Raw genomic sequence first — 72089 nt, forward strand, 5'->3', positions numbered from 1 at the left:
CTGGCCTGTGCCTCTCTTGGCCCAGCAGCTTCCACTAGTATAACCATTGTATTCTTTGGCCCCTGTGGTTCATTTACTGATTCTCAGTGCAGAAAAGTGCTTTCTTTTTCTCCTCTGTGTTTTTTTCTCGTCCTTTTCCCTTTAGTGCTGTTGCAGTTTTCCCAATATGCTGCAGGACCTGCAGGGACCTCTGAAAGAAAGGTGGTAGCTGTGGGATCCTCAGTGCTGTTGCCTGCGCCTGACAACATAAAGGACATAAGATTTATTCATTGGGAATATACAAATGGCAGCATGTCACTCTGCATTGTGCAATACTCTGAGGGGTCACTGGGTCCCACTGTCTATGAACCCTATAGAGGCAGAGTCAATTTCCATCCATCCAATGGCTCTCTTTTGGTAAAAAATGTGCAAGAAACAGACAGTGGGATCTATAAGACAACTGTCAATCTGACAGAAATGGAAACCAGGAAAACCCTTCTAGAGGTTCTCAGTAAGTAAGGCACCTAGCAGGAATGGGCTTATTCTTTGATTGTATATACATTGCATTGGAACAAGAAGCTTAAATCTAGTGCTGTGAATGGGACTAGCAGTTAAAATTAATTTTCCTGTTTCAGGCAACCACAGAAGAAACAGGTAAAGGGGTAGGTCTGCACCAAGATGCTCAGTAGAAAGCTTAGGAAGAGAGTTCTCCAAGGTATCTGAATGATAGAAACTGTGCATGAAGCTGCTCTGAGCTACTCATGGGCCGCATCTACATGATACGCTGACTGCACATTAGCTCATTACTATTGTACAGTAGTGTGACACAACACTACTCTATAGTAGTAATGAGCGACTGCACAGTCAGTGTCACCTAAAAGCCATTTGGTGACACTACTGTGCAATTACCCTGGTTACTGTGCAGTCATTTCATGATGTGTATGCAACTACTAAATGACTACACAGTAACAACTGTGCAGTCAGTGCCTTTTGTAAACATGCCCATGGCCTCTGAATGTTAGAGTAGTGGACGCAACATGTTGGTGAGATGTTGTGTTGAACACAATATGTTTACTTGGGGTGATGAAGAAGTTTGAGGAAGATGTTGTATATTGGTTTCTTAGTGCCCCATGCTGGCTGCACATGGAACAGCTTTAACACCTCTTGCACAGGAAACCCTTTGAAAGTGACTTTCATTAGGTGCACAAGTGATCAGCTGCCAAAACCACGTAGGATGTGAGAGGAATTAAATCCCCAGGCTAGTTAGCCTGTTTGCTAAGCAGGGACCCCAGCAATTATCACAGTATGAAAAGAGTAAGTTATCTAACACACGTGGACCTTGATATTTAATGTCTGTCGAATCATTGCCCTGATGTTGTTTTATTTGGGAAGCTGTGTGCGCCTGTTTTCAATTACTTCGTCCTATACGTAGGGCAGCACAGCATTTAATTATTCACACCTTAGTAATTTATTGTTGCATTATCCACAAATCAAAAAAGACTTTTATATATAATTCATTTTCATTTTTCAATTTTTAGTGCCTTGCTAGACCAATGATTCTCAACTGGGGTCCTGAGATTCTTTAAAGGGTGCCATGGGGTGATATTAGCCCTGCGAAGTGCATGTATCTACCTTTACAAGATTTAGCAATCTACCTCTACACTGCCACAACACACAATGAAATGACATTGTTATGTCTATGCTGACATTCTGTGGTAGTGTTAGAACAAAATATATCAATACCTTTACAAACTAAAGAATGTAACTTATATTGCAAGTGTGACCCTATCTCCAATATTTTAAGTTGGACCAGCATTATAGAAACCCGGTGTATGCTGTATGTTTTCTAGTGCCTGTGTCTCAGCCTCATATAAGGAGAAAAACTGTCCCTGAAGAGGCTGCCAGTGAGTTATTCTGTGATGTGGCAGTGGGGAGAATGGACACCATAGATTGGAAGAAGGATGGAAAGCCTCTCCCTGAAGACCAAGATTTCCAGCTCTCCAAAAACCATAGTATTCTGATCATTTCAGAAGGACAGAAGTTGAATTGTGGCTCTTACTCCTGCAATGTGAGCAATGAGATAAGCTGGCAGGAAACCACCCTGAACTGGGCCATTGCAGGTATATTTACATCAGCATGAATAATATTGTGAAGCTTAATCTCAGTGGCTGTGGTATACATGTCAGCCTGAACTCCTTGCTGGCGTAGTTCCTGTCTTGGACAGCATTGTGCCTCTCCTCTCACAGAAGAACAAAGGGTTCCAAATACCTGTGCTCTTCTATATGGAATATAGTTACCATTCACATTTTCTACTGTGTTTCTTCTTCTTAAATTCCCTAGATGACACTCCCTGATCTGAGTAGCCTAGCTAATTTTCCATTGACTCTTTGAGACCTACTTACCAAATCCCATGCTTCTCTAGAACAAAGGGATCCTAGGACATGACTAGGGATTGTAAGTGCTAGTACAATACTACTGCTAACAAGTCACACCCTGTTATGAAAACTAAATATGGAATAGCTCACAGTTTAGCACTTTATTAGCAAGTTAGTTAAGGATGGTTGTAAGGGCCACCACCTACTGCTCTAAGCCTTGCCTAACTTTCAGGGCATATTAAAACTGTCCCCCTTTTCCATGTGCCCAGTTTATCCTCTTCACCCCCACAACCAATCCGCACAGAATGCAGTACAACCTCCTACTCCTCCAAGCACCACCCTTTCTGCATTTAATATCAGCTGCATGGGATATTTTGGGTGTATACTAGTGACAACATCCTAGCTGTGCACAGTTGTAAATTCACAAGGGGCTGCGACACCACAAAAAGTTCAGCAGGCTCCACAGGATTGTCAGTGTCCCATAGAGAGACTGACGAAGGGTGTTGCACATGACAAAATGGAGCCTGTAGGAAGAAGTCTCTAGTTTGGCCACCAGCTGTCAAACTCTAACGTATCTATGCATGCTGAGTATGAACCTTATTTTAGGAAAGTGAATGGAGTCTCCAGAGCTCCCACTTCTCTAGCATTTCTCAGTTTTTCAAAGAATAAAGAGTTGTACTGATTTTCTTCTTCCTTTCGCTTTCCCATCACTTTTGTATTCATTCCCTAGGTACCTCACCTCCCCAGCCAGTTGTTTTGAGAATTTCTGTCACTGCATTGGCATTTGCTGCTGTCTCAGGACTTGCTCTGATTGCTCCATGTTGTCAATCAGAAAAGCTAAGAATAAGTAAGTATGAGATATCTGTGCTTGTAGATCTCAGATAATATATCCAGTGACAGCAAAATTAAGCTTCCAGCTATTTTTCTGTGTGGTCCTTCCTACTGCTGTTTATGTATTTAGTGTAAAGTTTCCATTGTAATAAGTGCAGAGAAAGATTTTTTTTCTTTTTTGCCAAAACAATTTTTCCGATAATATTATTTTTATCAAAACGTTCATGTTTTCATAAAAACCCAGCTCTTTAACAAAGCTGTTAAAAGCCAGAACATTTCAGTTTTCATAAAGTGAAACCCAAAGACTCTTCAGTTTTCAGGCTTTTGGTTTCCAAACTAAACATCACCCAAGCTCTTTCAACACATTTTATTAAAACGACAAATGGTGTCTCTTGACATTTTTTTCACATTCCAACAGGGCTGTATTTTGTATAACTGTCTATGAAACCAAAAAAATTAAGTTTCAGATTCCAGAGTGCCAGTTCTTATAGTATAAGTATTATACATGGCTCCACCATGTTCTTCTAATACCTGGACAAGCTGTTGTTTGGGAATTTAAAAAAATGATGGACTAAAAATGAAAAGTATGCACAACAATGAAAAGGGGCTTATTTTAATTAAAAAATAATACTTTTTTGGACAAGAAGAGATTGTTTTTTTTCTAAAGGAAAGGGAATGTTAAATGTAGAGTCTGTCATAGGAACATAAATGACAGAATTTCATAATCCAAGAATCATGCTGTTCCTGCTCCATGGTTGAAGAGAACTGGGAATGTCTGTTGGGAAAGGAGCTGCAAAGCCTTTTAAACTTGTCTCTATAATAGGACAGTCTGGATCTGTTTCTGTTCATCAGTAGTAGGACCAAAGTCAGGAACAGAGGAGACAATAACTAAAATCTGCTTTCTGAGAGACAAGTTGAAACATATATGTTTGCCTCATACTTTCTGCCTGAGACAACTGGCAGAATGATTTGTTGCCTTCATCTGCCATGTAGCATTGGCTTTCCTTCAAGGAACATGTTAATGCTATGAATCGTTTTAATCCTAGTGTAGACTGACTCACTGAGCATGTCTACACATGCCCCTAAGGTGCTGTTGTTACTGAGCCATTATTTAGTACTTCCTTTTAAAAGTACTAAAAGATGACATAGTAACAGCCCATACTGTGCCATGCCACTGGCACCCAGTTATTTTTAGGCACTACGTTGCCATAGTGAAACGCTATCCTGAGGGAATGCATTACTACGACGACATAGCGTCACGTGCAGACACACCCACTGAGTACTATAATCACAGAATCATAAAATCATAGAACATTTGGGCTGCAAGGGGTCTGAGGAGGTCATCTAGTCCAACCCCCTGCTCAAAGCAGCACCATCCCCAACTAGATCATCCCAGCCAAGGCTTTGTCTAGCTCAGTCTTAAAAACCTCCAAGGATGGAGATTCCACCACCTCTCTGGGCAACCTGTTCCTGTACTTTACTACCCTCCCTGTGAAAGAGTTTTTTTTTCATAATATCTAGGCTAAATTGCCCTTGCTGCAACTTAAGACAATTGCTCCTTGTTCTGTCAGTCCTTCCCCAGAGCTCAGCAGAGGGAGGGAATTATATTTGCTAAGTACTGGATTGTTCTGATGGAGTCTGCTTTTTTTCCCTCTTCACAAGGGCCATAAAAATAGCATTTGATATATAGTCTGCCCCCCTTCAGCCTCAACTTTTATGTCCAGTATTTTTGCACATGCAATAAAATATCAAGTCAAGATTCTTGTTAGAGCATTTTTTATTTTTGTATTTTTAGTGTGTTTAACCCTTTGGGTCCTTTCCTTGGTTATTTAATTTTCCTATGGGATGTTGTAAGGGAAATACTAGTTTGAGGCATTTATCTGTAGTTATCAAATTATGGTCTGGAAAAGAGAGGGTTTTTTTCCTAAAAATGAACTTGAAATTTTGGCTTAGTTGCACAGTAGATTTTTTATCATTGGAACAATATAAGTAAATACTTACAAAAGGAATATTATCCCCACTTATAAGTAGCGTACTGACCTATTCCCCAGTCAGCCCCCAGCAGATATCAGAATGTATCTATGTACATAACTTAGCTAAATTTACTTTCCATATCACCTAAGTATCTTGACATCTCTGTATTTATCTTCCAATGCTCCAGGAAGTAAGGCAGGTATTCAAATCCATATCTGACAGATATAAAATTGTGGTATAGAGATCATGAGTCATTTGTCCCAGGCCACAGAGGAACTGCATTCATGTCTTTTAAATCCTAGGGTATCATATCAATTACCATTAACTTAGGTAAATCTACCCCATGGAGCAGAATTGCCCTTGAAGACTCAGGGCTGTTCAGATTGAACTGTCCTGTGAGTATGGGAATGAATCTGATCACACCTATCACCCGGCAGTGCCTTACAGAAATGTGATGGTGCCTGTGGGACCCTTATCGAGATAAGTTACATCCTTACCCATGAAGCCAGGATTTCTTAGGATGATATCTTTAATTGGACCAACTGCACAGCTGTTATAGACTTAGACAAGCTTTCAAATGGAAGACGACCTTCATTTTATTGCAGCTGATCCAATAAAAGGTATCACCCTAACAACTCCTTGCCTCTCACATAATTCCACCATGGCTACAACATCACTCTAACACTACCAGAACATAGTCCTAAATCCATGTTACTGGTAACACCTTATTATAGCTAACAGCAAAAGATCTAAGTGTTTATTCTTGATATGTTGCTACGGACCCGACTAGGCTTCTTAGGGCTCTTCCAACTATAGCATGTTTGCTGTTTGTCTAGGAGGAGAGCTGTGGCGATGGCTTAGTGCCTACACTCATGGGCTGTTGTGTGTCTCGTCTACCCTGGCATTCACTGCTGCACTCCTCTGGATGGGAGAAGAAGGTAGAAGCTATTTATTATTTCTGCTATTTATTATTAATGCCTAGAAGCTCAGTCGTAGCACAGAATCCTGGTGTTCTAGCCCATACAAACAGAACATAAAGATGAACCCTGCCCCAAAGGGCTTACAATTCAAACAAATCACTTGGGCCCTAAGAGTAATTAAAGTATTACATGCTTTAAAGGTCAAGGCAAGGAATGAAACAAAATGAATGAGCCTGAGATAGAGAAGAAACCTACATCTGAACATTAAGGAACAAAGGTCAGAGCTGACCAGGACAGAGGGAAATCAAGCTATCAGTGTCAAAGTTGAGGAGGTATAGGGGAGGAACTGTGTGATCATAACCTGTAACTCATATTAGGAGAGAGGGTAGCATGGCTGTCTCCCAACCTGTAGTCTCACCCATGTAAGTGGTTTATGAGTCTGATACTGTTTTCTAGTAAAGGTCTTAGCTCTGGACCCTCAAAGGTTCTTAGGTACACAATTTCATTTTAGATACCTAACTCGTATTCATTTCAGTAGGAGTTAGGCACCTACATAGTCTTGAGAATCTGGACCATAAACCTTCTTGTTTTAACTTCAAGATTCTGAGTTCAAACTGTATAGATGCCCAAAGCAGGACCCTTACAGATGCTTATATGGAGCACCTATTTAGTTTGCAGTCCAGTTCTGAGCTTCTCTGATAGGCAAACATAATCAATATGTCTGGGACACATTCACATGACAAACATTTGCAACTAGAGTTTCTGTAACTGATCAGAGCTCCTACTGCTCCTCCTGCTGCTAGCCAGATTGGAAATGTAGGGACGCTACTTCCCCACCACACTAGAAGGCCTGGTCAGCACTTTCTTGCCTGAGATGTAGGGTGATACAGCAAAGCAGGGAACAAAGTTTCACTCTGTGTTCCCGTGGCTTGTGTGTCTTAAACACATAGACACAAGTGGTGATTGCTATATAAACATGTGATATTTGTCAGGCAAAAGAACTTCCTTAGGCTTTAAATTCTTACGTATTTCTTCTTTCCCTCAGGCCCCTCTGCTTCATTCATAGTGCCAGAGATTCTCCTGACATATGTGATAATAGTGACCTTCCTGGTATCAGCTGCAATGACAATCCAGCCTGCAAAACTCAATGGGTTAAAAAGTACAACAAGTGAGTCATTTTTATTTATGATGAAACTCTTGAAAGACATGCAGTGATGTGATGTTTGCCCTAAAATGAAGGTTAGAATAAACTCTTTCATGAAACAAAAGTAAAGGTTCCATTCTGAGACATAATCTGGATCAAGGCCTTGGTTGTATCACTGTACAGACACACAGGGAGCATCTTCATGGAGTTAGAACATGGAACAGGAATCCTGAGACATAGCTTTTCATCAGTAGGCTCTGAGTGTAAGCATTCCCTGACTTCTGCTTGTCCCCTATGGCAAGCAGGATCCAGAAGTTCAAACACAAAAACCAAGAGCTGCGCATCATGGCAACAATATTGCAGAAGATAATGCTGATTGTTGACATAGGATTATCCTTCTTTCTCAAGTGCTTTATTCACAGTCCATTTGATAACTAAGTCATCATCATGTTTTTGTGGCAGCAACCCATTTGGGTGAATAAAGGCAGTACACTCTTTCAGGCCATCCAAAGATATGTCCCAGTTAACATTCTGCGGGTTATCTTCACAGCTAGAAGGCAAGAGATTCGGTTTAAATTAAGGAAGAATTTCTTTACTGTCCAAGCCCCCAAGGTCTGGAATAGCCTGCCATCGGAGGTGGTTCAAGCACCTACATTGAACGCCTTCAAGAGAAATTTGGATATTTATCTTGCTGGGATCCTATGACCCCAGCTGACTTCCTGCCCCTCGGGCAGGGGGCTGGACTCGATGATCTTCCAAGGTCCCTTCCAGCCCTAATGTCATTGAAATCTATGAAATTAATTAATATTCTCTGACTGCACTAGACAGCTCAAGTAGCATGAAGCAGCCATAAACCCAGCACAAAAGTTAAGCCTAATTATGTCTGCTTTGCATCACCAGAGCAAAATCTCAAACCCCTTGCAGCATCTCAAACCCCTTTGAAACAGTGCAAGAGGCACATGCAGGAACGGGAAAATGTTCCCCTGTGGGCAGTGGGGTCCCACAGGGCTCAGTCCTAGGACCGATACTCTTCAATGTCTTCATCAGCGACTTGGATGAGGGAGTGAAATGTACTCTGTCCAAGTTTGCGGATGACACAAAACTGTGAGGACAAGTGGACACGCCAGAGGGCAGGGAACAGTTGCAAGCAGACCTGGACAGGTTGGACAAGTGGGCAGAAAACAACAGAATGCAGTTCAACAAGGAGAAATGCGAAGTGCTGCACCTAGGGAGGAAAAATGTCCAGCATACCTACTGCCTAGGAAATCACCTCCTTGGTGGCACGGAAGCGGAAAGGGATCTTGGAGTCCTAGTGGACTCCAAGATGAACATGAGTCGGCAGTGTGATGAAGCCATCAGAAAAGCTAATGGCACTTTATCGTGCATCAGCAAATGCATGACGAATAGATCCAAGGAGGTGATACTTCCCCTCTATCGGGCACTGGTCAGACCGCAGTTGGAGTACTGCGTGCAATTCTGGGCACTGCACTTCAAGAGGGATGCGGATAACCTGGAGAGGGTCCAGAGAAGGGCCACTCGTATGGTTAAGGGCTTGCAGGCCAAGCCCTACAAGGAGAGACTAGAGAACCTGGACCTTTTCAGCCTCCGCAAGAGAAGGTTGAGAGGCGACCTTGTGGCTGCCTTTAAGTTCATCATGGGGGCATAGAAGGGAATTGGTGAGGTTTTATTCACCAAGGCACCCCCGGGGGTTACAAGAAATAATGGCCACAAGCTAGCAGAGAGCAGATTTAGACTGGACATTAGGAAGAACTTCTTCACAGTTCGAGTGGCCAAGGTCTGGAACGGGCTCCCAAGGGAGGTGGTGCTCTCCCCTACCCTGGGGGTCTTCAAGAGGAGGTTGAATATGCATCTAGCTGGGGTCATCTAGACACAGCACTTTCCTGCCTATGCAGGGGGTCGGACTCGATGATCTGTTGAGGTTCCTTCTGACCCTAACATCTATGAATCTATGAATCCCCATGCTGCAAATTTGCAGCACAGGGGCAAAATTAGACCCCTGGATATGCAGGGGTCAAAAAATCTCACAGAGAATAAAAGCGGGACAGGGCACAGTTGTGGGGCAGGGCATGGTCCCAGGCTATGCCCTGAGGCAACTGGAGGCTGGGTCCTCCACAGAGACACTCTGGCTGCCAGAGTGTCTCTATGGTTTGCCCTCACCCTGGAGCTGAAGCACAGTGCCTGCCCATACAGAGCAGGCAGCATGCCATCAGCAGGGAGCTGGACCCGGGCTCCAGTGCCAGTAAGTAAGGGGTCGGGGGGGCTGGAGTAGTGGGGAGGGTACCATGGTGGGGACCAAATTAGGGCCAGGAGGACATGCTTTGACAGTTCAAAGCAGGCCACCACACCCAGAACATTTTCTGGGTGATAGCTGCCCAGATGGCTGGACAGGGGGCACACATGGCAGTAGTGCTGCACAAAGGCCAGCTCTGCAACTACAGCCTACTGGCAGCTAGCCCAGAGGGGCAGATGCCTCATCTGGGTCTGGCAGGTGCGCAGCAGGTCACAGCGAGGCAGCAGCCCCCAGTGCCAGACTGCTGCAGTGGGTAGAGGGTGCAGGGAACTCTCAGGGCTGCTGCAGCAGTCCAGCTGGCACAAGGGGTAGTGTCCCCAGGTACCAATTGGCTGGGCCCCAGAAGCTCCTGAGAGCGAGTAGCCCTGAGCTACTTGCTAGGGCAGCTTTTTGTACTGATGGGGCCAGGACAGAGCAGCTTTTTATACTGCTGGGGACAGTAAAGGTACTAGCCCCAGGCTCTAGCTCCCCCTGTCTGCAGATCCAGAAGGATCCAGGCAGGGTTATTTTGCCCCAAGTGGCACAATTTGCTCCACAACAAAGTGCATGTCCGAGCACGTGCGCTGAGGCAAAAAGCCCCAGCTCAAATTTACACCGTTTCTATTTGAGATGCTGCAAGCGCACATGCTTGCATGTGTGGACATGCCCAAAGTAGCCAGAGCAAGCACACCAGTGAATCAGGGACTTAGGTTACTGTTTTGAAATGAAAATAACTGGACTGTGACCATTAGGTAGTGACATCCAGAAAAAAATATAATTTCAGTAGCATGCCATGAGCTGAACCATTTGTGCTTTGCAAGGAGATGTCTCTTGACTATGCAAATACATGGTTGTTTACATTTCCTTTCTCAGCACAGCACACCCTGGACTACATTGTTCCTGGAGGGGTGTTTTTAGTTGTGTTGACTGCCAGTCTCCTAATAAAGAAGATCCAGCAACTCCATGGTGAGACAAAATCATTAGTGGCCTGCACTTAAACCCTAGAACTCTGACAAATCTACATGTTAAGAAATTGTTGGTGGTTATACTGAGGTCCAATTTTGTGCCTCGTGAAATACAGGTGTACCTGTATTTCCTTCAGACTGACATGCCTTTGGCTATCAGTCAGTATTATATTTGCCCCCCAAAAGTCTACACACGTGGGAGAAACTACCCAAGGAGAAATAGAGCTGTGGAATACTCTGTTTTTGATCACCTCTTTGGCTCATTAGAACACCAGAAACAGACATATATTGAAAAGTTCCTTGCAAAGCTTTGTTTAGTCCTTTTTCCTGTTTTTGCCAGGAAGTGCACACTGGTTAAACAGAAAGCCAGACTAATTTTTCTTTCTGCTTTACAAAAAACAGAAAAAGCTTGCACAGAGTTTGTTGATATAACCACCCTCACAGTCAGCACCGCAGTGGTATCTTTCCTTCCGCTCCTGGCAATTTTGGTGTGCTGTAAGTATCCCTGCTGTCTGTTTTCAATAAAGGCAAATATGCTTAGATGTTTTAAAAACTTTGCTCCTGCAGAAATGCATGGAATGGAGCTGAAGACATCTGATCTTTCTGTTGTTAAGAACAAAGTAAACCCATTTTAAACGGGGTAATTAGAAATGAGTGAATTGTATGGGACAGAAATCAGAATTTGTTGAAGAAATCTGTGAAGGAATTTTTCTTCCACCATCTCTGATATCTCAAAATTACAAAGACATTAGAGTACCTTGCTAATTTCTCATTGTATGAACAGTTATAGCTTTTCGGATATGTAACCTGCACTCATTGACAGATATTTTATCACGTCACAAATCAACATATTGTTTTTCTTTTTTCCATACTTTTCCCATGTTAGTGCATAGTAATAATGTGCACTGCCTTATTCAGCCCTTTTGTTAGACGGGTCAGAGACCCTTCTGGCAACCATTCTTCTTTCTAGATAAACTTCAGTTACCATCCTTCAAGTACAGCAAACTTTGTGTTACTTTTGTCTTGTATGTGACATTTCTGAACTATTTCACAGATCATATTACTCAAAGATGGCAAAAAGAAAGCTCGAGTTCTAGACGGCAAGATTTACAGGAGGTAAGTCAGTATTAAGTGGCTTTCACTGTTGATTGATGTTCTTTAGAACACTTTCAAGAACATAATGACATTTATAAAACTCTTAGCTTTAAAACCTCAAAAATCAGGAAAGATGGGGCCCAATACTGTCCTCATTTTTACTGATATTGTACTCTAAGTCCAACAGAGTTTTTCCTGATCTGGGCTGAAATGTGACAAAATGCAACTTTGCCCAACAAAGCGCTTAATCATGTGTTAAAACAGTAATTCAATGGGGACTCAGGTGGTAACATTTTGAGGGCTCTGATGATGTACTCAGCCCAAGTCAAAACAGAACCTGTAAAACCCCCATTCAGATGTCTAAGTGCAGTGAATTTGTTGGCCTTCTTTAACTGAATGGTAAATAACCTCCAGATACACAGCTCCCAAACTGGCATGGAAAAATGGCCCGGTTCCAAATACATTTACAGCCTTGAGGTCAAACCATTAATGGATTAAATGTGATTAAAAGACATTTATAACATTATCGTCCCATTCTCAGAACTAGCACGTCTAAATCCATTTGCATTTGGCCACAGACTCCAAGCAGCAGGACGAGGACACTGAGGCTACCTCAAAACTTCTCTGCGTACCTTGTTCAATTCTGGATGCTGTATATCCTCTATGCACTCAAAATTAACATCCCTTCTCTGACTGGTTATAACAGTGAAGTGCGCATTGCTTTATCTACTCTAGATCTGCACTGCTGAGGGAACATTTCAACGGGAACTGTGCAAAAGTATGGGAGGGAAGAATTAGGCTGGGCATAGTTGATAAAGCATCTTTAGCATTCAAATTGAGTCACTTCTACTGCACAAGTTCATTCTGATAGGCACAAGCACTAGGAAGGAAATCAGAGCTATCAGATTTATCAGGCTCGTGCCAGTGTTTTAACTGAAGGAAGGGACTGGAGAGGTTGGTCTGTGCTGCAACAGATATTGTTGCAGCTCCAAAAACCTTGTGGAAAGGTTTTTGGTTGATGCCAATTGTCCTTCAGCAACTTGAGGTGAAGTTTGAAAACAATTACCATAAAAACAAAATCTTTTTTTATAACTGTTATTTGTAAAACCTTGGCACAGTAGCAAAATAACAGTATGCACTTGTCAAAATCATGCTGTTTGCCCGGGATCTCAACTAAAGACCTTTTCTTGAAAACCAGTGGTTTTTCCATTGACTTCAAAGGGTGTTAGTCCAGGCCAGAAAATGTCCTCTTGTTTGAGTGTGTAGAGTGGTTTCAAGTATTCACAATGTGTTTTCTTATTCTCCTTTGCAGATTCTCTGAAATGCCTCCAGTTGCCTGTGTGAAGGAGATGCTGTGTACTTCCTTTGCGAGTCCTGCGCATATTTCCTCTCTTGTTTAATCAGACCACCTCCGCCTTGTTTAATTTTAAGCAATTGTAAAGGGCTTTGGCTTCCGAGCAGGCTCCTGCTACCAGCACTGAATAAATGCGGCTGGACTATCTACACATGCCTCCGTTTGGCCCGTTATTCTGAACACACAAGTAACACCTCTGCCTTTTCCTCCTAACTTCCCCCCACCCCCGACTGGGAAATACGTCATTATCTGGAAACCGCCGTGGGTGGATGCTGGCTTTGAGCACCTGTCGCTTGCGGCGCTACCGGGAAGGCAATGACGTTGCCACCCAAGGGCAGACAGCCGGAGCGGCGGCTGGTGGCTGCAGGCGGGCGCGCGGCCGGGCTCGGGGCGCGCGGAGCCCGCTGCAAGCGGCGCCCCCCGCTCCGCCCGCCCGCCCGGCCAGGAGCAGCGCCCGGGCCCTGGCCCTGGCCCTGGGCCGGCCATGGTAAGTGCCGGGCTCCCCCGGCGCTGCGCCGCCACCAGCCTCCCAGGCGCTTCGCGGCTCCGTGTCACTTTGTGCGTGTCCGGATCCCGCCCCCGGCCCTCGCTGCGGGCCCCGGGCGCAGCGCCTGCGTCTCCCGGCAGCGCTGAAGCGCGCCTGGGCTCCCGCCGAGGGCGCCGGGCCGGGCTCCGTGCCGGGCGGGGCGGGGCAGGGCTGTTTCTGTCTGTTCGTGTTTTAACACCAAAGCAGCCAAAACCCAACCAACCAAAGCCCCTGAGAGCAAAGGGCGGCGGGCGCGAGGGTGCGCACGCTCCGCCGCTGCTTTCATTCCGCGGGAAGGGGCGGGGGGACGTGGCGCCGCGGAGGTTTCGGCGCAGGGCGCATCGCGGTTTGATCCGCGCTTGTTTATAGTTTGGTAAGTCCGTTGCTTTCCATTTCCAGAAGGCGACCTGGTTCTGCACGGCGAGTCTGGGTGAAGGATGCAGGTTGTTTGCAGGTAAAGAAAAGCCCGTGGTGCCCCATGGTTTATTTATGCAGGTTTGAAAACGTGTGACAGTCTGGGGTCTTGAATCTGGAATCCTGTGCGTCTCAATAGACTGATCTCCTGCTTTACACTGGCGTTCGGGCCTTGTTATAGGGTAATTTTGGGCAGCTCCTGGACTTCTTCATCTCTGGATTGTCACATTAGCACCTTAAAGCGGCGTTAAGCCCTGGTTATGCTGCTGAAGGTTATATCACTCCAAGGCAGAACTAGCTCTGATCCACACTACCTGGCACCTGTTCCACTAAAGTGCAGCCACTCCCCACAGATGTGCTGCCCAAAGTGGAGTCCTCAGTATCCCAGATCTCTCTCACTCCTGCTGTTAGAGCAGGGATAGAAGAAGTGTGTCCTGGTTCACCAGCCCTCTAGTAGCAAGTCTGTGCAGGTGGGGGACAGCCATACAAGGTTTCTAGAATAAGGGTGTGACTGCTCCAAACTCCAAGTTAGCACTAACACAGATCAGTGTTTGTGTGGCCTACAGCATAAGGTGTAACAAGGCCCTTGGGTGTGTTAGTGAAACATTTGTTCAAAGTACTACAGTCCTGTCCACTTAGACTGAGCCTGTTTATGTCGACAGTGCACATATATCAATAAAAAGTACTGGTTACTTTTGTGTAAATAGTTGGCAAATCTGAACTTTAGCCAATTTATTTTGAGAACATTTCCTCACAGAATTGAAAGCCTTCCTTTCTCATCATGTGTCCTGACAAACTTTGACAGACATTAATCTCTCATTACTGAGGCAACCAGCATGTTTGCAACGAAGACAAAACCTGCTGGCACCACGTGGCAAAACATTAACGTTTAACGTACTGTCTCATGCAAGCTTTGTCTTAAAATCCCTTGCATCAAAACAGACATAGATTGCACGCTAATTGCTTCAACCATAACAGGAATAAAGAAGAATACCTACCCTTGCCACAGGAAAGTGGAAATGGCCTTGATGTTTTCAATATGCCATCTGTTTACCCACCATTTATGAGCACCATAGAAAAGTACAGCTGGCTGTCTGCAAACAATAAAGCAGGTCTTAAGCCAAACCAGCAGATGGATCAAGTGATCATAAATAATACTAAGTACAATTACAGGCAATTTCTTGCCCAGGAAAATTGTCAGCAGCGAAGAATTCTCAGAGGTCCCCACTGGGGCTATGAGCAATCAGACAAAGCTGGATCTCTGGTGAAACCAGAAGACAGCATTCAGACTTTCCCTCCGTGTGCTTTTCTCAGTGATTCCAGTAACAAAAACGATGAAAATGACATGGTTCTATTTGAAGTACTTGGTTTTAAAAAGGAAGAATGCATTGATTTAGCTATTGCTACTAAGGCTGACGAACAGCTCTAACAGTTGAAGTGATTCTGCCACAATACAAATATGTCACGATGAACAATTGAAACACCAAAAATCAGAACCTCAACCCTGAACACTGTTTTATTTATTTGACAGTAAAAATGCATTGTTATAGAAAAAAATGTCTTTTGCCAAGGAACATAAAAGACAAAGAAACCATTCCTTTGCCAGTATTCTTGCTCTCGGTGTGCCGATTCTGAGAAGCACCTTTTATATGTTGACAGAATAAGTGCACAAGGCCATTTCATTTCTTTTCATTGCACAGTTGCACTATCCCTGAAGATGCAGTATCTGTGTCCTTCAGAGCCAGTAGTACTTGCAGGTGGCCAGAATAGCTTAATAGCTCTGTCCAGAAATTGTCAATCCATTAGGGATGGCAAGAAAAAAAAATTGTTTCCTGAATGTGTACTGTATGATGGTCATTAGCTGAGGTCAGTGGGAAGAGGACAATCTCAGAGGATGATGATATAAGAGTTATGTTATGTAGGAAGCATAGCAAGGTCAAAAAAAGATTTTCAATACAGCTGTCTCCAGCTGGTAAGTCCATTGGGGGGGGGGCAGATTAAAGCCCCCTGCAGTGAGGGAGAGAGGGGGCAAGGGTAGGGGTAGGCACTGCCCAGCCAGGGTGGAGTCGAGCCGCGGCTCGTGGGGGGAAGGGTGGCTCCTGCCACTGTGTACACCCTGGGTGGGCGGGGGGGCCTGTGCGCCCAGATCTGCACAGGGTGGTGCAAGCTGGATTCGGGGCTGCACAGGGCTCTTCTCAGTGGGGGCTGGGGTCGAAGCGGGCTACAGCCACCCCAAATTTTGCCATAGCCCTGCTCCCAGCATTGCTGCTACTGCACGCCTGCCCAGCGCAGCCCAGGCTCTTCCCAGCACGTGTTGGGGGGAGACAGTACGTTGAGCTGGGGCTGAGCCAGACAGCTGGCAGTGGCGGTTCTGGAAGCGGAGCTGTGGTAAAATTTGGGGTGGCGCTGTCGGGACCGAGGGTCGGTCTGAGGCTATGGCCAGTAGCCCGGACCGTCAGGTGGGGTTTTTCCACGATGGAGTAGAGTTAGGCACGGAAGCGTATTGGTTTTATAAAGAAAACTTTACTTACACTGCCGATGGTCACAGTGCAGGAAGGAAACTTGCTTGAGTTGCAGTTGCACACAAACAAACACAAATGAGATCTCTTCCGAATCGCACCGAACCGAGATGAGTCGTCGATATACGACTCCATGAGCGCTTCACACGGGGGATACGTCAAATTTACACTATGACGGGGAGTGGCTAAGAGCTGATCAGGCCTCTCTGTCCTCCTCCAAGACACACGCTGAGTTTGCTAGGCTCCACAGCGCGCTCAGAGTTCCCCACAAGATGGTTGTGGAGTCCTCCAACTTGGGCGGAAACTGCTCTAAACTTTTATATGGCTAGCGAGCCAATTGCTAGCCGCCACGTAGGAATAATTTAGAATCAGCCAATAATGGGGTACAAATTTGCATATGTGTGGCGGGAACTCTGCACCGGGGTTTTCTCTCTGCAGCTGAGAAATCCACCGTGCAAAGAAAGCTCCATGTGGCAGGAAAATTCCAATGTGCCAAGGCACTAAAAATCATTGGGTTATGACAGCTGCAGCCCCCTCCCAGTGCCGCCAGCACTCGCTCTGAGCCCAGCCCCTGCCGAGAGGAGCCTGGTGCAGCCCCGGCTCCAGCCCATAGCTGCAGCCCACCTACCCCACCCCAATCTGGGGGTACATGCCCTGCCCCCCTGTGCCCTCCTGGGGTGCATGTAGTGGCAGGAGCTGCCTCTTCCCTGTACCCCACTGGCTCCATCCCATGCCCCCCCCCCGACTGGACAGCGTCTGCCCCAGCCCTGTCCCTTCCTCACCGCGGGGGACGTTGATCTGCTCCCCCCACGCCTCTTCCCTCCCCCCTCCACTTCCACTACAATGTACTTACCAGATGGAGGCAGCTCTCCACGCTCCTGGGCTCTGCTCCTCGCTGCACTGTGGCTGCACGCAGCACGGACATTTATCGGCCAAATTATCAGCCCCAGTGGGTCAATTTCCAATACAGCCAATTTTCTTTATATCGGTAACAATCCAGTATTGGTCCAATGTATCGATGCACCTCTAGCAGAGCCCGTAACCTGAGGATTTCTAGCTTTTCCTCACATCCTGCTAGTTGATGTGTCAGCCTTGTGGCAGACAGTGAACCTGATGAGCTCATGGTCGCTGTCGTCCAGGCTACCTTCAATGTTCAAGTCACACACCAGATCATCTCCTTTGGCCAAGACCAAGTCTAGGAGAGCAGTACCTCTGGTTGGCCCTTGCACTTCCTGGGTCAGAAAGAGCTCCTCGATTACAGCTAAGCTACACGTCCGATCTGACTTAGCTCAGTCTTCCTCCCAATCTATGTCCGGATAGAAGTTGCCCATGACAACCAAGTCCCTTGTATGCGCAGCCTCTCTCAGTTCTTGAGAGAACTCCAAATCAACTCCTCTCCTTGGTTTGGCATGTGCCCCCAATTTGCACAGTGCGGTCTGAGTGGGCTGCAGCTGGGAACTGCACTGCTCTGTGCTTGAAGCAGCTGCAACAGTGCTGGGAGGGAAGCTATGGGGGTTGGGGGGGACTGCAGACAACCCAAATTTCACTGTAGCCCCCCACCCCTCCCAGCACCATCAGTACCTGCCCCCAGCACAGTGCGGCTCCTGGCCCCAACCTGCAGCTGCAGCCTGCCCGGCTCATGCTGTGAACTGGGGGCACATGCGCCCGCCCCTCCCCCATGCCCTCCCGGATCAGTGGTGGGAGCAGTGGTGGGGGCCACTGGACAAGAAGATGAGCCACCAGACAAGCCAGTCCTGGACCAGCAACAGGAGCCATCCCCCCCACCCCCTCCCCCGGCACCCCCTGGACAAGCCGCAGCTGCATCCCCCCTCCCTGGCTGGGCAGCGCCTACCCCAGCCCCTACCCCAGTGCCTCCCTCATCGTGGGGGGCATTGATCCCCCACCCCCTACCCCTTTTACCATAACAGCCTTACCAGTTGCATGCAGCTGTGTCAGAAATCAGATCAGTATTGGCCAATATGCTCCTTAAAAATCAGCTATTGGTATCAGCCCCCAAAATCTCTATTGCTACACCCCTAGCTAATACATACAGGGGACAACAGTAAACACAAAATACAAGTACAAAATCTTCATACATCTATCACCTTGGATAGAAAAAGAGGGACGCATTTGAGGATCCTATAAAGGGACTTCTACAAAGTGTTTGGATAAAAGATGATGAGAATGGTATAAGAACTTGAATAGAGTGGCATAGAAAACACTTGTTTTAGGCTTTGCCTTGTAACTAGTTTCTTCTCTGGCTTCTCTTCCTTCTCCTTCCAGTTCTGTTGCTGGTTTGCCAGTGGTCTGCAGAAGCAGCAGGAATCACTGATCAAAAAACTTCAGCTGTTGGATCCTCAGTGCTGCTAATTGCACCAGACAGCATAAAGGATGTGAACTATATACAATGGGAATATATTCATGGTTCCTCAACCCACTTTATTGTGCAGTACTATAAGGATTCATCAGCTCCAACAATCTATGAGCACTTTGCAGGAAGAGTAGATTTCATTTCCTCCAATGGCTCTCTTTTGTTGAAAGAATTACAAGAGGCAGACAGTGGGATCTACAAAGCTACTGTCAATTTGATAGAAAGTGATGCCAGGAAAACCATCCTCACAGTTATCAGTAAGTGAAATTACACTGGGGTGATGGACTTTCTCTTCACTTGTTTGTAAATACATTGAAGCAGAGGCTGCTCTGGAAAAGATCAGCCAAAGCTACTGGGTGAATGTGAACAGACAAAAGAGGCTAACTTTCAGCCAACCACACAGGCAGCAGAGACAATGCTGAGACACTTGCTGGAAAATATGAGAGGGTGCTTTGAGTACCGAGATGCAGTGGCTGTATCTGAGCTGCAGTGAGCTGCCCTCTGAGAACCTGGGTATATGGAGTGGGGTCATCCCTGGGATAATTCACATCTGAGTTCTGTCTGTGTGCAACATACTCTTCACATTGATTGTGCAGTGTCCCTGGTTGCCAACTCCCAGAAAAGCTGTGAAGAACTGTGTAGGGGACAGTACCATATCTTGATGGAGATAGAAGAGTGCTTCCTGGGGCAAGAGCCCTAGACACCCTCCTTCAAAGGTACTCAAAAACAACTGCCACCATTGGCCTAGCAGTATCCAGGGCTTCATTCGGGAGCAAAAGTCTAGCATGCTTTACAGGGAATCCTCTGAATTTAATGTTAATAATAATAACATTATTAACACTATTATTAATATAAATAATTATAATAATAATGCTACATGACTGTGTCTCCTTACTGGTTAATGGCTAGCTCCCCATACACTGAGCACTAGTTAGAATAGAGCTAAGGGAGAAGGAAACATGTACTGGTAGAAATCCCCTATTACACACACACAGTAGCTTAGCCCATTTCTCTTTTGCTCTAAACCTTCAAGCTCTGATTGTTCTTTTGCTTGTTTTAGCTATGAACAATAGCTATTCATGACTCAGGGCCAGTGTATTTATAGTTCCTTACACTGGTCACTGATAAGTATTTCTAACATTGATGCTATGTTATTACAGTAGTGATTTAGAAATCTACCTATCTATAATATATTCGTTTTGTTTAGTAAATATATTACAAATGTCTTACACTCTGGGACTTTTTAAAAAAGGCACAGTATAATACTTTTAAAATAACTTTTAAATGTCATATATTAAATCAGTGTCACTCAGCCTTTTTGCCCTGCAGGCTAGATGGGCATTGCCTGATTCAACCATGGTCTAGATCCAGGCATTGGACTCAATCCGGTATGCAAAATGGGCATAGTGGGCCTGATTGACCTGTGCAGAAAGGGGCAGCAGGCAGCCCAGCCCTGATCCAGCTGTGTTGGGGATGGGTTGTGGCCCAAACCTGATCCAGCCAGGCAGGGGCAGGCCCAGGCCCAATCTGGCTGTGTGGGGCTTGGGAATTTTGCAGTAGAGGACAGGTAGGGAGCCCTGCGGGGCCCTAATCTATGGGGACCCCCACAGGCCAGATGCCATGGCTCTGCAGACTGGACTAGGCTGTGGCCTGGGGGTTGGGCATACCCGTATTAAAGAGGGAGGTGCCTATATCACATGTTACTGACTTTTTCAGAACCTTTGTCTGAGCCTCAGGTGTGGTGCAATTCCAGCCTCGCAGGCTTCCCCATCAAAATAGTCTGTGATGTTCAGGAAGGAAAAGTGGACATGTTTTCCTGGGAGAAAGAGGGAGGCCCTCTCCCACCAGAGAGGTGCTACCAGTTGTCTAAAAACCGCAGCGTGCTGCACATCATGAAAGGGGAAAAATCAGACTGTGGCTCCTACTCCTGCAATGTCAGCAATGAAATAAGCTGGAATGAAACCTCCCTGAACTTGACCATTATAGGTAAGACTTGCATCAGTCCTGGACTAGAAATTAGAGGATGGGGGGATTCCATCAGTGCTCTGCTCAATGACAGCTGTCTTCTGGAGGTCTGTCTGAGTGTGTAAGTGCATCTGTATCTTGCACCACTAGACAGGAGTTAAAGAACTGAGGTAGTAGCTTCCCTATACAAGGAAGATAGATTGTTTCTGTTAAAAGTGGGGCAGCGTAACACAGAGCTCTCCAACCTGTTGGTGTGCAGTTTATTTCAGTGTATTGACTGATTTCTACTGCAAGGGTTTATAGTTGGGACACTGGATTGTGATTGGCAGAAGATTACAATTCTGATATTTATTCTTATTTGAAAGAAAACCCAGAACTTTGTATCACGCTCAGCAACTTTCTCATCATATTTCAGTTTCCCAGAGTTGCTGACAGCCTGTCCTTTCAATGAATTGTCTTCATCATCTTCTCCACAAAGCTGAGATTTATTCTTCCCCCATGTTACAGGTGTCTCATCTTCGCTTGAGCATGCTCAGACAATGTCTGGTGTTGCACTGGTATTTGCTCTGGTTGCTGTGCTGGGCTTTACTATGCTGCTCTGTCAATCAGCAAAGCGAAGAATCAGTAAGTATTTGGCCTCTTCTGGTGGGTCCTAAGTGTCCTTGGTACATACCTCTAAGCCATCTTCTCTTCCATGCATCAGATCAAAACAGAGAATGGCAGGCAGCCTCAGCTGTTTGCCTCTTCTGCTTAACCTCCTCATAAATTCCATATGAGGGGCAAGATCCAAAACCTAACAAAATCAGTAGGAGTCCTCAATCTACTTAAAAAGCAGGAAAAGCTGAGCCTTGCAGCCTACCCTTTTGGCTACTGGATTCAAGCTTTGTCTAACCAAGGAGGAAGCAGACTCTGATTGATAGACTTTAACCCCTAAGCCAGTGGTTCTCAGCCAGGGTGCCACAAGAAAAACAGCCAGTGAGTGGGCCACTGCATCAGCTGAATGTCCATTTTCCTTATAACCATCTCGGCAAGAAAAAGGAAAGACGCAGTCCCCAAATGGATGGTGTTTAATGTTTAACAGTCTCTTAACTATTACAGCCAGGGGTTGGACACTTGCAGAAGTAATTCTTGGTATTGTGGTCTTTCTGGTTTCCCTTTTAAAGACAGTAAGGAAGGGCTCCTTACCTGATGTGCATGGAAGATGCTTGGAACTACTCAAGAGTGGTAATGGAAAATATAGCTCCAAAGAAAATTCAGTGGTTTCCATATTCTGTTACAATTAAAAAATTTACTATTCTTACCTAAAATCAAACAAATCATTGGCATGCATTGCCTTGAGTTAGGCTGGGGGGGGTGTCTTTTTTTAATTAAAGCTGGCTGACAAAACTTCATACAAACTGAGGGAGAGAATGAAGTTTAAGCTAACCTCTGAAGATGGAATTCACCCTGTCTTGTGCAACTCACTCTAATGTATTTGCTGTTTTGGCAGAGGGAGAAACATGGAGATGGCTGTTTGTGTTTATCCATGGGCTGGTGTGTCTCTCTTGTGTCCTGCTCTTTGTTGCCATGGTCATTTGGATGCACAATGAAGGTAGAATCTCACTGGCTTAGATAATAACAAAGCTTGTACATTTCAGATTGTAGGAAGCAAGAGTTTTTTAATATCTGTTATTGGGCCAACTGTAGTTGGGATACGATTTGGGACAAGCTTTTGGGCACATAAGTGCTTGTATAACATCCTGCCTAAATACTTTTGTGCCTGACAACTTGTCTAACATCCCTCTGTACATTTGATCCAATAACAAGTATCACCAAAAAACCCCACTCTTGTGTCTCACACATTTCCTGAACCACAGCCCTTCAGTTCTATCGCAGAATGTAAGGAGACATGACAGAGAGAAGAAACCTACAGTTCGTGAAAGGAATAGAGGTGCACACCGATACACTGGTCCAATATCTGATCAGCACCAATATAAAGAAAATGGTCTATATTGGCAATTGGCCTGACGTACCCAATAGTTTGGCTGATAAGTAGCCCGTGCAGGTGTGCAGCCGCAGCGTAGCATGTAGGCAGTGAGGAGCATAGCTGGCAGCATGGAGAGCTGCCTCCAGCTGGTAAGTCCGGTATGCTGGAAGAGAGGGGGAAGGGAATGGGCATGGGAGTGCAGATCAAGGCCCCCATGGTGAGGAGGGAGTCAGGCAGATGCTGGGGCAGATGCCCAGCTGGGGGGAGGGAGAGCACAGGACAGAGCTGTGGCTCATCCAGAGGGCGCGGGAAGTGGGGGGAGTGGCTCCCGCCACTGCGCATGACTTGTCTGGCAACTCCCAGTGCTCATCCAGAAGGGCATTGGGGGGCGGGGGCCTTTGCCCCCAGATCTGCACATGGTGGGCAGAGGCAATGGCACTGGGAGTGGAGCTATGGGGCGACTACGGCAATTTTTGGGGTGGCTGCAGCTCCCCTCCCAGTGCTGCCGCTGCCTGCCTAGCACTGCCCCAGCTGCATCTGCCCCGCCCGTGGCCTGTACAGATATGGGGGGCATGTGCCCCTCCCAGGGTACGCACAGCAGTGGGAGCCGCTCCCCACACCATGTCCCCTGAATGAGCCACGGCTCCGTCCCGTGTCCTGCCCAGCCTCAGAGGTGCAACACCTGCTCCAGCCTCTGCCCCACTCCCTCCCTCACAGCAAGAGTCTTCATCTGCGCCCCCCATTCCCCTTTCCTCCCCCCTCCCCTTCCTCCACAACAGACTTACCATCTGTATTGGAAATTGGATCAATATCGGCCGATACGCCTCCTTAAAAATCGGCTATCAGTATCGGCCCAAAAAATCTCTATTGGTGCATCCCAGAAAGGAATTGTGAAAAGATTTTCAGGGCCTGGTGTAAATGCATGTAATGCTAAACTCAATAGGAACTGTATTGGCCTCCACAAGTCAACAGAAAGTAGGCATTTGTATTTTGCAAGTATGCAGCAGTGTAAGTTAGGGAACAGGTTAAGAGAAGACACAATTAGACAGAATGGCAAGGAATAGTTCATAAGCAGGGAGGGTGCAATCCCTGTATTGGCTAAAGGATTTGGCTTGAGTTTGGGATGAATATGGAACTTCGTCCAGCCAGTAGCATTTAGCACTGACATAAAATCATAAGCAAGTTAGGCTGGAAATGACCTCCAGAGGTCACATAGTACAACCCTCCACCACAAACAGGGTCTTCCTTATCCAAACAATCCCATACAAATCTGTTGCCTAATCTATTAGTAAAATTATAGAGGCAACCCTGACACAACCACAAATCATATAATACCTGCTACAAATAAATCAAGGAGACAATGACAGCCAATGATCAGCTGCTACAAGGATTGTTAAAAATATGCGTAAGAAATCCAAGGAAAAGGGCCACTCCCCCCACTACAGAGGTAGGCAAAACTTCACAGTCCATACCAATCTAACCATGGGGTAGAATTCCTTTACTGACCCCAAATGACTCTGAAAGGATGGGTAAGACCCTCTAGCCAGGAACCAGCAGGAGCATTGGCACACCTCAGTCAAAATCCCCAGCCTTGGCTGCAGCTAAACCAAATGTGCTTTTGAGGAAGGCACCTGCCCACCCCTGCCCTCCCACCTCACCCCAACCTCTGGATACACATAGCAGCAGAAAGGGAGAAAATTCCTTCCTGGCCTCATGGCCTCATATTGCCAATTCCAGTTCACAGGGCAATGGTTTCCCATTATAGCTGCAGTCATAGGGGCAAATTTACTATTCCCCCAACCCATGTAACCCCATGACTTTACTGAATTCAGCATGGTTTGCATTGAGAACAAGTTATTGTCCAATCTCTGTGAAATCAGACCTGAAAGATGGATCCTAGCTGACACTAAACCTTGCTTTGTCAGAAGAACTGCTTCAATCTTTGTAATTCTGATTTAATACAGTGCTTTCTTCCAGGTCCCTCTCCTGCCTTCATATTACTTGAGCTTTTCCTTCTGTATGCAATAATAATAACCATCCTGGTAATGGGAACACTGGCATTGAAGCCAGCAAAGCTCAGTGGATTCAAAACCAAAATATGTGAGTGAGTTTTTATAACTTAAACCATCTGAAAATAGTTGGTGGTCTCATTTATTTCCTAAAAGTAAACCTTGAGGGCTTTGGTAGTCAGAGAAATGGCTTTAAATGGCACTAATGTGACTATATCCCCTCCATCGCATGTTTTCACATACCGCTTGTAACCATGCTCTGTTACATTTACCGTGCATTTCACTTTTCAAAAGGCCTTCTGCAAACACTTGATGTGTCAGTCATTTCCTGCTGTGAGTCAGGAGATGGAACCAATGAAATCTCAGTTGTACGAGGTACAATTCAGCAGTCAGATGGTAACCAAGAAAGCTTTGTTAGGATTTGTCCCTTGGATTAGTTGTTATACTTCCGTTGCCATTTTAATACATGCAATTCACTGGGGGAAAAGAGACCTGATCCCTAAGCTGCCTGTTTCTTTCTCATCACTGCTTTGCAGTAGAATGCAAAACACACAGTCGCAACCCCTAAGGATCTTCCTGCGATTTTGAGGATTGTTCATATGCACATACCAGAAATGCCCTCTCCTGCAGACTTGTATCATCTCTTTTACATTTCTGGCTCATCTGTGTACATTATGTTGTCTCCTAAATCTCTCAAACCTTTCCCTGTTTCCTTCCCTTGCCCAGGGCATCGTGTTATCCTGGACTCTGCAGCTCCCGGAGCAATGATTGCAGTGGTGCTCTTTGCCTGTCTCCTACTCCAAAAAATCCACCAACTCCATGGTGAGAGCAGTTCCCTTTGCAATGATGCTTATGCTGTTTGTTTCTATAAAGAAAAATCTACATCTTAAAAAACTGGTGTGAACCTCAACATAAGCAATTTTGGTGCGAGTTAGGATGGACATAAGCAATATTAACTGCCAAACCTGGTATCATGGCCTCTTCAGTACAGGGACATGCTTAAGACAGGATATTGAGGGCCAGAGTTTTTAAAGCTCTTTAGGTGTTTAAATACCTTACAGTGTCTTAAGTGGACTCCGTTGTCCTGAGTGCCTCTGTGCTTCATGGATATGCATACAACAGAGGGCTGTCTCAGCATTCTCTATGGTTAGTATAAAATCTAGGAAGGATTTTCTGGGGATCTGTCTCCATTTTGGTCATTCCAAAGCCTACTCAGGAATGTTAGGCTTCATAGATGTTAGGGTCGGAAGGGACCTCAATAGATCATCGAGTCCGACCCCCTGCATAAGCAGGAAAGAGTGCTGGGTCTAGATGACCCCAGCTAGATGCTCATCTAACCTCCTCTTGAAGACCCCCAGGGTAGGGGAGAGCACCACCTCCCTTGGGAGCCCGTTCCAGGCCTTGGCCACTCGAACTGTGAAGAAGTTCTTCCTAATGTCCAATCTAAATCTGCTCTCTGCTAGCTTGTGGCCATTGTTTCTTGTAACCCCCAGGGGTGCCTTGGTGAATAAATACTCACCAATTCCCTTCTGTGCCCCTCTGTGCCCCCGTGATGAACAATGTGGAATGGATGTCTCCAAGGCATCCCACTTAGATCTTACTCATGGTATAAAATACAAATGTTCCTGTTTTCCCTTCATTTAGGTTTGATTAAATCAATTCCCACATGTTTTCCACAACCAAATAAGTGAACTACTAACAAACTGTAACTTTCCTCTTAAAAAAAATCAGAGAGAGGCTGCTCACAACCCGCAGATCTCACGGGGAGCACAGTCATCTCAGCAGTTACAGCTCTTCTTGGCCTTCTGTTCCTCTTTATATGGTGTAAGTAACCAGGGATTTCATTCTGGTGGCTGTGTCATTCTTTTTAACTGCCTGGATAACCTGCTCTTGGCTCTCATGCCTTCTCTTGTCTCTAGCAAATCTGACCAGAGGCAGGACCCTGGGAGCATCTCCTAAGGAAGGATACTTTTGATAAAAGGCCAGATTTTTAAAAAGTGGTTAGATGCCTCCAGATGCAGATGGGTGCTTGCGATCCATGGACTGCAATATGAGTTAGTAACATTTTGAGAAAAGTTTAGGCTTATAGGTGCTGGGTGATACCTTCAAAAGCTCGTATCTGTCACCTTAGTACTAACTTTTTAAAAGGTGAGTAGGCACCCAGGTGCTCAAGCAGATACCACAGTTCCCCAGAAAAGTGATTTTGGTTTCCTTCCCTGCAGAATATCACACTAGTAATTGTTTCCAATTAAAATAGCCTTATGCTTTTACTTGTCATAGAAATGACAAGAGAAAAAGTTGCAGTAAATTAGTACTTGGAATCGAATTTGAGCTTAAATATTTTGGCTAATTGAAACCAATTGTATTTTTTGCCCTTTGTTAAATGCATTACAGATTGCATGATGGTAGTCTGTTTTCCATTGCTGAGCTTGCCAGAGGTTGGGTTTTGCAGACAAACCTTTCACATTTCTACCCTGGTGCCTGTGTTTACAGTTATAGTTCTTTCCATGTGAAATCTGGTCACTTGAATGATTAGCTATGATGTCTCATGATCTGTGGGCAGACAATGGTATGTCTTGATTACAACACTCTTTCAAGCAAGGTTTGTCAGATCTGCTCCACTACATACTTTTCCAGCATGCTTGGAATTCTCATTTTGTGAGATGCAACCTTTGTGCTGCCTACTCTCCAGCTGCTTCTCTGCTTTGGTGTGTGGGCAAGCACTTTGCAATTTGTGTATTTAACACCATGTGATCTTCCAAAACCCTTGACAGACTTTCATAAAAAACATGCAACACAGCATCTAACCAGCCCCTTTCTGCGTTATAGATCACAAGACTCAAGTTCCCAAGAGAGAAGCAGAATGCCCTGCTAGAGAACAGGTGACACTGGCACCAAACCTTTTAATGTATTTTACAGTAGTGTTTTGTCTATTATGAGTTATTTTTGCCTCTCCAGTTGCTGATCATCATTGTTTAAATCACATTCAAATGATATATAACGAGAGGCTAGCTTTAGCCTGCAGGCTATACTAATTCCTCATTTCAGCAACTGTAGCAAAGATTTATATAACCCATACTAAGCTTTTCAGTGTAGTGCATTTTTTTCCCTCTGTCCCCTTCCAAAACACGTTTATGTATCACACAGAATATTAAAAGCACTGAACTTTGTCCTAACAACAGTTTTACACTGTAAAGAAGTCTCATGACTGAGGTCTAGAACATTTAAAATTGGAATATTGCTTTTACCCAGCTGGTCTTCCAGCTGAGCATTGCAAGGTCTGGCTTTTCTGGCTTTCCTGATTTCAGGAATTTGTATTTGAAGTAATTACAGGCACCACCCAATCAACTGGAATGTAATCTCACCAAATGCAGATACACACATTTTATATGTGGTTCCCATAAAGAATGAGGCTTTATATTTTCACTTTAAAATCAATTTGTTGAAGAAAGAATAATCTAGAGCAGGAGCAGGCAAAATACAGCCCATGGGACAGATCCAGCCACCAGGCCATTCTGTCTGGCCCACGGGGCCCTTCTAAAATTTAGGCAATTATGACTTGCCAGTGGCTGCCTGTCTGAAAACCGATGAGGCACCAGCTGCAGCGGAAAGCAGCTCAGGCTCTGGTTGCAATGCAGCAACCCCAACCACCACCTGACCCACCCTGCCCCCACCCCTAGAAGCTTCTAGAGACTGAAAGCTTCTGGCTAGAAGAGACTTCTGCCCTGGTGCCCCTGTGGCTGTTCCCCTGCCCTCCCTCAGCCGAGAGCTGAAATTGAGTTAAGAACAGGCAAGGGGGAAGGGAGGAGGAGAGGAGACCTCTGGTGGTGTGTGGAGGGTTCTGGTGGGGGGTGTGGGACTGTGTGGAGGGGCTGCAGTAGGGTGTGGGGTTATGAAGTGGAGTTGGTGGGAATGTGTGTGGGAGGGTGTGGGCATGTGTCGGGGGTATGGTGGGAAGTGGGAGCCAGCCCTGCCCATCCCATCCTGGCTGCAAGACTGGGCACTGCATGTCACAGCACAAAGCCAACCCAGCCCAGCAGCACGCGGTTCCTGCTGCAAGGCCAGGACCTACGCAGTGTGGCATAGAGCCAGCCTGGTCTAGCCCCTCCCCTCCATGCCATGCCACATGGGCCCTGGCCTTGCAGAGGAAAACTGCATACTACCGGACTGGGCCAGACTGGGCTGGCCCTGTGCCATGCTGCGTGGATCCCAGCCTTGCAGCTAGGAAATGCACACCGCAGGTGGGATGGGCTGGACTGGTCTGGCTCCATGCTGTGCTGTGCAGTCCCCAGCCTTGCAGCTGGAACCACATTGTGCCAGACCAGGCCGACTCGGCACTGTGCTGTGCCATATGGGTCCTGGCCTTGTAGCCAGGAACTGCGTGTTGCAGCTGGGACAGGATGGGTGGAGCTGGCTCCACTCCTCTCACCATACTCCCAAATACCCCCTCACACACTCCCACCCCCCCACCATAACCCCACACCCTACCACAGCCCCCACTCAGTCCCACACCGCTCCACCATAACCCCTGCCAACATACACACATTCCCACACCCCCACCATATATTCACACACACTCCCACCCCCCAAACCCTACCATACCCACATCAACATATGCCACACCCATACCCCACATATATACCCCCTTACCCTCCCATACATCATATAATAGAGTAAAACTGTGTTTTGAGCTATTATGCAATTGCCTCTAAATACACAACACAAATGCACATAAATCAGGATAAAAATATTTTTTAAATACACTTAAAATAAGTTCTAGTAGTGGTTTGGGTTTTTTTAAGTATATGATTTGGTTTTTTTCTGGTTTCAAGATGGCAACCCCCCCGGAGTACTTCTAGGGCAAGGGGAGGGACTTCTGGTAGCAAAGATGGTGACCAGGGAGTGACAGCTCCCCAAAGCTCTTTAAGTGGCCCTCCAGCCGAAATAATTGCCCCTGATCTAGAGGTCATCTAAAACAGGCAGAGATCATTTAACAGAAAGAAGCCTTATGTGACATAGGAAAGTAGGAAGGGATCACTAGAAGGGACTGCCCAAAGTCATGTAGTGTCCAGGCCCCTGCTCAAAGCAGGATCATCCCTGTCTAAACCATCCCAGCCAAGTGTCTGTCTAACCTGCTTTTGAAAACTTTCAAGGATGGAGATTCCACATCTTCTCTAGGTAGCCTGTTCCCATGCTTGATCACCCTCAGTTACATAATCATAGTAACAATGGGGTCGGCAAACCCCAATGTGCTGGTTACTGTACATAAAGTGAGAAACAGTTGATATCTCATGGAACTTTCAGCTGTAGTATGGAAGCAGATTTCCTAGTTCCACAAAGGCTTGCATATTGCTGACCTTGTTTTCCAGCAGAGGGAATCATTGCAGGAAATCAGCACTCCCAATACCTGCTACCACAACAAAGGCAAAAAAAACCCACTGTCCATCCCAATCTGACCAAGAGGAAAAATTATTTCCTGACCCAAAATTAAGTGACCAGTAGGATTTAAAGAGAAGAGCAAGACTCAACATCCACCAACCTCTGAGTTTCTAGTACCACCTGGAACATCAGCATATCTCAGTCAAAACCCTCAAACCTTAGCTATGACCAATATCCTAAGTCTTGAGAGTAAGGCAAAACATACCAAACAATCCAGAAGCCCATAGCATTCATGGGGAGCAGGGAGAAACATTCCTGTTCTCAAATGGTGACCAGCAAAGCCCCAAAACATGGAATTTTCAAAATGTAGTTCCCAAGATAGGTTATAAATGGTATCTTTGTAATGTGGAAGATAGTTTCATGACTACATTACATGCACTATTTGTTGAGTTAGAATTCCAAGTTATATCATACTGTCCCTTCTGTAAACTTACCTAGTTCAGGCTTAGAGATGCAGGTTTCCTGCCCTCACCATTGTGCTATGAAACACTTCCAGAAGTTCTCTCTTCTAGTTATGCCATTTTCCAGGAACTGTTAGATTCCAACCAGTGGCAAGGGGTTTTGAAATCCTTTTTCTTAAACCTGTGTGTTATATTCCTGTTTTGAACATCTGGGACTCAGGAACTTGCTTCCTGGCATAGCTAGGATGGCAGCATGCATTTGACTGCAATGCACGATGTGGTAGAATCTACTTCATTGACATCCATGTGTCTTGTGCAGGTGCAGGAGCTAAGGGAAAGAACTCAGGAGCAACAGTAAGAAAGAATATGTTCTTTGCCAGCCAAGAGCTCTACTTCCACCCCAGGCCAGCTCCTGAAGAAGCTACAGACTACTTTGGGCATCTGTTATCGTAGGAAGAGCTGACAGTAACACTCCTGTTAAAGCTGCCCAACTAGCACCTTTCAGTATAAAAGCCTGGGCTTTCAGGTATGTAGGACATGACACAAACTTAACCACCAGGGCTAATGTTTTCATTGCTAAGGTTCCACGCCCTAAATGAAATCTTTCTTTTAATAACAATTTCAGCAGAAATCCACTACTTCCTTCCTCATTCTGTGTCCAGGCTGCCAAAAGAAGCAGAGGGCTGTGGAAACTAAACAGTTGTAGCACTTCAAAAGGCCTTGTAGATCTACAGTATATTACAGGCATGCAACTAGTCTGTGTGCTACAAACACAGGACATGTCTGAAATGGAAACTTCTCTGTAGCAGTACGGTTTGTAAGGCCACATGTAATTGCTTTATAGTAGAGGTGTGTGAAACAGGCTGTATTCAATTTGGATTCGCCGAATCAGGAACAGTAATTTGATTTGTTGATTTGGATCACTGTCCCTGATTTGATTTGACCAAATCCAAATCTGAAGGTTCGATGCTGATTCAGAGAATCAGTGATTCAGTCATAGACATGGCTTTAAATGTTTTTTTTACATACCTCGAGGTACCGGCGCAGCTTGTGAACACTGCAATGCTGGGGTGGATGGAGCGTTCCACAGGAGCATGGGGGGTGCCCCCTGCATGCTCAGCAGTGAACCCGGAAATGGATAAGAAGTATTTCCGGTCCACTTCCGGGCCTGCCAGGGAGTGCGCTAGGGCCCCCACCCTGCACCCCCTAGCTCAGCAATCAGCCATGGGGATACTTCGGATGCCCCCCAGACACAGGAGGCACCAGTCGCCGAGCCAAGGGGGCATGGGGGGCCACCCTGCGTGCTCCCCAGCAGACCCAGAAGTAAGCCGGAAGTGCTTCTGTTTCACTTCTGGGTCTGCTGCCAAGCACGCTAGGGAGCCCCCTGCACTCCTGCAGGATGCTTCATCCACCCCACCATCACAGCACTCAGGAGCCACCTGCTACCTTGACGTATGTAGAAAAAACATTTAAAGCTGTGTCTGTGTCCGAATCACCAAATCTTTCCGAATATCCCCAAATCAATTCAGAGGGTTCCAATTCAATTTGGAGAGATTAAAGGTTCTCCTGATTCGATTCAGATTCAGCCACCGAATCAGGACAAATCTCTGCCAAATCAAATCAGGAACTGAAGCTTCACACAGCTCTATCTTTTAGTTACAGAAGGCCCTACAGAGGTTTCCAACACACCCAGCATTCCAGTCTCCATTTTCCCTCCCACTGGGTAGAGCGCAGAAACTCAGGCTCTGGCACCATTGCAAGAGCCCCGACAAGAGCCAGCAGTAGGAGAGTAGAGGGACCAAGGAGAGAAGTTTTTGCTACTCGCACAGGTGTTGGGGGGCTCTCTTTGACAGCTGCTGTTTTTCAGCAGCTGCCAGCTAACATTAAGAGCCTGCCCCTTCCCCAAGAGAGGACAGGACAGACTCAGTGTTTGTGCTCCCCAGTGGTGTTTGGGTGGAACTAAGGGACACTCCCCTATTACTGCTGGCTGGAGAGTTTGCTTGTAAGGTGACTTTTGGGCCCCCCAGGAAGCTGGGACACCTCTACCTCCCAATAGCATTACAAATGAACAGCTGTCCATAGCCTGACACCATCACAGGGCAGTCGAGTATGTTCCTGTCTAGTTTCTTTTTCCCCCCATGTGTTTTATACATTTTTAATCTAAAACAAAAAATAATAAAAAGTCACAATCCTAGAACACATGTACAACAATCAGGTATTTCATAAAGCTTTGATTTAGTAATTTTGCACTGATTTATTTTAACATTGCCTTCTACTGTCTTTAATCCCCATTTCATCGTATATAATGCTTGTATTTTGTCAGCTGTACAACTGCATGTTAAAAATGCTTATGTCAGTGCTTTGAATGGATGCTAATTTTTTTATGGTGTTCTCTAGTTTGTGTGTTACAAGTCATTTATCTCATTGGTAGTAGGCGTATAAGGGAGAAACTTGACTTTATAATCTAAAAAAATAAACTTCTGCTTCTTCCCTCTCCCGCTCCCAGTAGTGAAACAGAGGCTCCCTACTTCCCTGTGCAGTTGAGGTACATCCAGCTCAAACCTGGGTGATTCAATTTCTTTTTGAATGATACAAAGTCATGCTTTGCTGCTATCCTGATTGACTTTGCATTCTCTCCAAATATAATAAAAGGCTGATAATATAGATTGGGGTGCTCAACCTCTGTCCCACGAGCCAAATGTATCTTACAGAGCCATAGGTATCTGAGCCGCAGGGCTCCCCACAGATCAGGAAATTTGATGGTGGGGAACCATGGCAATACATACAGCCACCCTCCCCTGCTGCCAAATTCCCAAATTCTGAGCCCTGCACAATAGATTGAGGCCAGGTCACACACCCTCTCTCCACCCCCATGCAGCTGGGTCATACCCCCTTTCATCCATGGAGCCAGGTTGGGGCCAGCTCAAGCCCCATTTCCCCCACCCCTGCAGGGCTGAGTCAAACCCCTTCTTCCTGTGGGGCCAGGTAGGGGCTGGGCCATGCCCCTTGCCACTGTCCACACAGCTGGATGGGGCCCTGCCATGACTGCCCCATGCCGAATCAGAACCGTCTGCCAGATCCAGCCCACAGCTGTCCTGCACATTGCCCATCTGGTCTGCTGGCCAAAAAGGTTGAACACCAGTGACCTAGATTGTGTTTCTTGTTGAGCATTATTATGCTCAATAGTAAGAGAGGCTTGAGTATGGTATTGTTTTCAACAAACAGATTTAGGGCCCAGGTTGTAAAGGTATTTAGACACCTAAAATGCAGAGAAATACACTGATTGAAAAATCTGGGTGTCTAAGGCCCTTACATTTCTTTCAAGCTATCTTTAGATTTTTAGTTCAAATGGTTGAAACTTACCTTCTAGCCCTGGGGGTTGTGCCAATTTTATCCCCAAACCGCTCAGTTTTGTAAAACTGGAATTAGGAAGCAGGGATGGAAAGGACTTCCAGAAGTCATTTACTCCAGTTCCCTGCCTGAGACAGGATCATCCCTAAGCAAACCATCCTATACAAACCCATTGTCTAACATGTAAAACAAACTGTGCAATCAACTTTGACACAGTCACAAGCCAGAACACCTTAATCTGCCACAAGTAAGGCAGGGGGATCACAGCAATCAGTATCCTGCTGCTGCAAAGGTTGTTAAAATATGCTTTAGAGATTCAAGGAAAAGGGCCATGCTCCATACTACAGAAGGCAGCAACCCCCTCAGAGCTATTTCTGTTTATTTAGCTAATGACTGGTAATGACAAATGCACAAAACTATCCATCATATCACCTGGTAACTAAGGCACTTATGAGAAAATAAGGTTTTGATCCCCATTAGCCTGGACTAAAGGTCTTCTACATTTGGGAACTTTGCTCTGAAGGGATTCAAATTATTTCTTCAGTGCCCTAGCCATAAAGTTTTATGCTAGGCTGGATCAGGGGGTGAAGAAGAGATTACATTACTCCGTTCTTCTTGAAGTTGTGTCAGTGTGCAAAAAAGGAAAATGTTCGCAGATACTGGCTTGCTCATGTAGTTCAGTTTCTTGGGCAGTCTCCTGGGAGAACAAGACACTGGGCTAAATGAACTGTTGGTTTTACGCAGTATAGTACTACTTATGTTTTTACAGGGGGACAAAGAAAAGCCATTGTCTCTCTCTCTGTTTCTTTACTTTCCATCAGATGATAGTTATGCTGCTGTAAATATGCTTCTGCTAGTTTGTTATCCAATCCCCACCCTTATTAAAAAGGAAGAAAAATTTAATGGATTCACATCAACTTAAAAAATATAAAAGAAAAATCAAATTTGAACCTGCTATATTTTAAACACATAATAGCTGTAAATGCTCACTCTGTCTATTGCTTACCAGGGAAAGCTCCATAGGCTTCTTTCATACATATCTGATGTTCTTTGTATAACCAAAGTTGTGGCTCCAGTATTTTATCTCTGTTGGTTGATAGGTAGGTAGATAGGTAGATTCTTGAGTGGAGGGTGTGTGTGTGTATGCATATAAATAAATAACATCCTTGAGTAGAGGAGTGCCATATAGCTTGATAGTCTGTGCGTGTATGCATTTCTATATCTATCTATATATGTCTACACACACACACATTATATAAGCAGTTGAGATGTGATAAATGATCAAAACATGGAACATCTGCATTTTGTCATAAGTCATGCCATAATTAACAGATTACAGTGATTGAATGAAAGCTCATTTTAAAAACCTATTTTTTCACTCTTGGAATGAAAGAAATTGCTTATTTTTAGGTCCTTTCCATCTTTACTACTCTGTGATATGAGTGGAAAAAACAAGTTCTATGATATGCTACTACAGAAAATTCCTCCCTTTGGGCCATCAGCAGGTTTTAAATCCTAAATTTTGACGTCCATCTCAGACTGTATTAATTGACAGTCAGAAGTTATTACTATTATGTGTACAAACCAGCTACTTGGAAAATATGTACATGCTTCTTTGACAAAGGATTATAAATGTATCTAGTACCTGGGTATATGAAATACTGGAGACCAGGTTTTAAGTCATCCCAAGGAGGAAACATACTGGTGATAGTGGAGGATAAAGAACATCTATTGACTCCTACATTAAGATTTCATCAGCTAATATACAGTCAGTTAATCATTTATACAATATATACGGACAGCAATATTGGTACAGTGGTGCACATTACCAAGCCTTCATTGGAGAGTTCAGTAGGGGTTGGTTTATTCTTCAGGGTGTTGGTCTCTTTTCTATAGCTAGGCTTCTCCAAAAAGTTAACTCATACTCCTTTCTTTACAAAGGATGGGAAAAGGATCTGTTTCCCTAGTACAAGTTCTTCTTCCCCCTTAAAGGGAAAGAGGTTGTTGCAGGTTATATGGCCTTGATTTCTATCAATTCCCTGTATTGGGGACCATCTAGGAACAAGTCCCTTTTATTCAGCTCTCTGGTAAACCTCCTTATATTTGCTCAGCATTTAATCAACAATCCTTATGGGGGAGCAACTCTGGCAGGCGGCTTCCTGTGTGGGAATGCATCTAGACCAGAAGTGTCAAATTTATTGGGGACTGCATGGCTTCTTGCCAGCTGGAACCAAACCATGGAGCTTCTTGTTGTAGCTTCTGGCATTGCTATGTCAGAACCACTGGCCAAGGAGTTGATTTTGCTACCATTCAGCTGCCAGAGCTGTGACAGCCTGAGCCTTAGTGTGATGGCCAGCAGCCAGTGGGTGAATGCTTTAGTCACGAGCAGTGACCAGAAACCAAAAACTAAATCATAGGATGTCATTCACCCCCTGGGTGCTGGCTACATTTATGCAGCAGCTCCAGCAGCCAGTGACAGAACTGAAGGCGAAGGCAGAAGAGGAGCTCCCCACTGTAACTCAATGCTTTGCAGAAAGCGTTCGGAGTTAGAGCGATCCCCTAGAACAAACTGAAGCTCGCCGTTGGTTTCAGGGGGACAGGAATCTAGCTGCTGGCTTTGAGCTTGCAGCTGGTTTCCCCTAACAATGACCCCTCCTCCCACCCAGTTGGGCACTGTTTTCAGAATGGAAGTGGGGGAAAGGGAGCAGAGGCAGCTCATCCTTGGGGTTCCCCAGCCAGAGCTAGAGGATGGGGTGGGTGGATTGGAGCCCCCTAAGGTTGGGAGAAGAGCTCCAACCCACCCATCCCACCTTCCAGCACCAGCTGAAAATACCCCAGACCAAACTTCCTCTGCTCCCTTTCCCGCTCTTCCATTCTGAAAGCAGCTCCAAGGCTGGGCAGCAGTGTAGACACAAGGTACTGAAAACCATAGGTGGAGGGAGGAAAAAAATTGGGAGGGCGGGGCTGAGCACACACACACGTGCACATACATCCCCCCACCCCCAAGGTGGGAGAGTCTGCAGGGGGAGGGGAAAGGGCCGGGGGGGAAGCGGGTACTGTGGCAGCAAGGCGCAGACACAGGGAACAGAAGCTGAGCCCAGCTGCAACCCATCCATACCCTGTGCAAAGATCGGGGGTCCACGTGCCCTGCTTTCACCCCTCAGCTCCCCAGCACCACGCTGGCTCTGGAGGAGCCACTGGGCTGTGCCAGGCTCGGGACCTGCTGTGCCTGCAAGGTCGCCCCATCCCCTGTGCCCAGGGTTGTTGCCCGGCACCAGTGGCCCCTGCAAATCTGCCGCTCTGCATCACCTGGTGGGGCCCAGACCTAGGCCAGCCTCAGCTGCACTGCCGGACCGGAGATGACAGACCCTCCAGTACCCTGCGCCCATCCTGAGTCATCCCTGGGAAGAACCTGACACAGCCTGGAGGCTCTTACAGGGCTGGCACGGTGCTGGGAAGTGAAGTGGGGAGGGGCGGGCTGCAGCTGGGTTCAGCCTCTGCTCCCTGTGTCCATGCCTCACTGCTACTGCTATTTTGAAAGTGGCTCGGCAGCATATGCATCCTGCCACTGGGTGGGCCAGGCACTGGACAGGCCATGGCACATGCATTCAAAGCAGCAGCGGCAACAAGGCGCAGATGTAGGGAAAAGAGTCTGAGCCCAGCTGAGCCTGCCCCTGCCCCTGCCCTATGCAAAGATCAGGGGTCCACACTGTGCGGGCCGGGCCCGGATCCTGCCCTCCTCGCCATGTGTGGTGACAATTCCGATTCCATGTGCGTCGCCATGGGTGAACCAGGGGTGAACCGGGGTCGTACTGGACCCGTCTTCGGTGCACACGGGCTGTGGCCAGCAGCCCGGGCACACGGGGCTGGAGAGAACCGCAGAGCGGTTTAGCGCACACGAGTTAAAATTAGTTACGGAGGCGTAATGGTTGATTGAAAAGATTATTTACTTACACCGAAGATGGTATGGTGTAGGCTGGACAGGTTTCCAGGCACAGCTCCCGCTTGGATCCTCACTAGAGGAACACGACAAATCGATTGCTCCCACGGAGTTTGCTAGGCTCCGCGGGTCCTGTTAAGTTGGGTTCAAAAAGCTTCCCCGGAGTTATTCAGGCTCCGCGGGTCCGATAAGTTTTCCCCAGAGTTTGCTAGGCTCCACGGGACCAGTTACAGGAAAGGGATACGTCTAGGATTGCGCTCAGCAACGGGGAGAGGCTAGAGGCGCGGTTTGTTCTTCCCTCCGGAGTAGTTAAAGCTCCGTGGGTTCGGTTATTAAGCCTCTATTGCCTGCTTAGGAGAGGCGCGTCAGGTCCGCGAGGGTCCACAGCACTTGGAGATCTTCACACAGTACGAAGTCTCTCTCTCTCTCCCTCCGACTTGGGCGGAAGCTACCCAAGCCTTATGTACGGCTAGCAAGCCAATCGCTAGCCGCCACGTGTGCCTACATTAGGAATGGGCCAATAATGTGGCGTGAATCCTAATACAAATGGCGGGAACTTCTTTACAACGTGTATCACTACGATGCAAAAAAGATGCACCCTGCAAAGAAGCTGCAATTTGGCGGGAAATCCCCCATTGCACCAGAGTTCTCTCTTGCAACAGAGAACTCTACCGTGCAAAGAAAGCGACAAATTGGCAGGAAATAATTTAGCAGTGCCAAAGCACACACACAAACAAAAATCACAACTTTGGGTTGTGACATCCCCCCTTGCTGAGCGCATAGCTAAATTATGCCATACTCTTCTGAACAATCTAGAAGTTTGTCGTAATCATCCAACGAGTCAACAAGCCAACAAACAAATACACAAACATAAATTCGCTGTCCTGGGATCAAGTTACATAACAATCAAAAAATAATAACCAACATAAACACATAATCTGATTCATAACAAAATTGCACGATCAGGGCTTCAGTGAGCGTCGTGGCGAAGTCACACGTCAGGCCCTCACTTCTCTCGGTGGTGTCATCCCTCTTAGGGCTCCTCCTTGCCACGCACTCTGAATCTCAGATCTGTAAACAAAAAACTCTCAAAACAGATTAATGACCTATTTTAACAAACTTAAACAATTTTTAAACAATTCCTATGGCTTATTTAGACGAAATCGTCAAAGATTCATCATCTGGTTCCTCTAGATAACGGAAACCTAACTCATAAGCTAACTGCCATTGACCTACGTCCCCTAAAATTCGAAGCTGCCGCTTGTTAAGTCCGGAACGCTGTAGGAGAAATCCAAACATGTATCGCTCCTCTAAGGTTCTCGGTGGCAGTGGTGGAAGATCGGATCCATGTCGTCTGGTGCCTTGAGGTCTGGTCAGGTGTTGACAATCCCGATCATAAGACAATCTTGGCTCCATCAGGATACGCAGTCTCGGCAGTTGACAAAGAAGATTACTCATGGGTTGGTTTACCATTGGACTGAGCAGAATCTGAAGAACAACGATGTTCTTTTGTTCGTAGATCTCGAGACAACTGTCTAGGCTGTGAGAGGTTAGTGGAACAGTTCCAGGATCTTGCAAGTGACGGTGAGGCCATGGTCTTATTCGCTGGAATGATGTTAATCCTAACGCACATGCTCTCAGGTTCCAAGCACAATACGAGACGCCAATCATTGCCAGCATAAGGTGATCTGCGCCAACATATTCTGGCCGTCCTGCATGCCACACGTGGGCTTTTTGACTAATCAGTCCTGCAACAAGTGCTGGCAGTGGAATAGGCCAGTGAGTATTACATGTTATCATGTCGACGTCGGTGACATGTCCTCTACTCCACGAAACTTGTCTGACTAAGAAGCTTGCTTCTTCTTGGTTCAGCAGGTCGGATCCAAGTTCAATGACTAAACGTCCTAACCATACAGCTAGAGTCTCTTCAGGTTGAATTTTTGATGCTCTACATAAATCCTGCAACTCAGCTCTGGTGTGAGCATAATAAGTAGTAGCAACTCGGCTAGTTGTTGTTGTAGAACAAGCTGCTCCTTCGGGAGTCGATGCTGTCATAGGCTGAACTGCTGCTGCGGGGGTTACTGCTGCTGTTGCTGCTTCAGGCAGGAGGGGTGGATGCTCTCCTCCGCTTGACTCTCTCCTTCGTCGGCAGGAAGGCGTGGTCGGCCGGGACGCTGCTGCATCGCTAGGCAGGGTTGCCGGCGACGACGCTGCATCGATGGGCGGAGTCGCTGACTGAACTCTCGTGGGTTCGTTAGAAGCTCCACCCTTCTTTTCCGGTTCTTCCACGCGGTCTCCCTCTTGCTCGGCGCCATCTTGAACTGGCGTTTCAGGCTCCTTTTTCTCAGCCGCTTCTTTGACCGATTCGATCGCCATCTGCAGCTGGGTCTTTAAACTTAAATTCTTTTGCATTAGGCTCATTAAAGTACGAATCATTGCACTACCTTCTCCCCCCTTGTCGTACCGCAAGGCCATTCTTTCATCCGCGGGGTGCTCCTCCGTCTCCAGATCTTCACAGAGCTCGGATGGAAGTGCGCGACCCCGTAATCTAGACATTACCATCCCAGGGGAGAACGGGCCGATGGGCTCCGGTTCTTCACTCTCCTGAGCATATTGTAGGCATCGGGCACACTCCCGGGTGAAAGTCGGGTTCGTTTTGCCCGCCGGGTTGGGTTCGGCGAGAGACACGGTATCAAGGGGCCTAAACAGGACCCGCTCATCTCTCATTATACACCCGAACGCCGCAGGGAGCAAGTACACTTCCCTTTCTCTCGGGGCTCCGTCTTCGGAGATTCCCTCTTCTCCCTTTAGCGACAAACGGCCGCTTACAAATCTTTCACCCGTTCCGCCCGCCTGGTGGTAAGCAATACGCACCTCTAATTCTTCAAAGCTTTTCACTTGGCATTGGTTATCACACCAAGGGCAATTCCTAACCAATTCTAACTCTAGCGTGCTCTCTCTTAATTCCGTCTGAGTTGTTACGTGCGCATGCTCTCCCAATCCCATCCTCGTCGCCATGTGCGGGCCGGGCCCGGATCCTGCCCTCCTCGCCATGTGCGGCGACGATTCCAATTCCATGTGCATCGCCATGGGCGAACCAGGGGTGAACCAGGGTCGTACCAGACCCGTCTTCGGTGCACACGGGCTGTGGCCAGCAGCCCGGGCACATGGGGCTGGAGAGAACCGCGGAGCGGTTTAGCACACACGAGTTAAAATTAGTTACGGAGGCGTAATGGTTGATTGAAAAGATTATTTAATTACACTAAAGATGGTATGGTGTAGGCTGGACAGGTTTCCAGGCACAGCTCCCGCTTGGATCCTCACTAGAGGAACACGACAAATCGATTGCTCCCACGGAGTTTGCTAGGCTCCGCGGGTCCGGTTAAGTTGGGTTCGAAAAGTTTCCCCGGAGTTATTCAGGCTCCGCGGGTCCGATAAGTTTTCCCCGGAGTTTGCTAGGCTCCGCGGGTCTGGTTACAGGAAAGGGATACGTCTAGGATTGCGCTCGGCAACGGGGAGAGGCTAGAGGCACGGTTTGTTCTTCCCTCTGGAGTAGTTAAAGCTCCATGGGTTCGGTTATTAAGCCTCTATTGCCTGCTTAGGAGAGGTGCGTCGGGTCCGCAAGGGTCCACAGCGCTTGGAGATCTTCACACAGTACGAAGTCTCTCTCTCTCTCCCTCCGACTTGGGCGGAAGCTACCCAAGCCTTATGTACGGCTAGCAAGCCAATCACTAGCCGCCACGTGTGCCTACATTAGGAATGGGCCAATAATGTGGCGTGAATCCTAATACAAATGGCGGGAACTTCTTTACAACGTGTATCACTACGATGCAAAAGAGATGCACCCTGCAAAGAAGCTGCAATTTGGCGGGAAATCCCCCGTTGCACCAGAGTTCTCCCTTGCAACAGAGAACTCTACCGTGCAAAGAAAGCGACAAATTGGCGGGAAATAATTTAGCGGTGCCAAAGCACACACACAAACAAAAAATCACAACTTTGGGTTGTGACACACACATGCCCCCACTTCATTCCCCAGCACCGCACCAGCTCTGGAGGAGCCACCGGGCTCCAACTATCCGACAACCTGCCCCGGCCAGGATCTAATTCATTGTGAACGGGGCCCCTACCAAGCCAAGTCATGGGGCAATCCGCATAGTGCAGGAGGGAGCGGGGCAGGGGTGAATGCTTTGCCATGCCCCTACCCCACGCTCGAGCTGTCCCACCACCCCAAGCCCAATTAAAAGAAACTTACCTGCCTGCAGCTGGGCCGGCTGCAATTGTGGATGCAAGTGCACAGGGTATATAAGTGTGCCTGCCCCTCCCCCCTGCTGCAGCAGCCTGCAACCGCTGCCCTTTAGCTACATTTGCTTCCCTGCATTTGTGGGGGCTAAGCCCCATTAGCCACCCCCTTCTGCTGCCTTGCTTGAAGACGCTATGTTTTGAAATGTTTTCATCTGAGCCCTCATGCAATGAGATTCAGTTTTTCACGGGATCGGGTCCTTTTAAAGTGCTTTGTAGCCATGACTCCTGTTTGGTCATGGCTGTAGACCACTTTTAGGGGCCAGATCAGGCAAAAATTGTCATTTCTGTCTGTGCCTTGAGTGGTCGTAGTGTTATCTCCTTGGCTGCTGGAAGCTGCAGCAAAAAACCCCACAGGCCACATGACCCGCCTCTGCAAGCCATGTTCCAAGATCAGCATCTCCTAGATCCTGGCTCTTGTTTTCAAACATGGAAAAGTCATCCCCTGTGTTTCAGTCCCTTTACTTTGTCTTCTATCTCTGCCTTCTTTTATTTTAGTTAATTATTCCTTCCAATGCCTACACCCTTTTCTCTGTTCCTTTACTTTGTCATTGAGAAGCTAAGAGCAAATCTATGAACACACAAAATTAGCACACATTGCCTTTCTATTTGTTTACTCCTAGTTCTTTTTTGGCAGAATCCGATAGTCTAATTATCTTAGAAAATTCCTGAGAGACTGATGTATAGTAAACTGACATCTTCATAATAGTCCCCAGGACCCAATCTGTGACCCTAAAGAAGTCTCTCCACCCATTTTGAGAGTGTGAACTAGAAATCCTCCTTTTAGTCGTAACTCACTGGAACCTGAGGTTGCCTACCTGGATCAAATTTCATAGTTTCACAGTTGATAGGGTCGGAAGGGACCTGAGCAGATCATCAAGTCCGACCCTCTGCCATGGGCAGGAAAGAATGCTGGGGTCAAACGACTCCAGCGAGGTGCTTATCTAACCTCCTTTTGAAGACCTCCAGGGTAGAAGCAAGCGCCACTTCCCTTGAAAGTTGGTTCCAGATCCTAGCCGCCCTGACTGTGAAGTAGTGCCTCCTGATGTCTAGTCTGTACCAACTGTCAGTCAACTTGTGGCCGTTATTCCTAGTTACTCCTGGTAGCGCTCGGAGTAACAGGGACTCTCCCATTCCCTGCTGGTCCCCCCTGGTAACTTTATAGATGGCCACCAGATCCCTGCTTAGCCTTCTCTGGTGGAGACTGAAGAGGTTCAGGTCCCTTAGCCTCTCTTTGTAGGGTCTGCCCTGCTGCCCCCCATCGTGTGAGTGGCCTTCCTTTGGACACTTTCAATCCTGTCCACATCCCTCCTGAAGTGTGACGTCCAGAACTGGATGCAGTACTCCAACTGTGGCCTGACCAATGTCACACAGAGGGGGAGGATCACCTCCTTGGACCTACTCGTGATGCATCTATGGATGCATGCCAAGGTGCAGTTAGCCTTCCTTACTGCATTGCCACATTGTTGGCCCATATTCATCTTGGAACCAATAATGACTCCAAGATCCTTTTCTGCCTCTGCAGTGACGAGAAAGGAGTTCCCCAGCCTGTAGGTATGCTGCTGGTTCTTCCTCCCCAGGTGCAGCACCTTGCACTTGTCAGTGTTGAAACCCATCCTATTCTCATCCGCCCACCCCTGTAACCTGTCCAGATCTGATTGCAGCCTGTCCCTCTCCTCTAATGTACCCACTTCTCCCCACATCTTAGTGTCGTCCACGAATTTGAAGGTGCTTTTTACCTCCTTGTCCAAGTCGCTGATGAAGATGTTGAACAGTGCGGGCCCAAGGACCAAACCTTGGGGGACCCCACTGCCCACATCCCTCCACAACGAAAATGACCCATCCACCACCACTCTCTGGGTGCAGCCCTCCAGCCAATTAGTGACCCATCTGACTGTAGGCATTGACACCACAGTGGCCTAATTTTTTAATGAGAATGGGATAAGAGACAGTGTTGAAGGCCTTCCTAAAGTCCAGAAAGACTACATCCACTGCGACACCTGCGTCTAAGTTTTTTTTAGACCTGGTCGTAGAAGGCCACCAGGTTGGTCTGACAGGACCTGCCTCTAATGAACCCACGTTGGTTACCCCTAAGCATAATCTTCCCTGCTGGTCCCTCTCAGATATGCACCTGGATAATTTTCTCAAAGAGCTTCCCCAGGACTGAGGTAAGACTAACGGGCCTGTAGTTTCCTGGGTCCTCCTTCCTCCCTTTTTTGAAAATGGGAACCACATTGGCTCTTTTCCAGTCCTGTGGCACCTCACCAGAGCACCATGAGTGCTTGTAAAACCATGCCAGGGGTCCCGCAATGACCTCTGCCAATTCCCTCAGCACTCTGGGGTGGGGATCATCAGAACCTGCTGATTTGAACACGTCCAGCCCCACCAAAAGTTCCCTGACTAGGTCCTTACTGACCCTGGGCCTGGCTGTGCCTCCCCTGGGACCATCGGGGATTCCGGTGGGGGAGATGACCTTGTCCCTGCTCAGAAAAATGGAGGCAAAGAAATTGTTAAAGAGATTAGCTCTGTCATCTGGTGCAACCCCCAGATTTCCTAGTGTGTCCTGCAGAGGCCCCACGTTACCTGGTACCTTCTTTTCACCCCCTATGTGTTTAAAAAAGGACTTCCTGTTATCCTTGATCCAGGTGGCTAGTCCCAGTTCCATATCCACCTTAGCCTTTTTAAGACCCCCCCTACAATCTAGAGCCAAGGAGGTATAATCCTCCCTGGTGATGGCCCCTCCCTTCCATCGGGTGTACGCCTCCTTTTTAGCTTTGAGATGTTCCTGGATGCTTTTGGTGAGCCATGGGGCTTTTGAGCACTCTTGCCCCCTTTGATTCATGTTGGGACTGTCACCCCTTGGGCTCAGAGGATTGTCTCCTTAAGAAGCGGCCACTCGTCTTGGACTCCCAACTCCCCTACCCTCCAGGACCTCAGTGCCTCCCCGACTAATCTCCTTATCTCATTGAAATCGGCCCTCCTGAAGTCAAGAGCTGCTGCCTTGCTGCAGGCCTTTGACACCCTGCGCTGGATGGTGAATTCCAGCAAGCGATGATCGCTATCATCCAGGTGCTCAAGCACCTGCAGTCCCCTCACCAGGTCGTTGCCTGTGGCCAGGACCAGGTCCAACAAGGCATTTCCCCTGGTGGGACTGTGCACCTCCTGGGTTAGATGGAGGTCCTGTTACTTGGCTAGGAGCCTACATGAGCAGTCAGACCTGGCTCACTGCTCCTCCCAGCAGATGTCCATATAGTTTAGGTCACCCATGATCACCACATCCTTTGACTTAACTGCCTCCACAAGCTGACCTGAGAATTCCCAGTCTAGCTCTTCCCCCTGGTCGGGTGGCCTGTAGTAGATACCTACCATTAAGTCTCTTTCCCCCGACCCCCTTGTATTCTGACCCAGAGCACTTCATTCTGTCCCTCCTCTGACCCCATGTTGTTCATTGAGGATATGTATTGCTCTTTGACGTAGAACGCCACACCCCTGCCTTTCCTCCCCATTCTATCCCTCCTGTACAGCCTATAGCCCTTGATGTTCACCACCCAGTCATGCATTGGATCCCACCAAGTTTCTGTAAGCCCCACTATGTCTGGGTTTGTGTTAGCTAGCAGGAGGGCAAGTTCCTCCTGCTTTTTCCCCATACCACGAGCATTGGTGTAGAGGTATTTAAGGCCTCCTGAAGGTGTGTGCACCGCCCCACTAATCCCAGGACTCTCCAGGCCCCTGTCTCTTACCTTTGTATTTCTTGTGCTCATCACCTGTCTTGGCTGGGCTGTTCTTGTGGGTGACTCTTGGTTCGGTGTTCCATGGCTCCCTCTGTCCTCATCCTCCCCTTCCCCTGATGAGCCTAGTTGAAAGCCCACCGGAGGAGATCAGCCAACCTGAAAGAACACACGCTTACCTTTCATTAACATTGTCTGCTTCTCCCCTTTTCCCCTTTAATAAACCTTGCTATAGTTCATTTGTTTGCAAGAGGAGAGGTTTGTTCACATTGGAACATAAATGTAAAATTTGTTTTCCCAAGTTTCTAGGTCGAGGCTTAAGCCAAATAGAAAGCCTGTGTAAAAGGTCTGAATTTGAACTTGGTTCTTGTTACTGCCATCTAGTGCCTAACCAAAGAGATAGATTTGTTAGTTCTAGAGCAGCTTTTCTCAACTGGTGGATCACAACCCAAAAGTGGGTCGCAAAAATATATGAAAGGGTTGTGAGCAGGTCCCCAGAAAAACCTGTGAAAGCATGGGTTTCCCCTTGCAGGCTGGCAGCGTTCCAGCCTGCAAGTGGCTGTTTGGGATGATTGGAGGCAGCCAGCATACGTGTGTCTGCATGCAGATGCACGTGGCCTGCATAGAGTGAGACCAGGTCGTGGGAGCAGCCTCAGCCACTGGACACAGGTAAATATGGGGAGCGGGGGATGGAGGTCCAGGTGACTGTCCAGAGGGCTGGAGGGTGGGTATGCATGTGTGTGTGCGCGCATACCTACCTGCCTGCCGGTACTGGGGACTGTGGCTGGGTATGGAGCTGCGGCAGGTCAGCAGGATTGGGGGAAGAAAGCGTCTGACCCTTCAGCGGGGGAAGGAAGCTGGGGGAAGTACTTTGCAGTGGAGAGCTTTGTGCCTGGGCTGGTGGCACAGGGCCAGAGCCTATACATGCAGGGGCTTTAAAGTCATCTTTAAAGGATCTTTAAAATCAAAGGCATCCCCATCATTAATTTAGTGAACATTTTCAGAAGCAGAATTTTTGTACTGGAGCAGTCTCATCAAGTTCAGTATTTGTTACATCAGGGCATTAATTAGTATCTGTCCTCTTTCCATTTTTCCTCCCCAATCACATTTGGCAACTTCTGTAGAAAGGATAAGGAGGTGAATGGAGACAGAATTCCCTCTCAACTTCTGGGATGAGGCCTACCTCAGTAGCACCGATATGGGGCAGGAGGGCACTGCTGGAATCCTGCTGTGACTGTTCTGTGGCTATAATGCCAGTCTTCATCACTGTGGAGCCTGAATCCATAAGAGCACAGCTGCTATTAAAAACTTTTTCTCTTTCTGATCCTTTCTGCCCAGAGCATCTACAAGAAATTCATACAGCTCCAGACTGCAAACAGAATCTGGCACCCAGACACTGTTTTCTGACAACAAGATCTTATAGATTCCAGATCAAAACAGTCACTTCTCTGAATTACAGTTGAAATCTCTTCTTTGAAAGATTGAAAAAATCAACAGATTCTAGACTAAATATATATATTGTCATGGCAATTTACAGTTGCTAATGCACACGTATTATTTTGATGGAGGTACAAGTGTTTTTTTGATATGGGGTGACATTTTTTAGATTCAGGGAAAGAGAGGAAATTGCTTTTGATTCTTTTGCAATGACAATGCATATATAACAGTAAGATGGGAAGGCATGAGACCCACAACTGTCTTGAGGATTATTCAGTGTTAAACACTGTGCCAGAGAGAGTTTTAGAAATTTAAATTGTATGAAGCCTCTCATGCACGCAAAGCCTAGCTGTTCCCACAACTCAATTCTCCCTGTATAGTGTGATTAGTGACCTGTAATCTGGAGAGATCCCCCAGATGCAACAGGACCCAAGTTTGACTTAGTTTCCCTAGAATCAAAGAAGGGCCAGTGATCATCCACTTCCCACCAAGGGTCCTTCAGTGCTTCCTCAACCACCCTTCTCTCCTCTCTCCTTACTGTTAAAGCTACCATATTTTCTCACGTACCACATGCCCCCAAATAAGACATGAACCTGGTCTTTTGGAAGGCAGAATGAAGAAAAAAAAAGATTTTTCCATAGTGATGGCTGCACAGAGCAGGGCCAGAGCCTGTTCTTCAGTTCACTTACCTTCCTTTTCCTGCTCAGCCAAAAGCTGGAATTGGAGCTGCTGAAGACTGGTCTCCATGGATGATCTCCAGTCCTAAAAAGAGCTAAAAACAGTCTGTAGGGCTATGATATAGGAGAAGAGATACCAGCGCTAGCTAGCAGATAGCCAAATTGCTGGAAGAAAGGTCAGTTTGAACAAAGATGGCTGTGAACACCTGTTTAGTAAAGAGCAGTGGCCCATTTAGTCATTTGTCTTCTTCAGTTGCCTGAATAGAAATGCCACTGATGCTGCTGGGCAGTTGGCTTTAAACTTCGGTTGGAGCAGGAACCAAAGTAGGGGGCTCCTATTCTGGGCAGAAAATCAACTTCCCTGTGTAAGATGTGCATCCCATTTTTTGGAAAGCTAATTTTTATGGAAGGAGTGTGGGTGGCATGTGAGTAAATATGGTATAGCTAAATGCCAATTCTGGGCTGGATCATTTCAGGTATCAGTCCACATCTTAAGCCCTCCCTTCTATTCTTGTTACTACACTTCAGCCTCTGCTCTAGACACACACAAAGAAGAGATGGAAGCTGAAGAAGAAACAGGGTAAGCTGGCAGATAACACAGAGAACCTAGAATACAGATGCAGCTGCCATGCTCAGCTTTAACAATTAAATAGGCAGAAGCAGGCAGGACAGTGAAAGGCCATGGGCTCAAGGGGAAACTGGAAGATAGCGGTGACACATGAGGTCAGCTTGCATGTCCATCCCACTAAATCTTGCCGCCCGAAATGAGATTACCTCCAGGATCATGCTTTGTCCATCCTGTGAAATCCTTCGAAATTACCAACCATTCTTACACAACATGTACTTGCTTTGCCAATCCTGGCCTCTGTTCTGAAACCCCAGTTTGGCCTGAAAATTAACATAAATGGAGCAGATAAGCCATGGATAGGCTGTATGTTAAGTGTTAAGCCTATAGTAAAAGTTCAATAGATACTAACACATACAAAATTAGAAAACTCAAGAGTTCTTTATAACACCCCTCCTCCCCCACTTACATATAGTCAACCATAAAATTAAAATAATTACATACAATCAAAATAGTGCTCAAGGATTGGACCCACTTTTGAGGATGAGTACAGAAACTCAATTAAGAAGACACACTTGCAACCTTAAATAGATGGGCATACATTAGGCTTTTCATTAAACACACATCGATACACACATGCACATGAGTACATGCACACACACACATGTTGCTTATTTCAGCAAAGTGTTTGAGCATACACTCAACCATATGTGTGCAAAGGATCCCACTGAAGAATTATTCACATGCTTACATATTAAGCACATGTTTTATAGTGCAAATCAGAGTGTTGTTCCAAAATACTTGTTCTGTTCCAAAGCACTGAACTGCATGCATGGGTGGCTAGGGGTCAACAGCACTAGAACTTTATGGAGCAGTTCAAAGATGACTTTCTCTAGAGTTCTGACTGGGACAATGGCACTGGGAGAAATTAAATATTAATAAAAAAACCCAACTAGCTTGTTCATAGAAACATTTTAAGGAGTGACTTAAGAGTGGCTACAGCACTCTCCACAATAGAGCCAGCTACTTTAAACCCAGCCCAGGGTTTAGTAGTGTAGTGTAGTCACATCAGTTACTGCAATGTAGACATGCCCACAGGCTCACAAACTCACTAACCCTACCCCTTCCCTTCTAACTTGAGGCTGTTTCTCTACTGCTACAAAAAAGCCACTAAGGAACAAAGTCTCACTATACATAGCTCCATGGCTTAGTCTCCTGATGAAGAAGGCAGGGTAGATTTGCACCTTATAACTAAATCAGAGAAAAATAACACAAACTTTCATAAGCAGCAGTTTACTTCAGGTGCTGCGAAGGGACTCAGCAAGCAAAGCTTCTAAATAGAAAGCAATAGCATTCTTCACTTCCCTACACAAGGCCATTAGCACAATATCACAGGGTTGGTCCCGTGTACAAACTTTGAGAATCACTTGTAAAATGCACTTTCCAATGTAGGGGCACCATTAGCTGGATATGCTCTGATTGCATGTAAGCCTTCCGCCCATTTGCAAGAGGAAAGGAAACTACATGCATAGGCATACTAGCTGCATCCCAGCATTAAAAGATAAATGGTCAAGTGAAAAACAGGTGATTCATGGCTGAAAAAGAAATCCTGCTTATGCTGCAGGCCCCAGGGAGCCTGCAGTCTTTGAAGTCTTCCATATAACTCCCAAGAGTCAACTAGGATTTTTTGTAGTTTCACTGCAATTATTGAAAAGTACACTGTCTCTTTGCCTTCTGCTGGCCAATCATTCCTCCTAACACTCTCAGACCTCTCTGCACTCAACATGTCCAGGACACTTCTGGTGCTAAGAACACAGATCCCTTCACTCAGTACACAGAGCAATGGCAATGTTCCACTCTATAGTTTAATTTAAGCACATGCTTCAATTTTATTTCTTTCACTAACTTAACTGCCTTGTTGAATCGTAACATCTAATAAATAAGTGCCTACTGAAGGCAGTGAAAGTAACTCTTAAGACTTAGGCACACTGTAAGTTATCGTGAAGCTTTAGGCAATAGGATTTTTATCTTTTTGTTGTTATGATTCTGCTTTAGGAGCAAACTTGGATGCAGAAAGGAGTATGGGAGCTTAACTCCTATTTAGTTACTTAACTTCCCATCAATATCAACATCAATTCAGTTGATTATATGGGTGCCCAAATAACTCTGTAGATCTGGGCCAGAGTAGCAACTGGACCTGTTATTAATCAAATAAAAAATAATTAATTTAAAGAGCATTACTAATGCTTATTTGTATTGTGTCAGCACCAAGAAGCCCCAAGCTTGAACCAGAGAACCCCTTCTAGGCACTGTACAAAAGAAATAAATGAAAGCTTTGCAATGAAATACTTATGAAGGAATTTACAATCTCATTCTTAATTTCTTCACAAAGCAGAATTATGCAATTCTAAAAATAACATCTTTCTGCATTTGCATGACAGAAGCAGAAAAAATAAAGTGCAAAAAACTTCAGATCTTTTTAAGTCAACCAAACAAAAATGTGTGCCTTTAATACATGCCACAGAAAATGAGTCAAGATTTATTGAAAAAATGGGCAAGGATGACCACTGACAACCAAAAAAAGAAAAGATTAAGGTAGTAAAATTTAAGTTATGATTTAAAATGACAAATTTTGTTTTTGATAAAAAAATTATCAATATGAAAAACTCTTGGCTTTAAAATTAAATCTTACTGTCGTGTACCTGCTCTCAGATAGGTGTGACCACTGGGCACTCTGTGGGAACCCCCTCACCCCCCGCACACACACACAAAAACAACTTGCCTGTCATGCCTTTGCTCTTAAGAGAAAAAAAAAGGAGGGTTCAATGATGTTACTGAGAGTCCCCACACTCACAGGTGTACTTATATAGTGGTGGTTGCCATTTTGGGGCGCCACCTCATGTACACCCCATCCACACACCAACCGGAGCTTTTCCAATGATGGAACTCATCACCCTGTCAACGTCAGCGGGCTATTTGAAGATGCTGGGCTAGAACCGAGGAAACTATGTCCCAATACCCATTCTCCATCCTGCTGCCTGAAGAGTTTCAGCTGCCACTGGAACATCCACACTCCAAGAGACATAAGAAATCTCCAAATCAAAAGTTAATAAGTAATATACCCTTGTGGGATGGATGTGGGTTCTTCCTTCATAACATCGGTAGGTAAGGCTGTACGGGCAGCCATAATCCCTGGGTCAAGATCTTCTTACCCACGATGGCCTCTTTGGCTAATGGCCCCAGTTCATGCCCCAGGTCAATAAAGGAAATGAAAAGCCCCATAGGGTGCCTGAATGGTGAAGACAATAAAGTAAATGAAAGCAAAATAAAACCAAAAATGTCCCACCACTGTCCTAGAGTCAGACTCAAATCCTTGGACTCTGGCAATTAGTCTTTCAAAACTGCCTCCTCACTGCATGAAAGAACTCCGGTAATGCCCAGAATCTGCAGGCACCTTCAGGTCTCCATGCTGCAGAGCCAACCCTGCAATCAGCTGGATCCTGCCCTCCCACAGTTCTGCTGCCCTGCATCTCTCCTCTCTCTGCTGGCTTTGCCTCTAGTTTTAGATCGCTACCACGCTACAGCAGCGTGGCATCATTGCGGGTATGGCCCCAGAAGCGCAGCGAACACTGCCATGTGCTGCTCCAGTTCTCACTCTTCACCGCCTGCAGGTAAGTTTGCCCTGTCTCCGGCCCTTACTGGGCTTCAGCCGGCTTTGCCCTGACTGCCAGCTTTAACAACCAGGGTTCCTCCCAGCAGGGTTTGCGTATCTCCCCGGGTTCTGCCACTACATTTACCAAGGTGCTGTACTATAGAACTGTCCTTTGTGCAAACACACAAGCCACTGTTCAGAAGTAAATTCCCCATCTAAAAGATAGAATAATTCCACATTCCTGTTCCTGACAACTCCCAAGTGCAATGCACCAATGCCCATCTACATTTTATCTAATCCCAAGACTGAAAATGAGTTAGTGCAAACAGCATGCATCTACATGAGATGCTTCCTGTGCTTTAGCCTAATAACACTGTGCAGTAGCCTACCACGGAAAAAACCATGCTAATAGTCTACTAAGCAGTGTTATTACGCTAGTGCATAGTAAGTGTCATTAAATATCTGTGCACCAGTGCGTTAGGTACTGTGGATTTAGTTAGTACTTTAAGGAAGTAGTAAACTAGATGAGTAGTATCTAAGGTGCATTAATAAACGTGTAGATGTGCCCACAGGTGAAGATATCCAGATTAGCATTATCAAAGTTACCAAAATAATTTATCAACAACATCCAGCAGAAGCCACTTAGTTACTTGTGAGAGTGTTTTAAATCTGTACATTCCCTGGCCTTTTGATTGTTAAACTAAACATTATTATCTGTCATATGAAAATGTTTAGAATGACATTCTGCTCCACAGTAGCATTTTTCAATATCTAGTGTAACCCGGGTACACCCAAAGGTGTGCCCTATTCTCAGTCGGATGGGACGAGTAGGCAGGAAGGGGTGCTGCAAGAGGGATGCCAGAATTTCGAGCAGATCCCTCTTTCCTCTATAGAGTTAGCCCAAGCCCTTAACTATATACAAAGGCCTTAAATATATACAATTTATTGAGTTATAATATATATAAACATAAAACTAAATATCATATACATATATTTTCACAGTGAACGTTAACCAATAACCAAGGTCAAATCCTAAATAACACTGTGGGAAAATCACTCCCAACCACAACCCACAGAGAAAACAATATATCCACCAAAAAATCCACAGCTTCCCCACCCCACAGTGGGGAACCTGTAAATTAAAAGGTCATGCAAAGTATAGGAGTGGAAATGTGATTTTACCCCTACAGAGGAACAGTTCCCTCTTTCTTCAATGCAGAAAGATAGGCATCAAATGGACCCCTACCCAGTTAGAGGACCTAGCATTCCAAGAAACCAACAGGGTGCTTTTCAAAAATTACTGTCCTTTGATAACACTACTTACCCATCACAATAAAACCATTTCAGCAACATTAACACAATACAACATCACAATACAACATTTCAATTACAAAATATAAGGCGCAAACATGAACAATCTTAATAACATCTATTCCATAATACAGCCCCTGACCCATGGCAAGAGATAGTCCTCCTTCCAATGGGGTCCCTTGGGGGTGTCTAGGAAGCATCAGGGGCCCCTCCCCTTAGGGCCTTGACTAGGCGGGGGGCTGCTCACCCAGCCCCTTCTCTGGGTTTGCCCACTGAAAATGTCTTTCCCCTGTTGGACCCAAGGGCCCAATGACTCACGCTTCCTCAGGTAGCAGTGTTCAGGGCATAGCTCAAAGGGGTCTCCTCTGCTGGAGCGCCTCTCCAGGCCTCTCCCGCACTGCTGGGCTCCTCCCCACCTTGTGCCCCACTCTGGGCACCAAGGGCTCAGCTCCTCTCAGCTGCTGCTGCACCACCTCTGCTGGCTTCTGGGCCTCACACTGCAGCACTACTATTTCCCCGTGCCATGGCTTTGGCATCAAGGGCTCTTTTAGCACAGGCTGGGCCCTTCAGGCTCCGTCCAGCCATCCTCATGCCGGGTGGCTAACCCAAGCAGCCTCCGTTGCTCCCTGGCTCCCAAGGCTCGGGCCCATGCACCGCCCTGCGTACTGTGGGACCTGGCCACTTGCTGGGAGATGGGGCTTCAGCTGCCTCACTGCAGCCCCCAAGGCCCTTGCCTCATGCACTGCCCCACACACCATGTGGCCTGCTGGCCCTGCAGGCTCAAGCCGCCGCTTGCAGGTCCCAAAGCCTGGGCTTTGTGCACCAACCCGTGCACTGTTATGGGCCTGAGCAGTCGCAAACCACTTCCAGGGCCAAGTCTCCGCACACCATCCCCGTGCGCTGTCAACAGCCCGAGCAGTCTCGCACCTCTCCCAAGGCTGCTCCTCCAGTGGCAGCTTCAGGAACCTTGGGCCTATTGCCCATTTGGGGAGAGCTCCCCAGCTTTTCTTGGCTCTGCTCTTCTTGAGTCCCTCACTGTATCTGCCCAATGTGCTGAGCACGCTGGGTTTTGATTTACACTGGAAGTCCTGCCCCTGAAGTCTGCTGGAGTCTTCAATCAGGTCCAGGGGCTCCTCGCATACCCCCACCTCTGAGCAGGGGCAGGGCAAGCCACTCCCAGCTGTTACCTGATTGGTGGAAATGTTCCACCAATCCAAAATGTCCTTCTCCAAGCTGGGCTTGTCAGGCAAAAGCAGCGAGCCCACCACACTAGAATACAATCACAGCGGATGTGTCTACACAAGATGCTTTACTGCTCAGTAAGTGTCCACATCTACATATGCAGACACTTACTGCACCATAATTGACTCTAATCACTAGTACATTTGCCCCTTGCAAAAGCAAGAAGCAAATTTACTTGTGATTAGTAACTGTGTAGTAGCACATGTGTAGACCCCTGACTGGGAGGAAATAGGAGATGAGAGATTGCTTCCTGCCCCTGAGAGCTGTTTGCTTCTGATGGCTGAGAAAGGGCTGGGAGATCCCTGATGGCAGGACTGGAGAGCCAGTTCTCTGCCCAGCTCTGTGATCATGGATGGAACAGGTTCTCCAGCCCCCACCCTGAAATCATGGAGTTGGGGCTGGGACCTGCCCTGGTTAGGGGCAGGTCCCAGCCCCATGCCTCAATCAGGTGATTGAGGCACGGGGCTTGGAAAGAGCTGCAGGGGTGGGGAAAGTCCCAGCCCACTGCCCCACCTGTGGATTAGGTCCCAGCCCCTCCCCTGCAGCTCTTTCCAAGTCTGCTGCCTCCGATTGAGGAGCCAGGGCCAGGAGCTCCCTGCTGCCTGGGCAGGGGGACATTGTCTCCACCCAAGCTCCAGTGGCAGAGCCTGCCTCAGCATCAGGAAGCCCCCTGAGGGCAGGGATCAATGTCCCAGTCCCCATCAGGAGACAGGTGTCCCTTTCAGTGCTTGAGCTAGCACCTAGGGGAAGCCTAGAGTTTCCCTTGGCTGGTGCAGGGGCTGGTGCAGGGCCAGTGGGGACAGGAGCAGATTGCTGCCATGAGCAGCAAATCTGCTCCAGAGACCCTGCATGTGTAGATGCCTGCCTGGGTCAGTTTACTTCAGAGTAGTTTACTCTAGAGTAAACTGATCCTGCATCATTTGCATGTGTAGATGAGCCCTGTCTTGTTCTTCAGGTCTTATAGAAAAAGCAACAACATACAGCAAACATCAGAAACAAGCCCACCCTATATTGGTGTGAGACTGGCAGAGTAACACAGAAGCAGAAGGATTAACACAAGCTATTTTAGATCAGTGAATATTTTGCATCTTCATACACATGTTGGAGGCATGCACAGGGAAGGGATAAACAGCATCTAGCTTCATTGAAATGTAAATCATTAGTCTTGACATTAATTTACAGTCCACAGACCTAATAAATATTTGTCCTCATTTTTTCTAAATAGAGAGGCAGCAAATTCAGAAGATGAAGTGCAGTGCATGTCTTTTCTCTGGCCAGAGTTTCTTTTCCAACATAAACCAGCTTTTTGTGCTTGTTTATCTCAGTGTTTTGGTTTATGAAAACTTGAATCTAATCCCAGTTTTGTTTTTTCATACTAGTGTAGTTTTTATACATAGAAGTATAAAAAAACAAAACTGGAGTGTACATTTTTCAGGTCTCTAACAGATCACAAATAGAATTGGCAAAGCAGATATTCACTTTTAGCTTGAGAGATAAGCCTAGTAGTTTAGGACCCATGATCCAGTTCTTAATTTGGCATAAATCAACATAGTTCCCTTGACATCAGCTGGTTCTAGATCTTCTTTGTTCAAGTACCAATTAAATTGCTTTATTTAGATCCCTTCTGTTCATGGTACGATTTGTCATGAGATACCCACTTATAACACATGACAAATGTAATCTGCCAAGACCCCAGCTGAGCAAACTGCACGTAAATTCTGTGATTCCCTACACTCCTCCCTTCCCTTCCCATGCTAAGTCAAGTTCATTACCTAATAACAGCATCTGGACCCCCCAGGAGATAGTACAGCATGCACAGTGATTAGAGCCCTCTCCCCACCCCTTCCACCCTTCCTCCCATCACCATGGGCAAGAAAAGAAAAACAAAGCTTTGCATACAGCTGTGCTCCATGGACTATTTCTACCTCCCTCCTGCAGATGCTAGAAAGCTCCAGTTGGGAACTGGCCACTGCTGAAAATATCAATAAAAAATGTCTGCCTCCCCCCCCCCCTCCAGGGCAAGTAGCTGCTCAGTGAAGCCCTCACAGGGGAAGAATTAAAGCCCTTTGAATCCATACAAACTTAAGAGAGAAGGATGCTAATGACATAAAATGTTTATTATAACAGTTTCAATAGGCATTACATCAGAGACTGAGCATTTATAAGTGTGACAGGCACCCACCCGGCTTACCTCCATGCTGCAGCCCAGGTGGCCAGGCTGCAATGAAAACAGCTTGCGTTATATGGCTGGAGATGGAACTGCTGGTTGGCCCGGCCAGAGGCTGTGGGCTCAAAATATGCCTGGCAGCTGAAAGAGGCAGCCGGATGCATCCAAGCAAAACAAATAGAACTGGATGCTCACCCCACTGCCAGAAGTGACCCAGCACTTCCTGTCACACCCAGGAGAGTACTGCAACCATGAGCTATGGAGGAAGCAGCCAGGAAGGACTCCACCACATCCCTGATGGCTGGCTGGAGGCCAGCTGCACTGCCTGTGTCTGAAAGGCCCGGGTGAGGAAAGGAACATTCCCTCGCCCACAGAGCCCAAGAAACCGAAGGAGATGCCAGCCTGCTCAGTTCCACCGATGAGGGGCCCGGCACAGAGGCAGGCCTGCTTGCCACCATCACCAGAGAACTGCCTGGGAGCACACAGGTCAGGTGGCGCTGGGAAGGGACAGCCCAGTGGGCCCAGCAGGTGCCAAAGTGGGGTGGACCTCAATGGGGAGCCCAATAGAAACCACAAAGCCTGTGGGACAACAGTGGACACAAAGCACACCAGTGGGGGACTGGAGAGACACCAGGTCCCATATGAGGGCTACATGAGATGACATGGGACTGTGGCACATCTGGCCCAGTTACTGGATGGGGAAGAACTCCCATAGAAAGCTGGCTCACTGGAAAGTGGGTTCAGCCCTAAGTGGGGAGTGCTGGGAGCACCTACCCCCTCATGCTCAGGAGTGAACTGCTTGACACGGGGGCAATGTTGCCCTGCCCACCACCCAAGTTGGGCTCTTTTTGGTTGAGTTTCTTCTTTTGTGTTGTTATTTTTGGCAAGTCAAATGAATAGTGGCAAGTACCCTGTGGCACCTCTTTCAACAGCCCACTGCTGAAGAAGGAAACCATGGCTGTGCCAGGGCACTGCCAGAAACCATCAGAACAGCTGAGTAGAGAGGAGTGAGGTGAAGGAGAAGTCCCACAGAAGATGTGCCAAGAGAGTTGCCCCAGACATCAAAGGAACCACTGAGCACCACCTCCAGAGGTACATTAGCAACAACAAGTCATGGTAGGAAGTGAGGTCCAGGTGTGATGCAAGGCAGCAGAACACACCCTATTTGGCAGGTATGGTCTTGTCACAATAAAGAATAACAGTACCTACGTTTGTTATTCAATAAAGCCCCATTATTTGAGGCTGTAGAGGAGATTCTAAGAATTACCAGAATGTCATTGTGACTTACTGTTGATTTAAAATAGTACAAATTCACTGACCTTCCCAGCATGCTGCAGAGGACATCTGTGGGTAAAGCTGGGAACAGACTTCCCAAAATGAGGAAGAGCCAGAAAGGAGTTTTCATAAGTCACCAACCTCCTCTTGAACTGATTATTTTGATGCTGCTGAGATTTAACTGCATGAATCATATGCCAGAATACTCAGAGCAGCAGCTCTCAATAGTTTTATATTCAAGGGACCCCTGCATAACTTTTTTTTTTTTAATTCGACATTATGTGATAAACCTAAAGCAGGCAGGAGCACCCAGTCTACCACAGCCTTTCCCGGTCTGACTACACATTACTCCCAGAAACAGAGGTGCCCAGAGACCATCCACAGATAGTTTCACCTGGTTACGGCAGTGGCAACAAATTTGCAGCACCCAAATCTTTTCCATTGACTTTGCTGGGCTTCTGATCTAGCGTCTTCTATATAACGTAAAGAAATCTGAACATCTGTATGAACAACTACATCCACCTTAATCTATGTGTCAGGGTAACTCATAATCAGGCTGGAGCGGGGACATACACTCAAGGCATAAATGCAACATATGAAGCCAAACATTAACAGTAGACACTGGGAACATTAGTTAGTTCCTCATTCAGCTACCTAGGAGAAGTTCTTTCAACAACTATTCTCATACAATGCACTGAGATATCAAATTCTTTCTGGGGCAAGAGCTGATGCTAAATATTCAGAAATTATTTTGATGCTTAAGAGCTTTTGATGTTTTTACCCTAGACCTTGTTTTTGACTGAGCTCTTATTGGTGCAGGATTCCAAGGGAAAGAGGCAAAAGCAGCTCCAAAAGTAACACAGCACTGCAAGAGGGAGATACTATATGTCTCACTGAAGCAGATCCAGAAAAAAAAACTCGAGACAGGAAAACGTAGGGTTAAAAACAACAAGAAAAAAATCCTGAAAAAATGAAAGTAAAATTTGAAGAACATTATGAGGGAAAATCTGTAGGGAAAGCCTAGTTTTTTCAGCAGCTAAGTAAAGTGATAAAGAAACATGGAAGAAAACATCAAATGAACAAATGAACACAAAATCTAGTCTGCATTTCAGAAAACTGAACTGGAAACTCTTCAGGAAACACTTTCTGATCTGAGACAAAACTGGTTAGTGAGACTCAGTGCTGCAATGTGCCATTGAAAACAGGAATTTAGAAGCTTACAATAGTTATATATTCATACTTTTATTTTATATACATTTATATGTATTTATTTATATAGAGAATATTTATATACAGAAAAAGAATAGAGGATATTTATATAAAGCACAAGAATATCAAGAATTATTGTAGTATTGTAAGGCATCCTGTCAGGTTCCAGAAGCTTTTGGGCCTGGGTTTTTGACTCCAGTGCTTAGCACAAGCCTAAATGTGCTCTGCTGCAGATTTAACATTGGCCAGCTGCAACTCAGCAAAGAGATCTGACTTGAGGGTCACCTTGACTATAACCTCTTCTTGGTGAAGAATAGGAAGTCTAGAAATACCCTGTCTGGAATACCATAGTCTAAACAAGCAGTGGGCTGACCAGAATAAGAAATTTGGCTTGGGAAAAAGGGAAATGGTCAGTAGCAAAACTAACTCCTACTTAAGAATGAGAAAAGGTACCAACAGCTGGAAAATTCCAGTCACAAATAATCATATATGACAAGTGGAAATAAGCTTATTAATATGCATTGTAAGGAAAGGCTTATGCTAATTACATGATGATAACACTGTAACAGTAAAGGTATATAAGAAAAAGAAATTGGAACCCCCTCCCTGGCACACTCCTGGAAGAAGCCTGAAAAAATCCTATCATAAATCCAAAATGCTGCATCAACATCAAAAATGAAAGTCAGGAGCCCCTGGACAAGACCTTATGGTCTAATCAACCAGTAAAATCATGTTCACAGTATCTCAGGGTGGTAAGCACCGGGTTTAACTAGCTACAGTTTTAAAATTATAATTGCTGAAAATGCTTTATTTCTAATTCAAAATTGCATCTATTAGGAGTCAATAAACTTGTTTATAGTTAAGGACAACTGTGTCTTGGTCTCCATACCTGGTAAAAGACCCAAAAAACTGGACATAACAAAGGGACATTTTAAAGATTCTTTGAAAACTCATCATTCAGAGTTTTTATAGATATCCCAGCAATTGAGGGTTAGAAGGACACTTCCCTTGGATCCAATAATAAACTAACTGCCTCATGCAGAATGTTTTGCATTTGTCTCAGAAATGTGGCCCTGCCCAAAGATATAAGTTATCCAAAAGTGAACTATGACATCACATTAAAAGTCAAGGAAGTACCACTGCAAATGCTTTTTCCCAAAGTGTTCTTTCTTTAGATAAAAAATCCTCATCACAGACAATGTGACAATGGTTTTGAAAGAGGCTACTTAGTGCCTAGTTCTATATTACTTTTAGGCAGCTGAGGGAACTCACCCTTGGACTGTCCATACATTAACATCTGAAACTAGGTTTAAGCACACATTAGGCAGCTTAAATATATGCCATTCCAGAGCAAGTTTATCTCTGATCTGTGTTACCCAGCTCATGTTCCATTAATGTGTAGTCACTCCCTACAGATGACCTGCCCCAGTTGCAGCCCTCCAGTATCCCAGGATGCAGTCGACCCTCCCCCATCCTCCTGTTCTGAGTTTTTCTAGCTCCTGAATTCTACTGTTCAGGGGGTAGTTCTGGCACCAACCCAATTCCCTCTCCCATCCCCAGTGGTGTGACTTTCCCACCCCTGGGGTGCAACCTGATGCAAACAGTCTGCAGAGCACATGCCAGATAGCCAGATCACAGGACTGGGGTCTACAGGGGCCAGGAGAGAACAAAGTAAGGGGCTAGATTGGGTCCCCATGAGCTGGGTCTTCCTTCCTAGGGAAGGGACAATAGATTCCCCCTAGACCGCCTTCTCTCACCACCCCCAATTCCCAGCCACATCGGGAAGCACCACCAGCAACCTCCACACCACAATCCCAATTTATTAAAAAATGAGACCTTCTTTAATTTACTTCTGCATATTTCTTTTTACATTTTTGTACTTCTTTTTATATTATCCTTCGGTGACTGACATCCTTCATTTCACTGCCACTCTCCTAGCCCCATTTTCTTTCCACCTCCCAATTCACTATCCACCCCCATCCCATTAATTCATTACCTCCCACCTTCATGTTTCTCACACACACACCCACTTACAGCAGTGTCCTGTTCTGGCTTACCAGCCCTGCAATAACAACTCACAGCTGTAGCTCCTAGTCAGGCCCCTGCTCAGCAGCCCAATAGTGGGAAGTCACAGCTGCGCAGGTGAGAGATAGTCAAAGAAAGTTTTTAGCCTTAATGTGTGACTGCTCCAAACTGGCACCAATCAACATTTGGGTAGCAAAACATGCAATGTGTAACAAGGCTCTAACAAGGCCCCCACCCTGTTCAACACCTTGCTACAGAAAAGCTACTGGCTGGCTGCAGTTAGCTAAAGACTCCTGGGGGGCAGGCTGGGGTGAGGGAGTGATACACATGATGCAAGTGTCATCTGGAGAGCCAGGAAACAGGATTCAGGGGATAAAATAAAAAGGCACTCAACTATGGATAATGGGAATCAGGAGGTGTCAGGCTATGGGGTTATCAGCTGAGGAAGAACTGGAAGCCACATCCTGTGGCACAATCCTACTGACTCCTCGTCAGGGCAAACTTGCCTAAACATCTCCACCCCTTTCCTATGGGATGATTATATTTACCAACAAACACTCTACCCCAGCTGCAGGGAGACGGGAACTTCATGGCTGTAACCAAAATGGAATTGAGATTGAGGACTGGAAACAGTAACACACCAATTGTTTGGAACAACAGCAGGGGGACATTTTCCCTTTCCGCCCCTCCTCCAGGCAATAATGACCCTTTCTGCCCCTCGTTTCTTCATCTGTAAAGGGGGATGCCTAGTAGAGACTGTGTGAATATGTTAAAGCCCAATAAGGACTCAGTTGTTAAAGGCATTAGATAAGAAATGAAGGCAAAAAACAAACAGATAGATGACTGTACATGAGGCTTGCTAGTTAGCCAACCACTCTTTCCAGCTTTTTCCCACATAACACAGCACATGCCTGGAGTTAGTGTTACGTCTCAGCTGTGTGTTCTTGGGAACCCTGGCACAGGATGCAGTCTGTCTGACTCACAAGGACTCACCCCCCTCCCTCCCCTCCTCTACATAAACTGACTAAGATGCAGTGAAAGACACACCTAAGACCCTCCAGATAAGGGTGACAAAAGTGAAACAACTCCCCTAGGTCTCATTTGCATCCAAGATGGAACCAGATGACCATTCATTTACATGAGAGATGGAGAACAGAAAGCCTGAAGCAGAGACTACAGTGAATTCTGGGACCAGAGAAGCAGGGGAGCACTGCATGATGGGGAATCTGTGCTCCAAATGTTAATCGACCCATGTTCACACACACCCAGCTCAGCATTTATCAGACCAGTTCTAATCTGGATTTACTAAGGACTTTTCCCCCCCCCAGACACACACACACCTCTAAGTTTAATAGGCATCTCGGGCCGTACATTCCCCGGTCCCACTATGGGAGGCCTATTTAAACTTGATTGACTAAAACTCGGTTGCCGGGTTAGGGAATGCTGAGGCAAGAGACCGAGTCAGAGGGGGTCTGGGCAACATTTGAACAATGGTAAAGGGTTCATCACAGCGTCCAGCCTGTTGGAGCCCTAATCCCAGGTGTTGTCATATTTTCCCGAGACGACTGGTGGGAGTCCTCTCCACAAAAGGTTATGAGCACCCCAATAATTGCTTTAAGTCTGTTAAAAGACTATAGTAAGATCTGGAAAAGTCATGCTAAGTTGAGGCTTGTGCACAACAAGTAAAAATCCAAAATCCTGATGTTGCAAGCTATCTATTGTTTCTGAAGAAACCATGAGATATCCCATCAGTATATCTGCCATCCATAGGAATCTCAAGCTGGGTCCCAAGTATTTGGTTACTCCCTAATCTTAAGTGTTTCCTGATTATCAATCAGTTTCTTGAGATGTTCTAAACCAGATTCTAAATCCCTTGTCAATAGAAAAGACAATGATTTACACAATTAGGGATGCTTCAAAGCAGCTGAACTGAGGGTATAAAAATCTGTAAAAAGTGTGTGTGCTTCAAGAAAAAGAAGAGAGAGGTGCTTCAGAAGGAAGAAGAAAGAAGAAGAAAACTCCTGTGCTGACACCATCCCCTGTCGTTCTTGGGACGCTAGAAGAACAGATCGTCTCGCTCTTCAAGAATTGTGCTACGGACTGTGCCTGTCAGCTTTGCAGCCTGAGTACCTTGGACTGGTGAGATCCCAGTACTCTCTCTCTCTTTTCTCTCTAGGCATAAACTTCTGAACCTGAACTGTATCAGTTAAGTTTGAGCTAAGTTTCCCCAAATACTTAGTGAAACCAGGGTAGTACTCTAATTGTTTGTGTTTGTTTTTCTTTTGCATATCTATTACTACTAGTACCATTATATATTTAATATGCTTAGCAATAAATAACTTTTATAGTAAAACTGGTAGTAACTGGGTACGTTCTTCCTTCTTTACTTCTCTTTCCTCCCGTGCTCGGCAGCAACGCTTCTTTTGCCTAAGCTAAAGATTCCTGTGAAGCCCAAAAATATTGTGGGGTCTGCTCATCAAGAGGCCGAAGATTGGGACGTGCTGAGTTTGAAACACATAAGGGGATCAGCTTGTACAGGCTGATTGACCCAGTTTGACTCAGATGTGCCCTGATGAACTGAATCCTGGCCCATGAGGGTGTCAGCTGGACACCCAGCCAGATTCAGAGGGATTCTGTTCACCTGTGTGCTTGTGTCTGACTGCATTTTATTGTTGCTCTTATGAACTGATTCTTGGCATATGAGGGTGTCAGCCTGTCCATGCTGATCAACCCGGCCGGGTCAGGCGTGTCCCGTTAATTTGTGTGTTTGTGTGTATGACTGATTTGGTGACTGGAGGAACCCAGTCCCATTGAGATTGAGTCCTGCAAGATAGCTCCATTGGGGGTGAGGGCTTGCAGAAGGGAAAGATACAGCTCCGTATAGTAACACAAGCAGCACATTGACAGAATTACCAAGACCCTAGAAACTATCCCTAATAAATGAGCACACCCCAAAGTAATAGGCAAATCTGGTAACATTAGGTAGATCTGCCCCCTCTCTGGGCAGGCTGGTCCCCCATGGTCCACAAAGGGATTCTCTCCAGACTCAGGCACTGGCACTGCCAGAGATGGGGTATGAAACATGCCCAACTATATGGTGAAGAGGCTGACCTAGGGTGGGTGGATTAGCCCTTCTGGGTGGGGAGCGTAGAGCAGATAGTGAGCTCATAGAGATGCATTGGGAGGATGCAATTATCCTTGGGAAAATACTAGAAAAAATCATCAAAGAGTGCATTTGTGCAGGCCCAGCAGGGGAAATTATGCTGAAAGGAAACCAGCACAGGTTCATCACAGGTAGATCCTGTCTGACAAACCTTATAACCTTTTATGACCAGGTCTCACACTGCCTTGACATAGGAGCTAAGGCTGATGTCACATACCTGGACTTTAAGAAGGCCTTCGACACAGTTTCAAACCCTATTCTCATAAGGAAGGTAGCAGACTGTGGAGTGGATGCTTACACAGTCAAGTGGGTGGCCAACTAGCTTAGGGACCACACCCAGAGTGTGGTGGTGGATGGGTCGTTCTCAGCCTGGAAGGAGGTAGAAAGTGGGGTCCCACAGGTTTTGGTTCTTGGACCGATGTTATTTAATATCTTCATCAGCAATTTGGACGAGGGTGTGGAGAGCACCCTTTCCAAGTTCGCAGATGATACCAAGTTATGGGGCAAAGTTAACACACTGGAGGACAGGGAGCAGATACAAGCCAACCTGGACAGGTTGGACCAATGGGCAGAATGAAATAGGATGCAATTCAACAAAGATGAATGCAAGATACTCCACCTAGGGAGGAGGAATCCCCAGCATACCTATAGGTTGGGGGATGACCTTCTCAGAGGCCCAGAGGGATCTTAGAGTCATAGTTGACTCCAAGATGAATATAAGCTGGCAATGTAATGAAGCCATCAACAAGGCCAATTGCACCATGTCATGCATTAGCAGATGCATAACCAACAGATCAAGGGAGGCAATGCTCCCTGTGGCAAGGCACTGGATGTGCCTGCCCCTTTAAGGGCCTGGAGCTGGCAGCCACCAGGTGCCTGATGAGGGCAGCCATTTTGGATCTGGGACTGCCCATATAAATAGGGCAGTTCAGTTCTGCTGCTGGAGGCCAGGTGACAACATTGCCTGGTTGGAGGGCTGCTGATATCATCTGGAGGTAAGGGAGGAGCTGTAAGGGATGGTCTGGAGGCTCCTGGTCCTGGGCATGACCTAAAACTGTACCCTGCTGGGAGTGGATAGCCGGGTGGGGCTCCCTGTGGCGCAGGAGCCCCCAGGAAATGCCAGGCCAGTTACCACCTCGGTGAAAGGCGGGTCGGAGAGCCTTAACCCCTAGACCCCACTACCGGGTGGGTTACCTTTTGTTGGAGGGTCAGGAAGGTGGACCCCATGAAGAAGAGTAAGGGCTGTGGAATCAGAAAAAAATAAATGCCTTAAACTTTGATCATTTGAGTTATAAGATGACATAACCGCTTTGTGGAAAATTGCTAGCTCTGTACAGTAGAACAGATAAGGGAAAGTGTTTGTTCTTTGTAACTCCTCTGCAACTGCTTCACTCACCGTGGCCTTGAAGATAGCAACAAGTATGTACAACTCTGATTTCCAGGTGCAAGAAGGAGGTTTGTGAACTAACCTCGCCTCCCCCATAAGTTCCCATCCTGATTACAGCAAAGAAGTAATGTTAAGCTGCTTTTCATGCTAATTTCACTATATGATCACATGAGTTGTAAGCAACTGTTAAAAAGAATATAAGCCTCCTGGTTTTGCTCTTGGGGGGGACCCCTTCCAAGTGCTTGGGAAATCCATGTCACTCTGGAATCCCCCCTACAGCTGTAGTTTCTTTTGAATAAAAGCTTCTGCTGACCTGACCCAAAAGTATGCTGCGTGTGTTTCCATGACAGTTCCTGGTGCCGTGACTCAGATCCAGAACACGTGCTGAGGAAGGAGGACCGCGGACTGCCCTCCCCCCCACCCCGAACCCCGAGGCGCCAAACTTGAGAGGTAAGAGACCTAATTCAAAATCTCTATTGGGGTTTCGGAGGAGGACTGCCTGTAGGCTCCCAACTTGGCCGTGGTAACTGGATCTGAACCTTATTAAAACAGGTCAGTCTGAACTTTACTGCCGGCTAAAATTTTCTGTCTGGTAAAGGATCCAATTTTGTGTCTGGTAACGAACACTTTATTCAGGGAGAAACTGTTTGAGGCACCTTCATCCAACAGCACATCGGGCTTGTAGTTAATTAACTAAGGCGGTGTGGGGGAGGAGGTCTGACTGACTGAATGAATGCGCGTGTGTGTGTGTATTTAGAAATATGAGCCACTGACCAGGTCTGAGACTACGGTTGGGTTCAGCTACCCCAATTCTGCCTGACAGGGCAGTTTTGAAAGCAAGGGGGCAGACTGGAACCTCGTGACCCAGTGAACAGGGCTTCCGAGTGATTTTTGTCTTTTTCTATCTGGTTATTGAGTGTGTGTGTGTGTGTGTGTGTGTGTGTGTGTGTGTATTTAGAAAAATGAGCCACTGACCAGGTCTGGGACTAAGGCTGGGTCTAGCCGCCCTGATTCTACCTAAAAAGGTAGCGTCAAAAGCAAGGGGCCCAGCTGAAACCTTGTGACCCAGTGGACAGGGCGTCTGAGTGATTTTTTTTTTTTTTTTGTCTTTTCCAAACCCCTTGTCCTAGTAGCTTCTGCCGAGACCAGGAGTGAAAGGATCCCTCTTGTGTTTCCCTCCCCATTTCCATTTTATGAGCCGGTGTCAGGTCGGAAGCCTTTTGTCTGGGCGGTGAAAAACTGCGGGGCAGGGCACTGAGCGGCCTGGACATCCTAAATAAGCCTATCCTACGTCTCCCTGTGTGACTGAAAATGGGAACAAGTCAGTCTAAACAAGTTCCCATCCCCCCTAAGGGGGCTCGGGCGTACTTTATATACATACACTATTCTCCCGAGGCTTGCAGGTACCTGGATAAGTGGAACTGGTATATTAGGGATGATCCCGTGAAGCATTTTCCACAGGAAGGAACATTTGATCAGGATAAAATAGTGCACTTAAGAGGGGCTTTAGAGTCCTGTGGATCCAAAACCACAAAACCAGTGGAACGCGTTCTTTTATTGGTATGATGAGATGTCCAAAAGGCGGACAGAATCTCAAACTAGAAGTCTAAAAGACTCTCAAGAAAAATTAAAACAGTAGTTAAAAGCTGTTCGGGAGAAATTGGCTGCTCTCCCAAATTACATGCTGGCCACCGCTCCGATGTATCCAGCATTGCCTGGGGCGCCCCCACCACCGGAGCTAGCAGAGAATATCCTTGACCTTTGTTCGAACCCTGCTCCCCTGGGACTCCCACATCAGCAACAACCGGTTCAACATCAGGCTGCAGCCCAGGCTAGTAACCCATTAGCTGAAGCTCCTTCGGTAAATTCATCCACGGAGTTTAATAGTCCGGACTCATCCACCATATCTGCCACTCAATCATCACCAGTGTGGCAATTTACTCCTGGGTCACAACCCACCACAGGTGTATTTAGAAGAATGGGAATAGGCATGGAAAGATCTCCCATCAATCTTAGATCCCGAGCTGCACAAGTTTACCCCCTAAGACAAATGCCAGGCATTGGCACCGATGGGCAAAATATAGTAACCGTGCATGCACCCTGGACTCCAGGTGATCTCTACAATTTAACTCAAAAATTCCCAAAAATCAGGGAAGACCCAGAAAAATTTCAGGAAGAATTGCAGACTGTTATAAATTGTTATAATCCAACATGGGCTGATCTTAATTAGCTCATGAGATCCATTTTGCCCAAGGAAACTATGCTGCGTCTATACGCTGCCTGTACTTGGCCAGATCAAAACCCAAGGACTGGCCAAGACTTTATTGACAAGAGAAATGCTTTGGTTCGGGCAGTTCTCACAATTTGCCCAAAAAAGGCAGACTGGACCAAAATAAATACCTGTAAACAAAAATGAACACCCCAGTGACTATTTGGAACGCCTCAAACAGGCATTTGAACGATATTCAGGAATGGATAACCCAGTTGGAAATGCTAAACAAGCAATAGTGGCAGCATTCATCTAGGGACTTAACCCTAAAATTGCTGAAAAAATTCAAACAGTAATTATTGGCTGGGAAACTAAAGATTTGACTGAAGTCCTTGCTGCAGCTAACCATTTTCATAACAAAGAGTAATGGTCTAAAGACAATGCTGAGTTTAAGTTAATGGCCTTACAGATTTCTCAGTTGCAGTGTCCAGGTAGAGGAAGGGGATGAGGACGGGGAAGGGGAGGCCCAGGTAGATTCAGGGGAAGAGAGAGATTCTCGGGCCCACAAAACCCAGGCTATGGGAACCAATGTCATTATTGCATGCAAGAAGGACATTGGAAATCAGAATGCCCCAACCGCCCTGGCCAAGGACCCAGCCCTCAGCCCCCACCTCCTCTTCCTGTCAATTTTCTCAGTGTTGAATAGAAACAGCCTGAGGGACAGTGACATCATCGCTCCTTTGCTTGCTACTGACCAATCTGGTCTGTTTGTTGAATGCCTTATTTCTGGTAAACCTGTCTCCTGTCTTGTCGACACCGGAGCGTCCCGCTCCACGCTAAAGGCTGCTGAGTTTCCTTTCCTACCTTATTCTCTTGAAACTGTAAATGCTGTCGGTATAGGTGGACAACCTATCCCACATCCCGTCTCTGAACCTGTCTCCATCTCTATTGGCCCTTTGTCTGAACATCATGCCTTTCTTCTTAGCCCTTGTGCACCTGTCAACCTTCTTGGAAAGGATTTGCTGTGTAAACTGGGATGCGTGATTTATTGTATCCCAGATGGTGTTTACCTTGAGGTACCAGAACATAGAGAAACTGAGCTTGTGGCTTTGCTAACCCAGGAGTACTCTGATCCTGACACTTCCTACTTGCAAGAGGAACTGTTGGCACGAGTACCTCCACAGCTGTGGTCCACCCATGCGAATGAAGTGGGGCACATGCTGAGTGCTGAACCAGTGCGTATCACCTTGAACCCTGCCAAGCCACTTCCTCGTGTCCCACAGTACCCCATCTCAAAGGAAGCTGAGGAAGGGATCAAGCCTGTCGTTTCCTCACTCCTTGAGCAAGGGATTATTGTCCCAATACGCTCCCCTTGTAACACACCTATCCTACCTGTCAAGAAACCTGGTAAAGATATCGCTTTGTGCAAGACCTTTGAGCTGTAAATGCCGCTGTTTTACCTGCTTTCCCCGTGGTCCCTAACCCTGCCACTGTTCTTTCCTGTATCCCTTCAGATGCTACATATTTCACAGTAGTGGACCTTTGTTCTGCTTTTTTCTCTATCCCCGTTCATAAGGATAGCCAGTATCTGTTTGCATTTACTTATCAGGGATTCCAATATATCTGGACAAGACTCCCTCAGGGATATACAGTGTCCCCCACCCTGTTTTCCCAGATCCTAAAAAAGGATTTGGATCCTATCATGTTCAAAGGGGGGTCCACCCTTGTTCAGTATATTGATGATCTATTTTTAGCCTCACCCACTTTGGAGGCCTGTAAGCAAGATACTTTGACACTCCTCACAGCTTTATCTCAGAAAGGCCACAAGGCCTCAAAATCTAAATTGCAGCTCTGTAAGTCTAAGGTACATTATTTAGGGCATGATATCTCAGCAGGAGAATGACACCTTTCCCCTAGTAGAGTTGAAGCTTTCCTCAACATTCCCAAACCTATGACTAAAAAACAGATGAGGGGATTCTTAGGTGCAACAGGTTATTGTAGACAGTGGATCCTGGGTTATGCTGCTTTTGCAAAACCCTTGCAAGCATTCACTCATGATACCACCCCGGAACCCCTCCCTTGGACTCCTGAAGCCGAACAAGCATTTGTGGCCTTTAAGCAAGCCCTCACTGTTGCTCCCACTCTTGGACTTCCTAATTATAAGAAACCCTTTACCTTGTTTTGTCATGAACGGGAGGGAATCGCTTTAGTAGTACTCACTCAGCTGCATGGTGAAAAGCATCGCCCAATTGTGTATTACAGCTCTGCCCTTGATCCCGTAGCTGCAGGACTTCCTCCTTGCCTCCGTTCAGTTGCAGCTGCTGCCTTGTTGGTTGAAAAGGCAGATTCTCTGGTTTTGGGACACTCTTTAACCGTTGCAGTTCCACATGCTGTGATGCCCTTCTCCTCAAGGGCAAAACTCAGCACTTTTCCAATTCCCGTCTTACTAAATATGAAAACTTCTACTGTCAGCTGCAAATGTAACCTTAAATCGCTGTTCAATTCTGAATCCTGCGTCACTTCTGCCTATTGCCTCTGATGGTGAGCCTCATGATTGCCTGTCTATCACAACTCAATTGTTAACCCCTTGAACTGACCTCAAGGACATTTCTATCCCGAACTCTGACCTTGTTTTGTTTGTTGATGGTTCCTGTCTTAGAAATGATGCAGGCAAATTAGTTGCGGGATATGCAGTATGCACTCAGTATGCTGTTTTGGAAGCCTATTCTTTACCCCAAGCTCGTTCTGCTCAAGTTGCTGAACTCATTGCTTTAACACATGCTTGCATTCTTGCAAAAAATCAAACCACAACCATTTATACTGACTCTAAGTATGCTTTTGGTGTTGTTCATGATTTTGGACATATCTGGAAACCAAGAGGGTTCCTCACTTCATCAGGGACCCAAATCAGTCATGGTTGTTATGTAAAAGCGCTCTTAGAAGCTGTTCAATTGCCTTCTGCTATTGCTATTGTTAAATGCAAAGCTCATGAGAAACCCTTTGATGATGTCACACGAGGAAATGATCTGACAGACCGTTCTGCCAGAAACGCGGCCCTTTCTGGCCCACTGGCTCCTAATTTTGTTCTTGTTTGTTTTTCAGCAGACCAGTCTCCTTTGGCTAGCCTTTCAAGTCTGGCCCGTCTTCAAAATCAGGCCCCAAAAAAGGAAATAAATGACTGGCTGTGTGCAAGATGTTCACTGCACCCCGACTCTCTCTGGCGCTCCCCAGACGGCCACCTGGTGGTGCCTAGAGAGCTTTTGCCACATCTTGCTCGTTTAACCCACTCTGTGGCCCATACGAGCAAAGGGGGGATGATTGCTACAGTACAAAGAAATTGGTTTGCCCCAAATTTTCCTTCCATGGCACAACAGTACTGTAGTTCCTGTCCCATCTGTTTAGCTCACAACATTGGGCAACAGATAAAAACAACACCCGCAGCCCATCCCCCTCCATGGGGACCATTTGTAAATCTGCAAATTGACTTCGTACAGCTACCTAAGTGCTGTTCTTATGAGTACATTCTTGTTATTATTGATGTGTTCTCTGGATGGGTGGAAGCCTACCCATGCATACATGCTGATTCCATCACTGTAGCAAAGAAATTGCTCAAAGAATTCATCCCTAGATTTGGAATGCCCCTCACAATAGATAGCGACCGAGGCACCCATTTCACAGGACAGATAGTAAAAAACATCTGCCAAGCACTCAACATACAGCAACACCTACACTGTAGTTATCATCCACAATCAAGTGGTGCTGTAGAACGTAAGAACTCTGATTTAAAAACGTGCATTTCAAAGATTTGTGCTGAAACAGGCCTCAAATGGCCTGATGCGCTGCCCATTGCTCTTATGCACATTAGGAACACTGTTAACAGAAAACATGGCCTAACCCCTTACGAAATACTCATGG

At 46.4% G+C, this 72089-nt stretch overlaps 1 protein-coding gene and 1 long non-coding RNA gene across 2 annotated transcripts; both read left to right on the top strand.

The window, feature by feature from the left end:
• The first annotated feature begins 10615 nt into the window (after positions 1-10615).
• LOC109281785 (uncharacterized) lies at positions 10616-13059 on the top strand. Its single transcript, XR_002088548.2, has 3 exons — positions 10616-10973; positions 11533-11594; positions 12886-13059. It is a non-coding gene; the product is annotated as an uncharacterized LOC109281785 (long non-coding RNA).
• Positions 13060-13307: 248 nt separating this feature from the next.
• LOC102561831 (hepatic and glial cell adhesion molecule) lies at positions 13308-30994 on the top strand. The gene is made up of 11 exons (XM_014598142.3): positions 13308-13414; positions 13853-13907; positions 18670-19014; positions 20474-20743; positions 21230-21346; positions 22212-22313; positions 24666-24788; positions 25424-25519; positions 26429-26521; positions 27527-27579; positions 30857-30994. Exons 1-11 carry the CDS (start codon positions 13412-13414, stop codon positions 30893-30895), a joined length of 1296 nt encoding a protein of 431 aa, XP_014453628.2. The 5' UTR covers positions 13308-13411; the 3' UTR covers positions 30896-30994.
• Positions 30995-72089: the final 41095 nt, after the last annotated feature.

This window comes from Alligator mississippiensis, chromosome 8, assembly GCF_030867095.1.
Source record: "Alligator mississippiensis isolate rAllMis1 chromosome 8, rAllMis1, whole genome shotgun sequence".
In the NCBI taxonomy this organism is placed as follows: Eukaryota; Metazoa; Chordata; order Crocodylia; family Alligatoridae; genus Alligator; species Alligator mississippiensis.

Excerpts from the sequence above, each read along its gene's own strand:
- LOC102561831 (XM_014598142.3), top strand. Across the intron at positions 21,347-22,211 it reads ATCAGCAAAGCGAAGAATCA|AGGGAGAAACATGGAGATGG; the intron begins GTAAGTATTTGG and ends CTGTTTTGGCAG. Across the intron at positions 26,522-27,526 it reads TCTGTTCCTCTTTATATGGT|ATCACAAGACTCAAGTTCCC; the intron begins GTAAGTAACCAG and ends TCTGCGTTATAG.